Source organism: Phalangium opilio, unplaced genomic scaffold (genome assembly GCF_054372755.1).
Source record: "Phalangium opilio isolate 3A_F unplaced genomic scaffold, DU_Popi_V2 ptg000059l_1, whole genome shotgun sequence".
NCBI classification, from domain to species: Eukaryota; Metazoa; Arthropoda; class Arachnida; order Opiliones; family Phalangiidae; genus Phalangium; species Phalangium opilio.
In genome coordinates, this window is record NW_028324176.1 from 546,788 (window position 1) to 618,876 (window position 72,089).

Below are 72,089 nucleotides of genomic sequence, written 5' to 3' on the forward strand. Positions count from 1 at the left end.
TTAAAGATACCGCCCACACTGAAGCGACCTCCGGATTGGAAAACGTTCGCGTGTAAAGATGGCAGAGACGATCCTCTTTGGAAATACAGAGTATATCTATTAGGCACCATTGCTCCTGTTCTATTGACGTCGACGCCTAAAAAACAGTTTAATATATACTTTGCCTAAATTAAACGGGATATTTTCCCCGTAATCGGATTTCAATTCAATTTCAATTTCTTGTATATCGCTGGTTGAAATTGGATAAAAGTCGATATTATTAAATATTTCCTGGTTCTCCTCGTCTAGCAGCGAAAAAGCCGGCATTTTTATGAAACGTAGCAGAGGAGCTTGACCACCACCTACTACCTGTTGCCGAATAATATTGGTATAGACAAACATGGCATCGACGCCTCTCATGATATCCGCGGGATACTCCGAAGTCTCGTTATTAAGATACCGATCTAATTGATTGGCACTAAAGCCTAGCAATCGTCCCAGTCCCCTCCCGGGTGTTGTTTTGGGAAACAAAATGGAAACCGTATCGTTCAGTTTTGAAACCGTCACGGTTCCGTCTACATTCTGCGTAAATTTTAGACTTTTCCTATGCGCCGGGGACATGGCTTCGCCCATGGCACTTAAAACATCGCTAATATGATAATAAACCCCGGGAGGAATTTCACATGCAAAATTGTCAACTCGTTTGCCTTGAGGGTTATCCTGTTGATATCCGGGTAGGGACGGCTGGTCAGCCATATTTGGGTCTTCTGGAAATCTATCCACATCGTATTCGCTAGTCCAAAAATTATTATCCGCTGTCAGGGTCATTATTCTTAATCGAGGATTTACCAGAGCCACTCCCGAATGACTGTGTTGAAAAAATTCTCCCTCTTCGGGAATGTTAAATAACTTGGCCATTGGTCCAGCTACCGAGACGCGAACACCTGGCTCTATTTCGATACGAACATAAAATCTATCTTCCAGAGCATTTTTGAGAATGTACATTTTAAAATACTGGCGAGGCATATATTCTTGAACCCCCAATAACTGGTTTATGATTTTTAAATGTAAAGAGAAGGGAATTACGGCCCCGCTTGCCGTAAAATCGCAAATATAATCGCCCGCGGGTATTTTGATTTTTGCGACACTAGTCTTAGTAAATAGATGCATTAGTGAGTCATGAACGCGATAATTTACAAATGTGTCATTAGTTGTTTTGAAATGCGTAAAATTACGCTCTAAAGGTTTAGTGGATAGAAACGTCCCACCAACGTATTCAGCTTCTAAATTTAATATATCACGCAATTCCTTTGGGAAGAGCATTTCAATTTTTGCCGGACAATGGATTCTAAAATAATGCTCCGCTCCTTGCTTAATAACGCTAAATTCGGCCTGATGTAATCTTAAAGGGTCAAAATTGCGCGCAGTTATTTGGAGGTTTTCGGCAATTTCTTCATAAATCTTATAATCATCTGTCGATCTAAACTCGCCTGACACTTTAAAAAAGAAATAAAGCCAGGGTTCTTCCCAGGGGGTATAGCGCTTTATGGTTCTATTGACTCGATATTCTATGTATGCATTGTCTTTGTCTATAGTATATTCTTCTAACGTCATGCTCAAGGGTCCTAGTTGGTGTTTTCCGGAGTAATATCTATCGGGGTCAGCGCCAAGCAATTTAGCTACTTGGGGAGAAAATTTAATTTCCACCCATTCTGGTGTTTTGAAATTATACACGATAGCATACCCCCAATTATCTACTGTGTGGTATGTTACTTGAATTTTTTTAAATACTAATTTTTCTAAAGTGTTGGCTACGGCTCGATAAAGCCCTTCGGCGTTTTTCTCGGGCGTTTTACTGGCTTTAAAAGTTTGAGGTAAGAACAATACTGTGTAATTGTCATAATCTTCAGGGTTAATAGGCTTAGGCTCTTCGGGAATAATTGGTTCAGGCTTTTTTTTCGGCGGATCAACCGGCTGCGGAAACAAGGGTTTTTCATCAACCGGTGGTGGGGAGGGAGTCGGTAATACGGGTAGCTCTGGAGATGAGGGGGGTGTGGGCGAAGGTGTGGGTGTTAATGGTTCAAAGGGGGCGAGGGGTCTTGAGCGTGGGGGCGGTGGTGGAGTGGAGGGTTTTGGGGGTGGTGGCGGAGAAGAGGTTTTCGGGGGCGGTGGTAGGGTTTGTTTCGGGGCTGGTGGTGCTGGTGCCGGTGGAGGAGAGGGAGGTTTTGGGGGTGGTGGCGGAGAAGAGGTTTTCGGGGGCGGTGGTAGGGTTTGTTTCGGGGCTGGTGGTGCTGGTGCCGGTGGAGGAGAGGGAGGTTTTGGGGGTGGTGGCGGCGAAGAGGTTTTCGGGGGCGGTGGTAGGGTTTGTTTCGGGGCTGGTGGTGCTGGTGCCGGTGGAGGAGAGGGAGGTTTTGGGGGTGGTGGCGGAGAAGAGGTTTTCGGGGGCGGTGGTAGGGTTTGTTTCGGGGCTGGTGGTGCTGGTGCCGGTGGAGGAGAGGGAGGTTTTGGGGGTGGTGGCGGAGAAGAGGTTTTCGGGGGCGGTGGTAGGGTTTGTTTCGGGGCTGGTGGTGCTGGTGCCGGTGGAGGAGAGGGAGGTTTTGGGGGTGGTGGAGGAGAGGAGCGTCTCGGGGGTGGTGGAGGAGGGGTTATTTTGGGTGGTGGTGAAGGTTTTCGTTTTGGAAGAGGGGTTATTTTGGGTGGCTGTGGTTGTACAAGTACTACGGGCTTAGCTGCAGTAATAGGAATTGGAAGAAAGGGAGTAGTTCGCGGTAAAATAGGTATAGATGGGGCTACAGGCTTATATTCCGGTTGAGGTTTTTTTCTTATCGACGGAACTTCGTGGCTTGTTTTACGTTTAATGCCTGCCTTAGGAATGTACTTGTAATCAAATTTTTTTTTAAAACTATCTCCAACATTATCAATTTCGATTTCCACGTAATTATTAGTGTAATTTAAACTTATATTTTTAGCATGCTTTGATACAGGATATTTGGATATATAAGGAACATCTTCGTAATTATTCTCTTTAAATTCAAATAGCGTGGTCAAGGGGGAATCAGCTGGTATTTTGAACCGTATGTTTTCCTCTCCTAAAACTTGCAGGTAAACGGGAAAGTTTGTATCTAACTGTTTTCCCAGGGCCCCGTCTTTATATTTATTCACTAATTTAAAAGATAATTTGCCTTTTAAATACGGATGACTGTTTACATCATCATTTAACAGCTCGACAAAATTTTGGGGCAGTTCGTACTCTTTGGTCTTGGTATAACGATTGACAGGTATCTCTATTTTTTGATATTCAACAGGCTCTCGAACAGCTGCATAGTTGCCATGGTTTGGGTCACTTACAACCTGAATTTCAAACTTGTTAAACTCTTCGCTTATATTCACCCAATGATTTGGAAATATGATTTCTGCCAGCCCAACTTCATAATCGCTAGTCAAGTTAAGAGGTTGATGCAAATAATTTTTAAAACTTGATTGGGTATTGTTTGGGTATATATCTAGACACGTATTAGACGCTAAAGTTAAAAAAAAGTCGTCATTCATGACTAACGCCTGTTTATCAACTAACCCCAACTTCTTAAACAAACCTTATTTTATACATAAAAAAGATCGTCCATAGCTCGGTAGACTGGCCGGGATTTGAACTCGCCACCTTTTTGGGTATTACATTAGTAGACCCTGCCTTTAACCACTGAGCTATGGACGATCTTAAAATACACGCCGTTTATCTTCATCAAAAAACACTTTAAAAATTCTTAAACTTTTAAAGTCGTTACCCTTGAAATATCTACGTAGTTAGGTAATTGACCTTACCCGATTCCAATAAAAAAGACAACGCCCTGACTAGTTCGAGCCGGTTTCAACCTGTTTTTAAGCGGTTATTATATAAGACACGCGGCTTTAATAGTACGTTTCAGGGTGTGGCCAATAAAAAAATAAATTTCTTGAAAGCATTGCCTCTAAACCTCTTTTAATATTAAATTTGCCCTTCGTATTTTCGGATATAAGCTCCGTGTTTCGTAAAGAAAGTTATCAGTTGCTCAGCTATGCTCTTAAAAGTCCAGCTAACGATGTCTTGCTTTAACTCGTGCCGGTTTTGCTGGGTGAGTAAAGACCAAACTCAATTTTCCAACGGAAAAGGGACCAATTTCGATTTCTCTAGCTGTCTCTTCTCGGGCATCGCCTGAAAAGGGACCAATTTCGATTCATGGGCTAGATTTACGTAGCTTTTCAGTACAATCATTTGGTCGCACCGAAAAGCTGCGTAAATTTGTGTAAAGTCGCATTTTTTTGGCCCACCACTCAACATCGACCATAGTTCGTGACCAAATGCAGGAGATTAATGTCAAAAATCCAGAGAATTTGGTCACGGACTAAGAAACCAGGTGGAATAATGTTGAGGAAGTTCATGAATCGACCTTCATTGCAGCGTCATTTGCGTCCATACAACGGACTATTGCAATGAAGGAAAATCTAATTTAAGTTAAGTCCTGCTACTTCTTCCGCGGCAAGACTTAATTTGACGTGTTTTCCATTGGTCTCTTGAAAGTTGCGTAAAATTTGTGTAAAGTCGCCTCAGCCATCAGGATGCACGAGCAAAGCCTTTTGGTTGTGGTTCGATTTCATTCGCAATGTCGGGCTGACGCTGCAATGAAGGAGAAGTTCTGGCCCAAACAACCAGACCAGAACAAGAAGACCAGGCCTCGCAGTGGCTCGGATGTAACTTCCTTCGGGAGGTAAAGGGTCAACGAAGAATTTTATCGGCCCGTACAACCCGACAAGCCCTGCCAGCGCATAAGGTTCTGCGTACCCTGCACCAAATGGAGCACGTTCTTTTCAGTGAGGCCTTGACTTCGATGTCCTTCTCAAACTTAACAGCTGTTCGCTCGATCAACGTGGATACGATTCGGAGCCGAAATGCCCAAGATCTTCCTAAATCAAGCTGATAGCCGACGCCCCGCTGGAGTGAAGGCCGCGTTGATGTCGCGAAATTGTTAATAAAACGCGGCGCTAATTAAGATTTCAACTAAAATATCAAGTTTTGAAAATCAACATTACGCTAGAGACAAGAACAATTACCTTCAAAATTACGATTTAAAGAGTGGCTTTCATTAGCGGTAAAAGTGGCGGTAAATATTTTTGTTTTTTAATTTAGAATTCAGTATGTAACACATCCAGCAAGAAGTTCGTGTTTTTTTTGTGTCTTCTCCGTGGCGATTACAAAGATGGTCGACCCGTTAAGATTTCGACCAAAATATTAAGTTTTGAAAATCAAAATGTCCCTTTGAACAAGATGCTTTTTACGTCAGAGATAAAAACAACTACCTTCAAAATTACGATTTAAAGAGTGGTTTTTATTAGCGGTAAAAGTGGCGGTAAATATTTCTGGTTTTAATTTAATCTTTGTTTATATTAATATTCTTGTTATTCTCTATTTATATTCTTGTTATTCTCTATTTATATTCTTGTTATTCTCTATTTATATTCTTGTTATTCTCTATTTTATTGTATATATTATTTGGTATTTGTTATTAAAAAATCTTTATTTATATATTTGTCTTTGTTTCTCAGACATACTTTAAAGGTTTATGGCGCGAAATTCAAACGAGAATCTTACAAAATAACTAGACCGGTTTATTTAAAGAACTACAGCCTCCGAGGGTTAAGCCGAGCTTGTTTTGGGGGAAAAATGGGTAAAACCCATCTAAAGAGTCATAGCATGGTGGAAGGTAGGGCTGGTCAGGTAGGAGTTTAGCTTAATCTTTGGGTGGAAGTTTGGTGGATGGGGAGAGGGCAGCCATCTTGGGGTGGCGGCCATCTTGGATCTCTGCGAATCTAGGTAGTCCCTACTACTCAAATGACCGTAGTCTTGACACTTGAAACAACGAGAGATATAAAACCGTTCGTCACTCGATGCCGCGTAAAATTCAAGTAAACGTAACCGGATTCGTAAAGCGCGTTATAGGCTGCAGGTTTTAATTCTAGGATACAATTAACGCCGCGAGTAGTCTTGAATTTTTAATTACTTGAATGTCCTCTGGATCAAAGTCAATTGAAGTTTGGGAGAGCAAGGCTGAGTGGATGTCGTCGAGCGAGAGCGTATCGTCAATGTCGAAGATGGTCCTCATAGGTAAGCGTTGAGTGGGAACCTGCCATTTGAATATCGGAGATACTGCTGCGTCAGTCTGGAGGAAATTATTAAGGATATCCCTGTCCTGTTCATTGCGTAAGGCTATGAAGATCCCTTTCTCCCGACAGGGGCGAATCGCGCTGATGCCAATTTTTAAATGTCGTGGTTTGACTAGCTTGACGAACTCGGATTCAACGTCTTTAGAGGAAACACCAGTCTTAGATAAGTAAACCAGGAGTATATTACCCTTGGCAGGAGTGGTTAGCGGTCGAGATGGCTCTTGGATAACTGGGTTGGGTTGTGAAGACTCTTGGTGATGGTGAGCGGCAGACGTACGAACAACTGAGGCAAAGGGAGGAAATAAAACTGGACGTGGCTGATTGACTGTAGGGACACCTGAGTGGAAGGCATTTGTATTGGTACTGGTCGGGCAAGAAATTTATCCATAATCCTTATATTCTCAGCCAAGGCTCCCTCCGTGCGCACTACTGAATAATTGAGTTCGAGGACTAAAGATGTTATACTTGCCAAGATTTGTTTCGCCATGGCATGACGGGCTTGAGAAACGTAGTAAGCGCCGCTTGTTGTACGTGCAGTCAGAAATTGATCAAACTCACTAGATAGCGCCACCAAGCGGTCAACTGTTGCTTGAGAATTGGCGTTCCCCGGTACTGGTAGTCCTGGTTGTTGATTGTTCTGCTCCAACTCCGAGTTCTGGCATGTGGTTATTGAAGTGCTAGTTTTTATACTTGGTGTCATAATAGATTCGGTATTTGACGAAGCAGTAGTGGTTGTAGATGCTAAAGTTGTCACAACCGCGAGAGTGTTACTAGAGGATTCAGTCCCTGATTGTTGATTTGACGCGGTACTTGAATCGGTGGTTGATTGGCTAGGCTTGTACTCGGATTGAAAACCGAATTGAATGATTGATTGGAAGGAACGAAGGAAGGAAGCAATCAAGCAGGCAAACAAGCAAACAGGCAAGGTAACGGGATTCCTGCTAAAAGGAAGGAAATAAATAAATGAATGAATGAGTCAATCAATAAATGCATGCATACATACGTACGTACATCACTATATATTATAGAACTATTGAATATATGAATGCTCTCAGGCTTCCGAACTTCCCCTCCGACTTCATATCATACCTAGTATTGAGCGACGATAAGTCAAGGTCAGGATTTAGGAGTAGCAAGCAGGGTGTCATTTTCAAGGAATGGTTTGGGCAGATAGTAAATATGATAGCCTAGACTAAACGCGGACCTTTGAGGGGAGGTATTTTGTGGTTGAAGGTAGAGAAGTGTCACTTTAATGAAAAAAAAGTGACGCCAGCGAACCTATTAACGAAACTCCACCACTCATAATTAATATTATGATCATTTTCATTACAAAAAAATGAAAACCTCCCGTAGTTTGTGGACATACTGAAAAAAAGATTTAAAAACATTATAATCTATAAATAAGGATACCGTAGTTAAGGAACTTGTGTATAAAAAAAAATAAGAAAACGGTTGTTTGGAAACCCCCACACGAGGTTAAAAACCCTCCAGTCAAGGGATGAGTCTCAATAAATCGAAGTATGGTGGCTGCTCTATTAAGTACAACACCCCGACCGGTGCCTAGGTCGTCTACGGACGATTTGGTGCCACTACGTTTCTCCGAAGGTGAGAATCTAAAAGCCAAAGCTGCGAACTCTGCAAGCTTTGTAGCGCTTTCGTTAAGGAGGCTTTTTCTCCGAGACGAACGCGTAAAGCGCGTCTCGACTAGCGTAGTCAACAAACGCAAAAGGTACGAACGATATCGTTACAGCGACTAGACGGTATTCTGACTTAGAGGCGTTCAGTCATAATCCCACGGATGGTAGCTTCGCACCAATCGCCGCTCGACCAAGCACATGTAATGGCCCGGACCATAGCGAGACGAACTCGCCGAGAAAATGTTTTTACGAATTACTCGGAATCCGCTCTGGTTTTATAGTTTTAAAGGCATAGCACGAACCGAACGTGCGACAACGCCACGGCGAGTCGACGAACGAGACTAAACACGAGATTTAAACCGATCTCGATTCCCGAAAGGTAAACTTTCGCGAACCAAGAAACACGGTCACCTTAGAACCGACTAATCGTCTTCGAATGATCGAGCACGAAAAGCGGTCGCAGTGGTCCATAATTCGACCCTCAGACAGGCGAAACCTTGGGAAAGAACCGAGGTCGCAATGTGCGTTCGAAAGATAAGTGCTCAATGTGTCCTACAACTCACACCAAGTCTCGCAGCTGGCTGCGTTCTTCATCGACCCACGAAGCGAGTGATCCACCGCTCAGAGTCGTATATTTTTTTATTTTTCAAAAATACAAACCCTTGATATAAAGCGCTTTCTGTTAAGAAAGTCGGACACTTGGTAACGCCCTATGATAGAGGTTATACGGTTAGGGAAGCGGTTTCCGCAGGCCCTATTTCTAATGAAAAGCGTCTTCAATTAGAATCCCTATTACTAAAATTCCCTGAATTGTTTTCGGATAAATAGGAAGAACAGAACGAGACTCATATGGGTTCTAGCCCATAAAATCTCAACCTTATCGGGTTAACGATAAGAAGAAAAAAAAATAACTGAACAACATGTTAGGGAAATGCTAAATGACGGGATCATTAGACCTTCCTTAGATCCTTGGGCCTCGCCCGTAGTTTTAGTTGATCAAACAAAACGGGGAAAACCCTGTAGGTTTTGTATTGATTACAGAAAACTAAATAGTTTTACCATTAAGAACCCTTATCCCTTGACCAACATAGAGGATATGCAAGCTAGAGTGGAAAGACCTAAATATTTCACTACTCTTCGCCTGATATCAGGGTATTGGCAGGTCGAAAAGCACCCAAAACGTAGACCTAAAACTGCTTTTGTGACTCAAGTGGGAAAGTACGAGTTTAACCTACTCCCCTAGCTCTTTCCAGGGGTTAATAGGCGAGATCTTTAGAGACACAGACTATTCCTACTTAATTGACTATTTAGACGATTTAATCTCCCTTGGTGAAGATTGGGATCAACACTTACCGTGTTTGGAATATGTCCTAAATAGATTTTTAAAAACTGTCTTTGTAGGCAAAGACGGGAAAGTGTAAAAGATTAGTGTAGAAAATTAACTGACTGAAGTAGGAGATTTTCAAATTTTCACTTTTGAAGAAATGATTAAAAAAACATCAATTATTTTTGATGATTACTTATGTTTTTTTAGGGAGGATTATCCCCCACGAGTAAAAATACCGACTTCGGTAGATTAAAAAACTATTTCTTCGGGTTTATAACTAAGCTGCAATACCTAGTTTATTCAGTTCTCTCGTTTCCTACCTTCGAAATGAATTTTTCAAGTAGTACCGATGGCGGCGAACTCCATCTGCACCTTAGTACTTCCGAAGAAGACGATGAGCCAACAAACGCGGTAAGTTAAAAGGAGGTTTAATGACATATTGCAATTTTGGACATTTAGCATGACACAGAAAGGGTAGTCAAGGTATACAATTAATGCAACGCATTCTTGTTATATCTTTGAAACTATGTTCCATTTTACTACTACCCACTGCATAAAAACTAATCATTCTAATATTTTCGAAGATGCAAAAGTATAATCTGAGATGCCGGGAAAATTTGAAAAACACTGTGTGATATGAAAAACTCTTGAGGGCGGTGAGCGGCGGCGGAACCGAGAACGGCACCGAGTAGTAGACGGCAGAACCAAAAAGGGCGGTGGCTCGCCTAGGAAGGACAGGTTCACCGCTGAAAAAATATGCCGCGTCTGTTGTAATTAAAGAATTCAAATACACAATCTTGAACCCGGAGATAAAAGAATGGTTCAAGCCCTTCGTGCCGGTAAGTGAATACTTAGTTAATAAAACTCTCCAGAATCTCTCTGGGCGTGGTTGCCGTAGATATAATTTCAATTCTCCAATTCTTATTTATATTTTTTCGTTCTTTAAACAGGTACTTAAAATTTAGAGAAGAAGGGACGTACCCTTATGCTGGGTGTTTTTGCGTCGAGAGAAAAATCGATGGCTGTCGTTGATGACTTAAACAAATGAAGGAATTGTAGGCCACAGGGGAAGACGACCTTGTTTTCCCTTCTGTGAAACTTTTATTGAATTTTACCGTTTTTTCTGTTTATTTTAGTTAGTTTTGGAGTTTTTTTTGTATTCCGGTTTTAATTTTCAATAAGATCTGTGCGATTAACTGTTTTTATTAATTTTACCGTTTTAATTTCGATAAAATCTGTGAGAATAAAAGGTTTAAATAAATTGAGATTTTTGTATAACTTATCAAAGATTCTAATTTATTTTTTAAAACACACAAGTATTAAAAACAATTTCGACCAATTAAATGTGTTGTGTGATTACCAAATCTTAACGCTTATTGGACTTTTGACCTCAATAGGAACATTGGCCAAGAACAGAACATCCACGAAACCCGTAATTTAATAATTATTTTTACGATAATGTTATTTAATTTGCTTTTGAAAAAGTCTTATTTATGAATTTCGATAGGTTGCAATGGAATGTCCATTCTTTGTTACTTCAAATGATGTTTAAGAACTTAAAATAACAGTTCAAATAAAGCGATTGCTCAAAACAGAAAACACCTATTCCTATTTCAGAAAGGATTTCGAATTGATAAATCTACTTGTATCAAAGTTAACCCTTTACCATATTACATACATATTAGCTCCTAACTTTAAACCCTGGTTAAAACTGCGCATAAAAATTTAACTAATCTCGAATAGAGTTTAGTCACGCGAAATACAAATATCGATCGCTTTATTAAATCCATTGTCACGTGCCATTCAGTGTAAGATTTCGCGTATAAGGCTGGGCTTTGGCTCTCTCCCTCGCATTTTGTACGTCTTTTTCCAATGAACCTAATCCCTTATACATTTCTAAAAAAATATCGAATTTAAGGTTGAAACTGAACATATTTTTTAAAGAAAACAAAAAGGCTTAGAGTTACACATCTACAATATTACTGTAGTAAAAGGTATGTAAAGTTTTTGGTCTGGGGGCCCACAGCATAGATTATACCCTCAAACTACTTATTAGTTTATTTTACATAAATTCCAATTGAGCGCAGCTCCCTTAAATAAGGCCTGATGACGGCTCTAACGTATAAGGAAGGTTTTTGGATTGGTTGTAACTTTTTTCGTATTAAGTCTATTGTTTTGAAATTTTTCAACTGAATTACAATCCTGGCCCTTAATATGTGGTAAAAATTTCAAGATGATCCATCCAATACTTTATTTTATAAAGCATAAAGTTGCTAAGGGTGGTTTTCATTTCCATAAAATTAATCACAGATTTTGGCCAAAACTAGAGAATCTCCTTAGAAATAACATGGGTAATTTTCCAAACTTACCCATTTTGTAACTACCCTTACAAAAATAACTATACGTTTGATTGATTTGAAAATGGTCTTAAATGAAAGCCCCATTTTTAAAGTGGGCGCCAATTTTTGTTTCATTAAGAAAAACAAAGTTTAAGTATTGTTTTTAATAGTTTTAATTACCTGCTCCGAATTACGTAGTTTACCTTTAAACTGTGGAACTTAAGACTTTTTTGTTTGGGTTAAGTAATAAAGAAAGTCATTCTAGGACTTACGTCGTTTTACTGCAGATATAGTGACTTAAGATAATCAAATTGGTAGGGCAATTAGGTAGCTTAATTGTCATTATAACTTTTGCGCGTCCAACTAATTTAGTTGCGAAGTACAGATTAAACCTTATTAAACAAATTAATCAATTAAAGATAATTAAACAAAATAAGCCATTAAAGATAATTAAACAAAATAAGCCATTAAAGATAATTACCAAATATAGGTAATTAAACTGGATTATTAATTATAGGTAATTAAACTGGATTATTAATTATAGGTAATTAATTTAGACTACCAATTAAAGGTAATTAAATTAGATTACCAATTAAAGATAATTATAATTGAATTGAGTTGAATTTTATTTCGTGCATGATAACATACATCAGTACTTTTCAGAATCATACACGAGTTTAATTAGGTCTTTAAACCTTAAATAAATAACAATTAATAATTTATTTCAAATATAACGGTTCTATAAAAGTTTCAATATAATAAAGAAAAGAAAAAATAAATTAATAAATAAAACATGTTACTATTTTTACTTTCCCATTAGGAAAATCTTCAAATTTGAGTAAAATCGACCTTTTCTGTCTTCGAATAGGTCAAGACTGTTTTCTAATTCATCATATGTTTTTGTATTCTTAGTATTGGGTTCGTTTGATAATGTTTTAATATGTAAAAAGTTCTTTGCCCTTGTCACACCGTTTTGTAATTTGAAGTTTAATATACTTAAGAGACAAGGACAGTCTATATGTTTGTTTATAAGATTGTATAGATAACTAATTTCAGAAATTTTAGACGATTTCTAATTGTTAACAATTTTAGACATTTTAAGGTGTTGTAATAATGATATTCAGTTTTAAAAGGGTTTCGGAAATTCTTATAAAGTAGTTCCACAAAGTATCTCTGAATTATTTCAAATTTAGTTATGATATGTGCACTACAGCCCCCGAAAACTAGTGACCCATATTCCAGTCGGACGCGAACCAGTTCAAATTATTCTAGAGGGCCGGTAGGCCCTTCTAGATAAGATCCCACACCCTCCCGTAATGTTAAATGAAAATTCACAGATTTTCGCCGATTTTCCCATAGGAATAACATGGGGTTTTTGGTGCTCCTGTACATCGAATCATTTAAAAACTAAAGCGAAGTTACGTTTCGGAATACTTTCAAATTAACAAGTAACTATTCAAGGTGTGCCTTTTTCAAGTTTCATCAAAATTAATTAAGTCTAAGTATGTTAATTTAATTAAAAATGTAAGTACCTCAAAAGATTATTCTACAGCAGACGACGCTAATTGTTCATTACTCTACAGTAGACGACGCTAATTTGCCCTTTCACCGCCTTGAAACTTTAACTTGATATTTTTCAATAAATATAACACTATATTTATTAAAAATTTCTTTGGCGGGTCTATTTTTCGTTTAATTATGTGTCTCGGTTGAAATTCTATACTTAAGATACCTTTTTAATTTATATTTTAGATGTTAGTTTCGACCAAGGCTTAAGTTGCCTTACTTAGGCCATGGATTTATAATAGAAGCTTACGCTTCATGGATATTTCACTGTAGTCTTCAGTAAGGCATAAGGATAGATGGATCAGTGTTGGAAATAAGGATTTTGTTTTTAAACTGGACCTGTGGCCTAGGTATTTTTATTAAAACAACTGGCCACGGTGCCACTCACTGTAAACGTACAAGGGCAGTGAACGCAATGTCATGGATAATTGCAATCGTAGAGTGGACTGTAAAAGATACGGATTTGATAGTTTAAAAATCGTGGCAGGAGGTTGGTTTTGAAGTTGACTATTAAGCTCGGGTTCTAAAACGAATTGTGAGCCGTATCTTATAAGAATTAGTAGAAGTGTAGAACCATTTTTAACCTCGTCCTAGAAGTGAAAAATTTCGCATTTCAGGCAAGAAATTGTTATATAATAGATTAATACAATGCAGACTGAAGGAACAGATATTATATAAAAAAGGACTTGGTTTGCCCAAGCCTGAAAAACAAAACGATAAGAGTTTTTTCCAGTTGACTGAAGCGCGGATATTTTATTTTTCTATATAATTTTAAAGACAATCCGTATTTTACTACTCTTTAGAATTTTATTCAATCTCCTGATTTTACTGCTAATGGATTTATTTCCTATAAATTAATTGAAATAAAAAATTACTTATCTCAGATTTTTCAACAACAATTCCATTTTCGTAAAATTTTATCCTGAAAAATCTGAGATAAGTAATTTTTTATTTCAATTAATTTATAGGAAATAAATCCATTAGCAGTAAAATCAGGAGATTGAATTAAATTCTAAAGAGTAGTAAAATACGGATTGTCTTTAAAATTATATAAAAAAATAAAATATCCGCGCTTCAGTCAACTGGAAAAAACTCTTATCGTTTTGTTTTTCAGGCTTGGGCAAACCAAGTCCTTTTTTATATAATTAGTTAAGTTACCAATAATGCATACACGAACGACAAACTGCTACTTTGTTAATTTATTAGAATAGAGTAAAATATATTTAGGTTCATAATACAAGGCTGAAAGAACTGGTTAAATATATTAGTCAATTAAATAATTAAGGGTTAGACTTATTCCTTGAAGCATCTTTACACCACGAGATCAAAATTAAGACTAATCAATTATATCAAAACTATTAGCAGACAACAACGGGGCTTTCATTGTCACATGATACATATTAAAGGAAAAATAGATCCCCTAATGTTTGGCCTATTTCCTTATCTTATCTTATATCCAACATGCTCCCCAATTTTTGTTTTGATATTTATCCAATGTTTTCTTTCCTTAGTGACTTAAATAACAATACTAATGGTTATTACAATTCGTTAACTTTCAGTAACTTATATATCAATATTAATGGTTATTACAATTCGTTAACTTTTAGTAACTTATATAACGAAATTAATGTTTATTAATAAAACAGTTTCATCATTTTATCAAAAACTCATTAAATTTTCTTGAGGCTATCGCCTTTGTAAACAAATCAGCAATATTGTTTTTAGTACTTACAAATGCTACACTAATGAGTCCCTTTTCCTCACATTCTCTCACATAATGGTATCTAATATCGATATGTTTTGTGCGTCTATTTTCTATGTTGTTTCGTGAAAACGATGTTGACGCTTGATTTTCACAAAATATATCAGGTGTGTTAACATTGCTTTCAAACTGAAGAGTTATTATCATTTCATTAGTAATCCTTTGGAGCCAGACTACTTTTTTCGCGGTTTCTGCTATGGCTATATATTCCGCTTCTGTGCTAGACTGAGCTACGCAGTCTTGTTTTGCTGATCTCCGCATAACCGGATTTTCACCTATCTTAATTACCGTCGTAGATTTTCCATCGTCGAGGTCCATGCCGTAAGAAGCGTCGGTATAGGCTTCTATGGTAATGTAACTTAAGACATGATAGTTCAGTCCATAATCACTAGTATCAAACACGTATTTTAGAATTCGCATTAAATTATCACAGTGTATTTTAGCAGGGTTTAATGAATTTCTGTCCGACTTGGTAACCACGTACATAATATCAGGTCCAGTGCGTTGTGCTAAGTACATTAGTATACCGATTAGGTTCCGATAATAAAAATCTACCGGGTAATCATCTGGTGGGCATTGGTTTTTGCTGAATGTGATTCCCACTGGAATTGGTATTTTATTTACACTCTGCGTGTCGATTGTCCATTCTCGTTTCAACTTATCTATATAACCACATTGACGGATATATGCACTCCCTTTTTTCGATAGATCAAATTCGATCCCCAAGAAATATTTTAAACGTCCCATATCGTTTATGTCAAATTTGGATCTTATTCGGGTCATTACGGTATCCATTATCCCATTATTTCTAGCTATATCTATGATGTCATCGACATAAACTAATATCAAAGCATTCGTCTCATAAAGATATACGCAATTACATCCTTTTAGTTTTGTACGCAATTACATCCTTTTAGTTTTGTACGCAATTACATCCTTTTAGTTTTGTACGCAATTACATCCTTTTAGTTTTGTACGCAATTACATCCTTTTAGTTTTGTACGCAATTACATCCTTTTAGTTTTGTACGCAATTACATCCTTTTAGTTTTGTAAAGTTAAGTTCCTGGAGGACTTTGCCCAATTCTCGGTACCACTGCCTGCCACTCTGTTTCAATCCATATAGAGCCTTCTGTAATTGCCAGACATGATCTTCCTTGCCTAACTCGACAAACCCTTTTGGTTGCTTGAAATAGATGGTTTCATCCAAATTACCGTATAGGTAAGCGGTCTTTACGTCCAATTGTTTATGCGCCCATCCAAGACATACGATGAACAGTAAAACGCAAACTCTGACTAACGAGAAATTTATCACGGGTGAATATGTCTCCGTGTAATCGAGATCTTATTTTTGAGTGAAACCTTGAGCGACCAATCTGGCTTTGTGTCGTATTATTTCGCCTTTCGCGTTACTCTTGATGGCGTTTACCCATCTTGTTCCGATTACTTTCTGATTAGGCTGTTTCTTGACTAAATCGTATACGTGTCGCTCTTGTATGGTCTTTAACTCAGTATTCATGGCTTTGTCCCATTTCTCGGCATCCTGACTTTGCATCGCTTCTTCATATGACTTGGGTACCGTAAGGCAATGGTAAGCTATGTTGCCTAGGTGTGACTTACAATCCTTTTGTTCGTCCAATGGTTTGAAGTTGAATTTGGTAATGTCAAGTTTTATTCGTCTTTGCTTTAAGCATGCGCCTACTTCGCTATTTGAACGAAGTCTTTTGGAATCATCAGTCGTGTAATAGACGTCGACTTTCCCTTTTGTTCTTCCTGACTTTTGAATGACTTCTTCTCGATACCATCCCTTTGGTAAATCTGGATCTTGTTCTTCGTGTCCTCCGCTCTGATTTGGCTGTACAACTTTAAATGCTGGTCTTTTAATCGTGACGTATTCTTCATTTTCCTGCCAGTCATCATCGTCTCCATCTTCATTCTTATATTGTTGTTCTGGTCCTTGTTGCTCCGTCATTATATTTAGTTCGGCGTCTTCAAAAGGATCTTCTTCGTCTTCTTGGTTACTTTGTCCTTCTATCTTGTCCTTTGTTTCTTCAGCAAACGTTACATTCTTCTTGACTGGGTCTGGGTCTTTTCTGGTTATGACGTCGGGTTCCTCTGCTACATACGTATGGTCGCCAAGTTCACGATACATGTCCATACCTAATCTATCTTCATTGAAGGTGACATGCTTGCTTTCAATAATAGTATCTTGTTGGGGAAACGAAATCCTATATCCCTTAGTCTTGACAGCGTAGCCGACCATTATACCTTGCTTCGCTCTGTTTTGTAGCTTATTCCTCTTTGGTTTCGGTACATGGGCATAAGCAATACATCCATATTGTCTCAAGTGACGTACGCTGGGTGTTTTCCCTGACCAACGTGCCAAAGGTACTATTTTGGGTAATTTCGCATGTGGTAATCTATTTGATAGATAGGTGAAGGCTAATGCCGCTTCCCCCCATAATTTCTGTGGTAGCCTCTAATAGTGTTCTGGTACCATCCAATAATGTGCGATTGTATCATTGGCATACACCATTCATTTCCGGTGTGTATGGGTTCGTTCTCTGTACCTTTATGCCAAGATGAGTACAATTCGTTTCAAACAGTCGGGAGCAGTATTCCATTCCATTATCAGTTCTTAACGTCTTTATCTGATTTCCTGTCTGCCTCTCCACGAATGCCTTATCCTCCTGAAATCTCTTATACGCCTCATCTTTGGTTTGCATCATATACACCGTAGCTCTCCTTGTATTATCATCTATAAAGATAATAATGTACCTTGCGCCGCCTCTTGAAATAGTGGGTGCGGGTCCCCAAACGTCGCTATGTAAAATTTCCAGTACTTGTTTTGTTGCTATCGCAGTAATTGGTCTGGACGGGGCGTTTGTAGACTTGGATAATATACACGGTTGGCAAATGCCTGCTCCCCCATTGAGCTTAGGCAGGCTATCGACCATCTCATGGTCCATCAGTGCTTTCATTCTGTTCTCGCTTGGGTGTCCTAATCGTTGATGCCACCTCATAACGTCGACCATGTTGCTAACATGCGATCTCCTCGTGAATTCCTGACTTCTTATGTCCCGTTCTTCTCTGTGTATTTTGGCGTCGGTTATATATAGATTTTCATCCGTCAAACGAGCACTCAGAAAGAACTTATCATGGTTATCGTACATCTTCACTATCCCATTGTGAACAACAGTCTTATGGCCCTGATTATCGAATTTCCTTACTGTAATGAGGTTTCTGTTATAGCCAGGTACATAAATGACATCTTTTAGTGTTATTATTTCTTCTCCGTCCCTTATCGACAAGTCTACCGTTCCTATCCCCATTGCTTTCGTGCCTCCCTCTGCGATTTCTACTACCGATTTCATTTCTTTATACTCTTGAAACCAATCCCTGTTGTTGCAGAAGTGATGTGATGCTCCAGTATCTAATACCCAATCTTCGTTATTCTTTACAGCAACTAAAGCAGATGCGAAAAACGCTCTTCGACTATCCCTTGAATTGTCCGATTTCTTATTTCCCTTTGACCTCCAACAATCTCTAGCGTAGTGTCCCTCTTTATCGCAATTATAACATCTCTTGTTTTGTCTTCTCTGTCGCGAAGGGCTCCTGGTACGGCTCTTACTTCTAGGTCTTTGTTGTCCTCTATGTCTCATGGTTGAAGAATAACCGGAGTGTGCTGTTCCTACTATATCCTCACTATCTTCCCGCTTCTGTCTGTCATACTCGGCTATCAATAACTCCTTTACCTTATCTGGGGTGAATTCTGAGTCTTTCCCATGGTATGCCAAAGATGAAACTTGTCTATACGTCGGTGGTAATTTATGTAGCATCTTGAATGCTATTTCTTTATCCGACACCGCGAATACCATATCTTTAAGGTGTCCTGCTATGCTTATAACATTGCCTACATAGGTCGCCATAGATTCAGTAGGTTTATTTCGACAGCTAATGAATTCTTCCCGCAAGTCTGCCATTCTTGCCTTTGATTTTGGTTCGTAAATCTTAGCTAATACATCCCAGGCTTCCTTGGCACTCTTCGATCGAGCTCTTATCCTTTTATGAGTCTCATCTACCGCTAGTGCTAACTTCGACATTGCTTTTTCTTCCCTTCTCTTTTATGCCTTCCTTACAGCGTCTGTGGCGGTTGTTCCCGGGTCTTCATCAGTCCCATCAATAATTCCTCACAAACCATAGTCTACTAAGGCCATTTTTATGTTGAACTTCCACAGTTCATAATTGCCATCTTGTAATTTGCGAAAAGAAAACGAGCTACCCGAGGCATCAAAATCATCATCTGACATAGTGAACTGCTATATATTACTACCGTTATATCACACTTTCTGGTATAACCTTACTGCAGCTAATGTTTATGCACTATTATCTTAAATTGAATACCACTAGTCTAAATGTAACACAATAATAATGTCATAAGACAGTCCTTTGAATATAGTCTCTTCTTATTTCTAGTTGCACTATTGTTATTTGGACTCACCACTCGTCTCAAGGTGCTTTCTTCCTGTCATTACTGTGCTGTCTCGTATTCACGAATGTTCTTTTCACTTGTTTGATCACGTAAATGTTCCTATTCTATTGCATGTAGTTCGTTCTTGTTAAGCCTAACCATGTTGCTCATCCTGTATGTCGTTATACCGTCTACCGCGCATGTCCGGAAATGTCGTTATGTCCATGGCCCGTATAGTTCCGTAACCGTTGTGTAATTCGTACTTAGTATTTACCGCATTTATCAGGTACAGTTCACGGCGTCACGAAGTTATTAGCATTATTGACAACCACGCTCTGCTACCATGTTCAAATTATTAGATAAGTTAACTATAGAGAGTAAGGATGTCCCTATAACCCAGGTTTTACCCCCTTCTTCCCCCCCTTGGGGGGGGGTAAAACCTGGGTTATAGGGACATCCCGGGGGTTGGGGGGAGGATTGAGGGGGGATTGATGACGTCACGTGATGGTGTTGGGGGGGAGGAGATGGGGGGATTGATGACGTCACGTGATGGTGTTGGGGGGGGGGAGATGGTTGTATGGTAGATCTTCCTTGTTGGTGGATGTTTTGGGGGTATATTTTAGCGTCTTTGGTGATGCTTGTTGTCGTTTGTTTCGCCACCTGGGGGTGGGGTTTTTTATTTTATTTTATGATGTGGCTAATTTTAGGCTTTTTCTATGGTAGATCTTGAAAAAAATAGGCTTATGCTATGGTAGATCCTGAAAAGATAGGCTTATGCTATGGCAGATCCTGAAAAGATAGGCTTATGCTATTGTAGGCTTAATTTATGGTAGATCCTCTTAGGCTTATGCTATTGTGTATGCTCAAAAAGGTAGGTTTTTTCTATGGTAGATCCTGGTTGGTTTATGCTATATTAGATCCTGAAAAGATAGGTTTATGCTATTGTAGGCTTATTTTATGGTAGATCCTGGTAGGTTTATGCTATATTAGATAGGTTTATGCTATATTAGATAGGTTTATGCTATATTAGATAGGTTTATGCTATATTAGATAGGTTTATGCTATTGCAGGCTTATTCTATGGCAGATCCTGGTAGGTTTATGCTATATTAGATCATGAAAGATAGGTTTATGATAGGCTTAGTCTATGGTAAATGCCGAAAAAGATAGGTTTATGCTATTGTAGGCTTATTTTATGGTAAATGCCGAAAAAGATAGGTTTATGCTATTGTAGGCTTATTTTATGGCAGATCCTGGTAGGTTTATGCTATATTGGATCGTGAAAGATAGGCTTATGCAAGGTTTATTCTTTTGTAAATGCTGAAAAAGATAGGCTTCTGGTATTTTAGATTTATTCTATGGTAGATCCTGGCAGGCTTATGCTGTATTAGATTCTTTGGTAAATGCTGCAAAAATATACTCTAATGCTAGGTTATTCTATGGTAGATCCTAGGCGTTTTAAAATAGCTTCGTACATGCATTTTATAACTTGATCATTCAAAAGGTTGTAGTGAAATTTCATAAAACTAAATTTATCGTTCAGTTTTCATGCCTCGGTCTTTGTTAGAGTGAAGACGCTACCCGCGTTGAATACTATCTCCCCTCCATAACGGTTACTTTTATTTTCAAGTTTAAGTAACGATATAAACCCCAGTCGCTGAATAGATCTCTGTCCACTCCTCCATAAATTCCTTCAAAACGTCTTCTGACATGGTAACAATGAATCTATCGTTTTCTGTCAAAAGTAGACTTGGCTCGTATTCACCCCGAAAACGGCATAACATTCATCCCCATAGTCTAACGAGTGCATTTGCGCGGTTTTCTTGAGAGTTCGGGTTGATAATTAGCCTGAGGGTATATTGACTGATGCTTTTTTATTGTCCTTTCTTGGCTACATACCAGGTGATTTAGGACCTTAAAAGGGGGCGTGGCTAAAGCGTAACGAATGGAATTTATCCCCGTCGGCTTTTTATTTATAGGTAGAATAACCTGGTGGTGGTTTTCTTGATGGCGTCAGCACTAATTTTTGATGACGTCACGTGGCTGATACCTGTAGGGGTAGGCTTATGCTAGGCTTATGTTATGGTAGATCCTGAAAAGATAGGCTTTTGCTAGGTTTATTCTTTGGTAAATGCTGAAAGATATGCTTATGCTTGGTTTATTCTATGGTAGATCATTAAAGATATGCTTATGCTAGGTTATTCTATGGTAGATCCTAGTAGGTTTATACTATATTAGAGCTTGAAACATGGACTTTTGCTAGGTTTATTCTTGGTAAATGCTGAAAAATATAGTCTTATGCTAGGTTATTCTATTGTAGATCCTGGTAGGTGTATACTATACTAGTTCTTGAACCATAGGCTTATGCTAAGTTATTCTATGATAGATCCTGAAACAATGGCTTATGTTAGGTTATTCTAGTTGTATAGGCGGAAGAATCAGAGTTTGTATTAGGTTTAGAACATTTAATGAGCACGAAAATCTGATTTTTCATAGAAAAATTACTACCGTTTTTTCATACGAATACTACTAAAATACACATGAATATTGATTAAAATACTGGCATTTATATAATACTACCTTAAAAATCACCAATTTTACCCTGCACGAGTGGCTTATTAGAGACTAATCCCGATTTTCTATACGAATAATAATACTAAACTACATGGGATTTATATAAAATACATGCAAAGGTTATAGCTGACTACTACTAAAATACCCATTAATATTGAATAAAATACTGGCATTTATATAATACTACCTTAAAAAACACCAATTTTACCCTGCACAAGTGCCTTATTATATACTAATGCTGAACTTAATACAAACAATACTAAATTACACGTGATTTATATAAAATACATGCAAAGGTTATAGCTGACTACTACTACTAAAATACCCATGAATATTGATTAAAATACTGGCATTTATATAATACTACCTAAAAAATCACCAATTTTATCCTGCACGAGTGGCTTATTAGAAACTAATACTGAATTTCATACGAATAATACTAAATTACACGTGATATATATAAAATACATGCAAACGTTATGGCTGACTACTACTAAAATACACATGAATATTGAATAAAATACTGGCATTTATATAATACTACCTTAAAAAACACCAATTTTATCATGCACAAGTGGCTTATTATAAACTAATACTGAATTTCATACGAATAATACTAGATTACACGTGATTTATATAAAATACATGCAAAGGTTATAGCTGACTATTACTAAAGTACACATGAATATAGACTAAAATACAAACATTGTTATGATGCAAAGTGAAACATACCCTTTTTTTATGAAGCAAAAGTTGATTTGAATTAACTATGATGCTTCCAAAATTCTATTTCATCTCAAAAGTCACTGCCGTACCTGATTTAAATCTCTGGTGAATCATCTGTCCATTTGTAACACTGGCACAAGTCCTTAATCCGGTATTTAAACTCACCGCACAGAGTACAAAAGTTTCGCTCGTCAAGAAGATGTCTTCGCTCTTTATGGGTCGACATACGGATAAGGTTTCTGTTTTGAACTAAAACGCAACGTCTGAAGTGCGCACAGTCACGTGATGTGCAGAAATAATTTAATTGGCCGCAGTCAGGCTCGTCTTTTAAAGTCCCATCACAATGAGGGCAGTGTAGATGACCCGTACGTGGCATGGGGGCATACCCTAGTTTTTTGAGGTTTTCATGAACATTTTCGGCCATACCGAAAGAGATGTGGTCAGATGAATGAAATATACCGGAATATAACTTATTATACTAAAAAACTTACCGATCTTAACATTTCCGAGTAAAGTATACACGAATATGGCTAGACTGTCTCATATGTTTTCTATTTAGCACACATTTTAAGGGACATTTTTACGAAAACAAGAATTACATATTACGTAAGTTGCATCGGAGGAAACACGTGATTTCTTACTAGCCTTGTCACCAACCTTTCTCTCCAGAGTTCGGAAGTGAAATGACTCTCTATTGTTTACAAAATCGCCTTTTGGCCACCCAGGTGTGTGTTATATGACATTAAGGGGGGGAGGAGAGGGGTCGAACATGGTTCATAACAAAAGAATTTATCCCAATCTGTTTTTACTTATACGTAAACACGTTCAGACGTGTCGTAATGGCTTTTGGGGGCGTGGTCGAACCAGTTGTATTGTTATCAATGGAATTTATTTTGTCCTTTCTTTAATTGGACCACCCACCAGGTTTTATGACATTGAAAAGGGGGGGGGGGTGGTAAACCTTTATCCCCATCTGTGTTTTAGGTATACGTGAACATGTCCAGGCGTGTCTTAATGGCTTTCTGTAGAACCATTTGTAGTGCAAGGTTATCAATGGAATTTATTTTTAGAGTGATTTATTGCTTTATTAATAGGGGCTGGTGATTCATCCTACAAGGGGGTTCAAGCATTTAATTGATTACAAGTGGTTGCCCCGAGGGCATTATTAGGACAAGTCTCAACAAGTTTAAGATGTTTCCGTTGCGTCAACAAAAAAGGCAATATATCATTAGACCGAAGCATTGACCTAAACGTACTATATTTATCAAAATTATCGGCAGCGTAATCAAAAATTTGTGGAAAACGTAAAACGGTATTGGAAGAAGAATCATTCACAACGCATTTCGTGTTAGAAGTAAAAAACAATCGAAACGTTTTTGATCAACTACGATACATTTCTTCGAAACGAAAACGCTAATTTACAATTCCTAAAAACCCATAGGAATACATGGGAAAATGAATAAACCACCGAAACGAAATCAGTCGTTTAGGATACATTTTACAGAAAACGAAAAGCGTCATTTGAAAAACATTTCAAACTGTTAAAAACGTTGAGTTAAATTTTAGCGAAATTTATCAAAATTACTCTATGTTTCACCAAAAAAAACTTTTAATTTAGCACCGATTAAGAATTTAGGATACATTTCTTAACGGTATATACTCCACCCAAGGGGGGGGGGGTGGGAGGGGGAAGGAGATCAACAAAGATGTTAAGGGCATGATTGTAAAAATAACTCACTATGACACGCTGAGGGTCCGTTACCATTAGGTGCGGGAGGTTGCTACGTTCTCCCCATCCCCATTGTATGTTTAGAGTTGTTATGGAGGCAAGTACACAAAGGTTGACAAGAATACGCCAGATCTTGGAGATCAACCCCCTAAAAACTACTTATTGTACTATTTATTTTATTGATCTTGGGAATGCTGGAATTCCTTAATCTCTGGTTTCAGAGTTTGGACGAGATTGTTTGAAGAATGACGTCATCTTACAAACATGTTGAAACGCGCCTGTAAAGAATAACTTAATCCTTTTGTTAAGAAATACTCTTTGTAATCTCTTTTGCATTTTTAAAAAATAAATGTGTCACCTTTTTAATACTGTTTTCTTTTATTTCATATATTAAGTAATGGAGGGGGGGTAAAAGAGAGGGGTAGGAACTATTGGTGATAAATAAATCGAATATTTCTATCATCATATTCATTCATCATCATGAACTCGGAGCTGCAGAGATATCATACTTTTTACTCCTGGCCACAAGATGAAAACTATAAAAAAGCTTTAAGTAGAGCGGGGTTTTATTCGTTACATACCGATGATCTAGTACAGTGCTTCGAATGCAACGGCATTTTATTAGCCTGGAAACCCACCGATAATCCTTACGAAGAACATTTGAAACATTTCCCTAAGTGCAACTTTATCAGAGGTAGGCACACAAAAAACATACCCTTTAGCATAGATGAAACAGAGACGTACACCAAGTCAATAAATAACAAAATCAGGACCGAGGAAAAAACACCTGAAAAACCCCAAGAAAACAAGGAATAAATTTATCATACCTTTAAAGTTAAAACTACTCATTAAGTTTTTCTTTGATATACAAAGCGTTTAGTTGTTTTCTAACGTAAAGTTCCAAGACTAATCTTTCGAGATCTGTAGTTTTATCTGTAGTAAGTTATTCTTTACGGGCGCGTTTCAACATGTTTGTAAGATGACGTCATTCTTCAAACAATCTCGTCCAAACTCTGAAACCAGAGGTTAAGGAATTCCAGCATTCCCGAGATCAATAAAATAAAAAGTGCAATAATCAGTTTTTAGGGGGTTGATCTCCAAGATCTGGCGTATTCTTGTCAACCTTTGTGTACTTGCCTCCATAACCAATACGAACGTACACGGTTCTTATGTCAGTTTTTACACTTCTGATAGTGATTTTAGCTTCAATGTTGTTATCCTTGCAAAGTTTGAATTGTTTAATTCGAGATCACTTTGCAGCAGGGAGTAGTGGCGTGCTCCTGTAATCCAACCCTTTGAAAGCTAGAATCAATGGATGGTACGTGGTTGGGATTCCTGTGACTCAAGGACTCGTGTAGATCGGACGTCTGCGTTATGCTGGGTGTCAATATGGTCGTCTTGAGGTAGCTCATGGACCACCAGGTTTTTCTTAGGAGGAGCAAAACGGCTCAGGGCGGTAACGCAGCAGGCAAAAGTTCCCGCATTCGGCAGTGACGGGATAACGTCTGAGAGCGAGCTTCGAGTCACAACGCAACCAATACGTCCGTACACGATTCTTATGTCAGTTTTTACACTTCTGATAGTGATTTTAGCTTCAATGTTGTTATCCTTGCAAAGTTTGAATTGTTTAATTCGAGATGCCTTTGCAGCAGGGAGTAGTGGCGTGCTCCTGTAATCCAACCCTTTGGAAGCTAGAATCGATGGATGGTATGTGGTTGGGATTCCTGTGACTCAAGGACTCGTGTAGATCGGACGTCTGCGTTAAGCTGGGTGTCAATATGGTCGTCTTGAGGTAGCTCATGGACCACCAGGTTGTTCTAAGGAGGGGAAAAACGGCTAAGGGCGGTAACGCAGCAGGCAAAAGTTCCCGCATTCGGCAGTGACGGGATAACGTCTGAGAGGGAGCTTCGAGTCACAACGCAACCAATACGAACGTACACGATTCTTATGTCAGTTTTTACACTTCAGATAGTGATTTTAACTTGAATGTTGTTATTCTTGCAAAGTTTGAATTGTTTTATTCGAGATGACTTTGCAGGTGGAATTTGTGGCGTTCTCCTGTAATCCAGCTCTTTGGAAGCTAGAATCGATGGATGGTATGAGGTTGGGATTCCTGTGACTCAAGGACTCGTGTAGATCGGACGTCCACGTTAAGCTGGGTGTCAATATGGTCGTCTTTCGGTAGCTTATGCACTACCAGTTTGTTCTAAGGAGGGGCAAACGGCTCAGGGTGGTAACGCAGCAGGCAAAAGTTCCCGCATTCGGCAGTGACGGGATAACGTCTGAGAGCGAGCTTCGAGTCACAACGCAACCAATACGACCGTACACGGTTCTTATGTCAGTTTTTACACTTCAGATAGTGATTTTAACTTCAATGTTGTTATCCTTGCAATGTTTTAATTGTTTTATTCGAGACGACTTTGCAGCTGGAATTTGTGGCGTTCTCCTGTAATCCAGCTCTTTGGAAGCTAAAATCGATGGATGGTATGAGGTTGAAATTCCTGTGACTCAAGGACTCGTGTAGATCGGACGTCCGCGTTAAGCTGGGTGTCAATATGGTCGTCTTGAGGTAGCTTATGGACTACCAGTTTGTTCTAAGGAGGGGCAAAACGGCTCGGGGCGGTAACGCAGCAGGCAAAAGTTCCCGCTTCGGCAGTGACGGGATAACATCTGAGAGCGAGCTTCGAGTCACAACGCAACCAATACGACCGTACACGGTTCTAATGTCAGTTTTTACACTTCAGATAGTGATTTTAACTTCAATATTGTTATCCTTGCAAAGTTTGAATTGTTTTATTCGAGATTACTTTTCAGCTGGGAGTTGTGGCGTTCTCCTGTAATCCTGCTCTTTGGAAGCTCGAATCGATGGATGGTATGAAGTTGGGATTCCTGTGACTCAAGGACTCGTGTAGATCGGACGTCCGCGTTAAGCTGGGTGTCAATATGGTCGTCTTGAGGTAGCTTATGGACTACCAGTTTGTTCTAAGGAGGGGCAAAACGGCTCGGGGCGGTAACGCAGCAGGCAAAAGTTCCCGCTTCGGCAGTGACGGGATAACGTCTGAAAGCGAGCTTCGAGTCACAACGCAACCAATACGACCGTACACGGTTCTAATGTCAGTTTTTACACTTCAGATAGTGATTTTAACTTCAATATTGTTATCCTTGCAAAGTTTGAATTGTTTTATTCGAGATTACTTTGCAGCTGGGAGTTGTGGCGTTCTCCTGTAACCCAGCTCTTTGGAAGCTAGAATCGATGGCTGGTATGAGGTTGGGATTCCTGTGACTCAAGGACTCGTGTAGATCGGACGTCCGCGTTAAGCTTTGTGTCAATATGGTCGTCTTGAGGTAGCTTATGGACCGCCAGGTTCTTCTAAGGAGGGGCAAAACGGCTCAGGGTGGTAACGCAGCAGACAAAAGTTCCCGCATTCGGCAGTGACGGGATAACGTCTGAGAGCGAGCTTCGAGTCACAACGCAACCAATACGAAAGTACACGATTCTTATGTCAGTTTTTACACTTCAGATAGTGATTTTACCTTCAATATTGTTATCCTTGCAAAGTTTGAATTGTTTTATTCGAGATTACTTTGCAGCTGGGAGTTGTGGCGTTCTCCTGTAATCCAGCTCTTTGGAAGCTAGAATCGATGGCTGGTATGAGGTTGGGATTCCTGTGACTAAAGGACTCGTGTAGATCGGACGTCCGCGTTAAGCTTTGTGTCAATATGGTCGTCTTGAGGTAGCTTAAGGACCGCCAGGTTCTTCTAAGGAGGGGCAAAACGGCTCAGGGTGGTAACGCAGCAGGCAAAAGTTCCCGCATTCGGCAGTGACGGGATAACGTCTGAGAGCGAGCTTCGAGTCACAACGCAACCAATACGACCGTACACGGTTCTTATGTCAGTTTTTACACATCAGATAGAGATTTTAACTTCAATGTTGTTATCCTTGCAATGTTTTAATTGTTTTATTCGAGATGACTTTGCAGCTGGAATTTGTGGCGTTCTCCTGTAATCCAGCTCTTAGGAAGATAGAATCGATGGATGGTTTGAGGTTGGGATTCCTGTGACTCAAGGACTCGTGTAGATCGGACGTCCGCGTTAAGCTGGGTGTCAATATGGTCATCTTGAGGTAGCTCATGGACTACCAGTTTGTTCTAAGGAGGGGCAAAACGGCTCGGGGCGGTAACGCAGCAGACAAAAGTTCCCGCATTCGGCAGTGACGGGATAACGTCTGAGAGCGAGCTTCGAGTCACAACGCAACCAATACGACCGTACACGGTTCTTATGTCAGTTTTTACACTTCAGATAGTGATTTTAACTTCAATGTTGTTATCCTTGCAATGTTTTAATTGTTTTATTCGAGACGATTTTGCAGCTGGAATTTGTGGCGTTCTCCTGTAATCCAGCTCTTTGGAAGCTAGAATCGATGGATGGTATGAGGTTGAAATTCCTGTGACTCAAGGACTCGTGTAGATCGGACGTCCGCGTTAAGCTGGGTGTCAATATGGTCGTCTTGAGGTAGCTTATGGACTACCAGTTTGTTCTAAGGAGGGGCAAAACGGCTCGGGGCGGTAACGCAGCAGGCAAAAGTTCCCGCTTCGGCAGTGACGGGATAACGTCTGAGAGCGAGCTTCGAGTCACAACGCAACCAATACGACCGTACACGGTTCTAATGTCAGTTTTTACACTTCAGATAGTGATTTTAACTTCAATATTGTTATCCTTGCAAAGTTTGAATTGTTTTATTCGAGATTACTTTGCAGCTGGGAGTTGTGGCGTTCTCCTGTAATCCAGCTCTTTGGAAGCTAGAATCGATGGCTGGTATGAGGTTGGGATTCCTGTGACTCAAGGACTCGTGTAGATCGGACGTCCGCGTTAAGCTTTGTGTCAATATGGTCGTCTTGAGGTAGCTTATGGACCGCCAGGTTCTTCTAAGGAGGGGCAAAACGGCTCAGGGTGGTAACGCAGCAGACAAACGTTCCCGCATTCGGCAGTGACGGGATAACGTCTGAGAGCGAGCTTCGAGTCACAACGCAACCAATACGAAAGTACACGATTCTTATGTCAGTTTTTACACTTCAGATAGTGATTTTACCTTCAATATTGTTATCCTTGCAAAGTTTGAATTGTTTTATTCGAGATTACTTTGCAGCTGGGAGTTGTGGCGTTCTCCTGTAATCCAGCTCTTTGGAAGCTAGAATCGATGGCTGGTATGAGGTTGGGATTCCTGTGACTAAAGGACTCGTGTAGATCGGACGTCCGCGTTAAGCTTTGTGTCAATATGGTCGTCTTGAGGTAGCTTAAGGACCGCCAGGTTCTTCTAAGGAGGGGCAAAACGGCTCAGGGTGGTAACGCAGCAGGCAAAAGTTCCCGCATTCGGCAGTGACGGGATAAGTCTGAGAGCGAGCTGCGAGTCACAACGCAACCAATACGACCGTACACGGTTCTTATGTCAGTTTTTACACATCAGATAGTGATTTTAACTTCAATGTTGTTATCCTTGCAATGTTTTAATTGTTTTATTCGAGATGACTTTGCAGCTGGAATTTGTGGCGTTCTCCTATAATCCAGCTCTTTGGAAGCTAGAATCGATGGATGGTTTGAGGTTGGGATTCCTGTGACTCAAGGACTCGTGTAGATCGGACGTCCGCGTTAAGCTGGGTGTCAATATGGTCATCTTGAGGTAGCTTATGGACTACCAGTTTGTTCTAAGGAGGGGCAAAACGGCTCGGGGCGGTAACGCAGCAGACTAAAGTTCCCGCATTCGGCAGTGACGGGATAACGTCTGAGAGCGAGCTTCGAGTCACAACGCAACCAATACGAAAGTACACGATTCTTATGTCAGTTTTTACACTTCAGATAGTGATTTTAACTTGAATGTTGTTATCCTTGCAAAGTTTGAATTGTTTTATTCGAGATTAGTTTGCAGCTGGGAGTTGTGGTGTTCTCCAGTAATCCAGCCCTTTCGATGGATGGTATGAGGTTGAAATTCCTGTGACTCAAGGACTCGTGTAGATCGGACGTCCGCGTTAAGCTGGGTGTCAATATGGTCGTCTTGAGGTAGCTTATGGACCACCAGGTTGTTCTTAGTAGGAGCAAAACGGCTCAGGGCGGTAACGCAACAGGCAAAAGTTCCCGCATTCGGCAGTGACGGGATAACGTCTGAGAGCGAGCTTCGAGTCACAACGCAACCAATACGAACGTACACGATTCTTATGTCAGTTTTTACACTTCAGATAGTGATTTTAACTTCAATGTTGTTATCCTTGCAAAGTTTGAATTGTTTTATTCGAGATTACTTTTCAGCTGGGAGTTGTGGCGTTCTCCTGTAATCCTGCTCTTTGGAAGCTAGAATCGATGGATGGTATGCAGTTGGGATTCCTGTGACTCAAGGACTCGTGTAGATCGGACGTCCGCGTTAAGCTGGGTGTCAATATGGTCGTCTTTCGGTAGCTTATGGACTACCAGTTTGTTCTAAGGAGGGGCAAAACGGCTCGGGGCGGTAACGCAGCAGGCAAAAGTTCCCGCTTCGGCAGTGACGGGATAACGTCTGAGAGCGAGCTTCGAGTCACAACGCAACCAATACGACCGTACACGGTTCTAATGTCAGTTTTTACACTTCAGATAGTGATTTTAACTTCAATATTGTTATCCTTGCAAAGTTTGAATTGTTTTATTCGAGATTACTTTGCAGCTGGGAGTTGTGGCGTTCTCCTGTAATCCAGCTCTTTGGAAGCTAGAGTCGATGGCTGGTATGAGGTTGGGATTCCTGTGACTCAAGGACTCGTGTAGATCGGACGTCCGCGTTAAGCTTTGTGTCAATATGGTCGTCTTGAGGTAGCTTATGGACCACCAGGTTGTTCTAAGGAGGGGCAAAACGGCTCACGGCGGTAACGTAGCAGGCAAAAGTTCCCGCATTCGGCAGTGACGGGATAACGTCTGAGAGCGAGCTTCGAGTCACAACGCAACCAATACGAACGTACACGATTCTTATGTCAGTTTTTACCTCTCTGTGTGACGTAGTCCAGGAGAGGTTCTGTAACGGCCGTGTCTGTGTGTTTGTGTGTGTGTGTCTGTTGTTACACCCACGTGACCGCGTTCGCAGTTTCCAAATCGGAGCAAACGTGTTCGCCATTTCCGAACTGCTTTCACAGTCACGGAAATGGCTCCTCTACTTGAATTCTCAGACCACCAACTTCTGGTCTTTGTACATCCCACACGGACACCAGTCTGTACTTACTGGCTTCTAATCACCACCATCTTTTGGTCTTTGTCCATCCCACTTGGACACCAGTCTGTACATACTGGCTTCTAGACACCACCATCTACTGGTCTTCCGTCTATTCCACATAGACACCAATCTGTCTCATTGGCTTCTAACTCCATCGTCATCGTTTTGTTTAAGACATTCGCGGCGATCAGTTAGGGTTACGAGAAACGTCTAGCCTCCCTTAGGTGGGTTGTCCACCAAAGGTTTTCGCAATTGCGGTTGTTCTTGCTTTTAACTGTAGTTCCACACGATTATATACTACCTATTTGAGTAAGGGGAAGCAAACGGCGTATGTTTCATTTCAAACGCCAATATTAGTCAAGCCTCTCTAGAATGTTTAATTGTTCATTATAAAAACGATGTAACGCTCAATAAGGCGAACAACTAACGAAGAAAATATTTATTATTAATTATATTTATTTTAATATTTAAGATAATCTTGTTTCTCAACTCAAAATTAATACGGAAAGAGTTAAAAAGCAGTCGATGTTTTTGTCTGTGTGTGTCCGTCCATTGTTACACTAGTGCGTCGCGTAAGTAGTTAGCCTTGTGTTGATGTGTTAAGAAATCATACAGAACCTTAATATTCCCTTTTTCCATAATATAAAGTGAATATGTGGAAGTATTTTTCGTAATTACGATGCATTTAGTAGTTTTGTAACTTGAAAGCACTGTTTCATTTTGATATTCCAAGGACATTTTTTAATATTATTATTTGAAATGGCTGTTTATATATTACTTAAGCTATACTACATCTGTATATAGAATAATCCTTGCTTTAGTTATATCAAGAAGAACGCTAAGGCTTACACCCTGGCGGTTAAATCAAGTTTTTGTCCGTAACAGGCCTAGTGAACTAAAGAGTAAATAATTGAGGCCCAAGGTGTAGTAAACTATGGGTGTTGATTTTCGTGTCTGTATTGAAGAGACATTAACGGTTCAGAGTGAGCCGAAAGTTAAATACACGTTTAAATAATCAGATTTAGATTTTATAATAGAAGAAAGCATCATGGTAGCAATTAGATCAGTGAAAGGGCTGATGGTAAACGAGTATTAGCTACGGAGTTTTCATTCTTTATATGGTGTGCAAGACTTTCAGTGCGTTTAGCCACAAATCAGCTTTGGTGTTATTTAACCTTAACACGCATAACACGGGTAAACAGCGGAAGCGTAGACAATTGGGCCTTTGCAAACACATATAGGTTATATTTCTCCAAAATTTATACACTTCATTTCCTGTTCTTTTCCCCATTGACTGATTTCCATGTGTCCAAGATTTATCCTTATTTGATGTAAAATGTCGTCTGCTTTACTATATATATTCGCTATGCTTGGAATACTGCTTCAATAATTTGTAAATTTTTACTTCAAAAAAAGAGAAATAATTCCATATCTAGGTAAATAAGTTTGCAGTAGTAGACCTCTTGACTCGGAGAGGTAATATTTTGGTTTTCCCAACTTGTTTGAAAAGTGTACAGTACAAGGGTTTTTATGACCTGTTAGAGAAATTCGGAACGTTATTATTTAACAGACTTGAAGATAACAAAGGATATTTTCACAATTAAGAATCACTAGAAACTTTTTACACACCATGTTTTTTATTTATTACCCTAATAAAGTATTGTCCCTTATTTTCTGTGTTTGTAACAAAAATCGATTTATAGGGCACTCTTTTCTTGACAATTTATTTGACATAAAGCAAATCCAACGTTCTTTTATTATAAAATCGGTAAACTATTAACAGGCGTGTGTCCGAAAATGCATAGTGAGAAAAATATCTGTTGACTGATAAGATCAAGCAATAAATCAGGCTATTGTTAAACGATTGAATAATGTGGACGTGTCTATTAAGAAATTTAGTTAGCTTAAGGTGGCATTTTTTTGAAAAGTGTACAAGGGTTTTTATGACCTGTTAGAGAAATTCGGAACGTTATTATTTAACAGACTTGAAGATAACAAAGGATATTTTCTCATTTGAGAATCTCCAGAAATGCTTTACACACCATGTTTTTTATTTATTACCCCAAAAAAATTGTCCATTATTTGCAGTGTTTGTACCAAAATTCTATTTATAGGCCGCTCTTTTGTTGACAATTTATTTGACATAAAGCAAATCCAACGTTCTTTAGTTATAAAATCGGTAAACTATTAACAAGCGTGTGTCAGAAATGCATTGTAAGAAAGCATCTGGTGACTGATAAGCAATAAATCAAGATATTGTTAAACGATTAAGAAATTTAGTATAAAAGGGGCTAAGGAAATGATCAAAATACACAGTCGATCTTCAAACACCGAGAGACAAACATGGATCCTGAAACTCTTAGTACAACTTTGAACGAACTGACTATGAATAGACCTTGGCCGTTACGTTTAATATACGAGTTTTATTTCTTCCTATGCGACTATCTGCGAATAGATCCGGTGCACGGACGTCAGACTCTGCCACAACTTGTAGTACATGATGACTTAAATGCTATTTGAGCTTGCCTCGACTTACTCGATTATATGAAAACAGTTGCACGAGTACCAGAGGACTGTAATAACCTAGAAGAATTGGAAAACTTAAGGAATCTAATTCCTAGTCCCTTAAGAGCTGAATACGTAGATCGCCTGGCAATACGACAAGAAGAAATTGAGCTGGGTATACAAGAAGCACTAATCGCCGACTTCAACAACTCGCAACATGATAGAGATATAGCCACATTTTTAGACGGAACGGATCAAGGACCACCCGCAAAGGAGATACTATTGAACGATACCCTACCGAGGGAGCACGGATCTGAAGAGGCGCTTTCTGACGATGATATCGACGTACAATGGGCAGGAGGAGAAACGGACCAGCCCATACCTATTGAAAACGTACCTTCTTGCGAGATAATAGGACAAAGTGAGAGATTTTGCAAACATTTTAACATGTATGGTAGGGAGGTAGTTCTTAGAGTTACTGAAGATCCCGTCGCTAGTGTATGTACCGTAACCAAATGCGTCCTTAGTAAGAACAGGCCTACAGATTACGTCCAAATTACTTTAAAGGGTGCGGCAAATATTTGTAGGTCCGAACTAGAATTATCTTTTAGAAGAGCAGATCAAGTCGACCCCAGTATTTTTTTTGACCAGCTTAGTGTTATGCTCTATAATGACGAAATGGAAGCATTTTTCCTTGGCCCTGTTAAAATGATTTTTAGCATTGTTCGATTGCCTGAGGGCAAGGCCCTATCTGCGCCCCGAGGCATTAAACCTTTTAATCTATTCTGTAAAGATAGACGAGGTATTGTACGTATAGTCAATTCAGATTATCTCTGTCAAGCTAGAGCCCTTTGTGTAGCTGTTTCTCATCGTGACTACATGAACAACAAAAAAAACAAAGCGTTGAAAACCCATTACGTATCAATATCTAAAGCTATAGATGAGAACAAAATGCAGAAAGAAGCTGCTTTAGAACTATGTCTTAAGGCAGGAGTAAGGGCTAGTGAGTGTGGGACTGCCAAATCGTTTCAAAAGTTCAAAATTTATTTAAATCAATATTCGATTTTCGTCTACAAATTCGAAAATAGTGTTTCTATCTTGATTTTAGGTGAAAACGATCCCGATGATACTAGGCCCCGCCTCTTTTTATTGAATGAAAATAACCATTATAATGTTATTACGAAATTAAGACCACTTTTCAATCACGACCGATTCTGTGAAACATGTCTCGTACCTTATTGGCGAATACAATCGCATAAATGTAATGACTTTTGCTTTAGTTGTATGAGACCCACTATATGTCAAGGCCCCAAGATAGCTTGTGGGTCTTGTTTACGAAAGTTCCTAGGCGATGATTGCTATCAAAGCCACTTAGCATCTTCCAGCAATAAAAAGTCCCTATGCGAACGTCTTTTTCACTGTAAAGACTGTTTAAATATTATTGATTTTTCCCGTAGAACTGAGATGCATACGTGTGGGGAGATATTTTGTCAGGTCTGTAAGAAATATCAGCCCAGCAATCACTTATGTTATATCCAGGTTATCACAGACAAACCTCTGAAAGTGCCATCCATTAAGAAGCCTAAACATAATCAGCCAAATCTTATGTACATTTTCTTTGATATAGAATGTGTGCAAACGAAGGTATGTCAGGAAAGGTAGTCAGTATAACCGTGTGTGAGTTTTGTATAGATGAAACATCGCTAAATTTTAACTGTATTATGTGTAGTCAGTTTGGTAAGCGTAAACAACAATTTTCAGGCGGTAATCCTATATCTTTATTTTTAGATTATTTAATGCAATTGCATGCCGTTAAGAACGTCATCATACTCTCTCACTATGTCAGTAATTATGATAATCAATTACTAATTCGAGAAATCATTAATAGGTATGAAAAATTCGTTCCGTCTTTGAAAATTAACGGTACTCGAATTTTAGAAATGAAATTGTTTAACTTGCTATTTCTGGATTCTTATAATTTCATCCCTGTAGCTTTAGCAAAGTTTCCCGCTACTTTTGGTATATCAGACACAGTCAAAGGGTATTTTCCACATTTTTTATTCAATGTAATAGAGCATAATTTTGATGTAAATAGACAGATTGAAACCAACTATGTTATAGAAACTAATCTGCCCCCTATCGAAGCTTATGGTTGTCAATATTTAACAAGGAAAAATTTAGATGCCTTCTTAAAATGGCATAGCTCCGAAGATAGTAAAGGTAAAGGTTTCGACTTCTTGAAGGAACTCAATTATTATTGTGAGAACGACACAATTTTACTATTCCTAGGATGTGTAACGTTTCGTACACTACTGCTTAAAGCAACAGGCGTTGATCCATTTAATTGCGGCGCTATTACTCTTCCCGGCGTGTGCTCTCACGTGTTTCGCCGAAATTATCTTAATCCCAATACTATAGGCATCATACCGGCAAATTATTATAGACTTAGCGAAAATCAGTCAATAGGGGCTATAGAGTGGCTTGAGTGGACCGCGCACAAACGAAATATATCTATCGAATCCTCCTTTAGAGGGAGTACACGGATTTTGTGAAATCAACCAAGAAATATTTGAGTATTGGGGGTGTTTCTACCATGGGTGTAAAATACACTTTCCTTTAAACAGAAACAAGCCTTTGCACGGAGACCCTGCGCAAACTTTGAATTCTAGATATATTAAAAACATGAACGTGTTGACAAAGCTAGAATCACTCAACTATAAAGTAAATGTCAAATGGGAGTGTGAATGGCAGGAAGAAAAAGTAAATAAACCAGAAATAATAGAGTTTTTAAAATGTAATGACATTAAGCCTAAAATAGTAAAAAGATTAGACCCCCGTTATGCATTCTTCGGAGGAAGATGTTGCGCAACAAAACTATATCATAAAACAACAGGATCGGAGCGAATTCATTACGTGGATTTCACAAGTCTATACTCATTCATTAACAAAACCACCAAGATACCTATAGGCCATCCTGAAATCATATTAGACAACTTTCCCGACATATTTTCGTTTGATGGTCTTCTTAAATGCGACGTATTACTGGCCCAAAACCTAATTCACCCCGTTCTGCCCGCTCGTATTAACGGAAAATTAACATTTCCGTTATGCTACACATGTTGTAAAACCCAGTTTCAAGGTGATTGCGAACATACTCCTGAAAAAAGAGAATTGAGAGGTACATGGATAGTCGACGAGTAACGTCATGCAATAGAGAATGGTTTCACAATCGCGCGAATGTACGAGGCTTGGTCATACAAAGTGACACAGTACGACCCCAAAACAAAACAGGGAGGACTGTTTAAAGGAATGGTTCACCCATAAACCTTTTTTGCTGTAATCCCTTTAATTACACCCAAAACCAAGATTTCGAGAGTTGAAAAATTTTTACATTAAGTATATTTTAAATTAAATCAGAAAAACTAATTGCATTGATGACCCTATAACGCCTGTATGGTGCTTTTCCGCAAAGCCAGAGAGAGTACGATACGTCACTCTCATTTATTAATTCAGTCCTCCATCTTATTGGCCGAGGTATCTATAGGACAAGCTTCTACTAAAAAGTAAACTCGACTATTACGCGGTTGAGCGCTAGACCGGCGACAAGGTACGTTGGCAGCGCCCGTAGAGAGAGCCGTAGTCAAGCCCGTAGCAAAGGCCTAGCTAGTACACTAGGGAATCTGGCATATCGTAACCATTTTAATGCACTATAAGGGTACTTACAGTGATCGGGAACAGTATAAAAACTAACCGCACACCTAGAGTTAACACTGACAGTCTTTTATAATACAACTTGGCATTTTGGCAATTAATTTTGATTCAAATTGATCAACGAAACGACTAACGACGAGAGCTAAACATACTTGAAGACGAAATTGTCAGAGTCAGACTCAAAAAAAAACCCGACCTAAATTCTTCTGCTTAGAGTGCTAAAATCTTATTGGCTAAACGCTATTTAAACCAGCCAGTCATCTGGCAGGTCTGGAAAAGCACGACAGTGGAGTTTAGAGATAGAGGTTAAGGGTTTTGTCCATATAAAATTTTATTTTAATTATAAAATGAAAACTATCGCTAATAATTTAATTTCAGTAGTACCACTATCTTTATAAAAGTACTATTGACGCTAAGAGACAAAAAAGTTTATGGGTGAACCATTCCTTTAAAGATTATGTTAATACCTTTTTAGAGTATAAAACCCTAGCTAGCGGCTTCCCGGCAGATTGTCAGACTCAAGAAGATAAAGAGAACTATATCAAAAGTTTCAAAGACGAAGAGGGTGTAGAACTGGATATCACCAAAGTAGAGAAAAATGAAGGTCTCAGATGTCTTAGCAAACTTATGCTTAATTCTTTTTGGGGTAAATTTGGCCAAAAAACAAGACACACCTCTACCGAAATAATCAAAGATGCTTGCCAATTATATGCATTAATACTAAATCCTGACTTGGAGGTTAAAAGTTTACTAACAATCAACGAAAACACCGTACTAGTAAAATACGAACACATTCTAGAAAACGAGATTGTGCACAAACACACAAACGTAGTTATCGCTTGTTACACAACAGCTATGGCCCGTCTGCATTTACTAAAACATCTTGAAAAGGTCGGTGACCTTTGCTTTTATGATGACACGGATAGTTTAGTATACCTCTCGCCAGACGGCGCTCATTTGCTACCCACTGGCGATTATTTAGGGCAACTAAAAAATGAATTAGAACCTTATGGGCAAGACGCTTATATTTGTGAATGGGGGAGTGCTGGACCCAAGAACTATTCTATGGATATTCTCGACCCTAAAACGGGCCAAAAAACTAACATTATCAAAGTTAAAGGATTTTATTTAAACGCCTATACAGAAAATTATATAAATTTTGAAACAATGAAGAAACTACTGGGGGTAAACAATGAAGGTGAACCTCTAATGAACTCGATTCAAGTCCCTATTGGCCCTCAAATCAGACGTCTGCAAGATCACACACTGATCACGATCAACCAGACCAAAACATATCAGGTCGTAGTGGATAAAGTTAGAGTTCTACCTGATTATAAAACTACCCCATACGGTTATATTAAATAGAATCTTTGACATTTTCCACATAAGTTACTTGTATATATTTTAGATACCCAGTATCAGTATTTTAATAGGTATCTCAAGTATTATTTATAGTAATATTAACGTATTTTAACTATTAACATGTAACAATATTTTAACGAATATACAGTGTTTTTTGGTACTGTTTTTGCATCTAGTAAGCTTTTTTTAATTAGTATATATTAGCACTATAGTTTAAAAATTAGTATACTGTTTTGTATAAGTGTAATTTTTATTTTTTTGATGATAATTATAGTAACGTTTTTTTAGTAATATTTCGATATTTTCATCCGTAATCGTATATCAGTATTTTAACGTGTATAGCGCGTCAGGAAAAATATATTTTTTCGTCAATCCTGTGAACATTTTAGTTTAATAACTAGCCTCATATTTGTACTAAAATCGTATAATAACCATTGTAGCTTTTAAACCATATTAAAAGTAGTATTGCTATATTTTTTATGAGGGTATATGGGTATATATGTACTTAATAATCTCGCATGCCGTAATATTGTTCTATTTTTATATGATGTATGCTATGTAACCCGTATTTTCTGATGTTTTTTTAGGAATATTTCGCGTTTTTAGTCGAGTAATTGTACTTATTCTCCAAATTCGTATTAAAACTAATGTGAATCAAATTTTATTTATGTTTTAGTAGTACTGCTTCATTTTAGCTTCTAATCAACTACCAAACTGTGCAAAAAACTGTTGTAATACCTCGTTTATGGTATTAAAATGTACTATTGTTTTAACTCAGTACCTTAATAACCAATGCAAAACACTCTTGCTGTAGAACCGCGTCGTAGCTAAATCTGTAAATGTATTTTGCAATGTAAACCATATCCCAATTAAAACTAGTTCTTTAGTATGACATAAGCAGACATGGAGATACCTTAAAATCATACAGAGAATAGCATTACAGGATGGTGTAGAAAGGGTCTACTGAACCTATATAAATCATCCACTAAATGTATACAATATCCTACAATACCACTATGGGCACTACATACCTTTACCATCGCCAAGTCACGTCAGATCAATACACTAAAATATAAATTCAAATTTCGCGCCATCACCTTAATAATCAACTAAATCTCCCGCCACAACTAGGGGGGGGGGCGTTACAAATCAAATTTACCGCCAACAATATCACGTGACGTCATCAATTTCACCCCCCCCCCCTAGCAAACCCCCCCTACCCTCCGGCGCACCACCGCCTACAGAGAAGAACGAAGAGTGGGAGGTAATAAACCCCCTCCTCCTCACAGGACCACCGTATACCGAGAATCTCATCGGTATACGGTGGTCTATACTCTCTAACTCCGTTTTTTGAACTTGTTGAGAAAATGGAGTTCCTTTTCAACGAGACATTTAAAACTTTGCTTTTAAGCATGGGAATTGCGGCAAAACTGGCTCAAGGGCTACGTAATTTAAAATCATATCCTGAAATGTGTCCAACAACAATAGAAAAAATTATAAAAATTTATATTCGACTCAGAATCCACCACAATATTCGTCTGAAGTACAGAGAAGTTTTTGAGGAGAAAGAACGAAAACGGAAGGAAAATGCAAAGAAAAAAAATTAGGGAGAGGGAAAAATTATTTGCAAGTAGGCATACATCACCAAAAACTAAAAAAGATTCAGGGGCAAAAAAAGCTACAAAAACTAAGAAACGAATGATTTAAAAAGTTGTATTACGCGTTTACTATAATAATTAATAAATGTCATTAAATAGATAACTCCCGACAGTCAGTCGGGGATACGTTAATCCTAGTGCTAGCGTTTGTTCAAACGTAGAACTTTCACCCGAAACTGTTGTTCTCGTTTCCTCCGAACCAATTTGCAAAAACATTGAAGAGGAAATCATTGAACAAGATGATGAAAATATCTTGGTTTATAAACAACTTTGGATATCCAATACCGAAGTTGTTGACTCGTTGGAAAATGCCAGTGATAAAATCGAAAATTGTTTGCCATCTCTTTACAATGCCGCTGTGACCCAAGCATTTCCCCGCGTATTTTAACACGAACCACGACGTTCATTTCATACAGTTTTAGCCTTAGTCGAAACCACCGAAGTCACCACCACCACTGGTTCTCGAGTCAACCGCTTTGAAATTCTGAAACAATCCATCTCCATTATTTCAAAAATTGCTAGTTTCTAATACTTCGCCCGTTGAAGAAATCGCAACAACTCATGAGAAAAATGTACGGGCGATATTCCATATTCCCAAGAAACGAGTGTTTGATCTTGCCAATGCCAAAACCTGGACCAACGCAGGTTCTCGTAAGAGACGATTTGCGCGTAAATACCCTTACCGCGGTTATCGCTAACTCCGCTCTTTCGCCAATGGACACTAGCCAAGCCCCTAAAACTGAAAATGCAGTAAGCATTCAGTTAAATAGGCTTCGTTCGCCTCAACCTACTACGACTCCTAAGAGTTCCGTTAGTAGGACGACCGTGCCTAGTGTCTCAACAGCGCCTAAAAGGAAAGTTGCCTTGTCGGAGTATCGTTTGAGAATGTAAGAAAATGTTAGCAAGATTGGCGGTAGTGGTATAAATAAAAATAACTATGGTTCAACGGACGATGCTGATAGTTGCAAAATGTTTCCCAATTTACAATCGTCTTCGACATTTTCATTGGCACTTTTCTTCTTAGATAGTGCATCTCCAATTTTGAAGAGGGCAACTTCCTTCACTGTTAAAAACACGAGTCCAATCACTGTCCAAATTTGCCCAAAGTAATCCAAGTTTTCCTAAATCATATTTACAAAGGCCACGTGAAGTTGCCGAGACAAACGTTTATCTCCTGGTTTTTGAGGTTCATAAATTATAGCCCACCCGGTCACGCGCTGCTTAAATTTAAACCGAATTTTGGCCCCGGAGCTTTTATACGTATATAAAGGTCAAAAGTATAAATTTCTAGGTATCGCGTCAACCGTGAAAACCAAGTTCGAGGGTTCTCGGTTGGTATATCTATCGCTTCCTCTTGAATTTGCATGTGAAAACGCCAGGAAAGCAATTTCTGTGTTACTGGGTGTCTATTGTCAATATTGATCCTTACACAATAGATGTTAGTTCAAATTCATTAACCAGGCCCGTATTCACGGGGGGGGGGCACCAGGGGAAATTTTCCCTCTAAAAAATATCTTGCCCCCTCAAAATGTCCCCTTACAATTTTAAATGTCCCCTTATCAATTTCACTTTGCCCGAGTAAAAAATTAAAACTATTTGGTATTTATATGAAAATATTTTTTACTTTATGGTCTTTACCCTTAATGTATATCCCTGATACTCTGATTTTTTTACTAGAGGTCTATATTCCTGAGATATACCCTTGCTTCACTTAATGATTTTTCTTCACCCTTTATTTGTATCCCCAATACAGTAGAATTTTTAGCTTTAAGTCTTCATCGTGGAGATATATCCCTGGTTTTGTCTTCAAAAATATTTTATTGTCTGCTCTTTTTTTGTTGAAGCCTCAACAGCAACTTGCAAGGCTAGCTTTTCCCGCCTTACTAGCGTATTTCACTTCAACGACGAGCTATTTAACATCGTGTTCACATCAAAGAAAAAGCAAACTAACCTTGCTAGCCTACAAAAAAGATCTGACTAGAAACTTGATTTAAAAATGTTTATTATTAAATTTAAACAGTAGGCAGTCATTGTAATTTTTCTTTTCAATGTTAAAATATTGTTTCAATTTCAAACTTTAAATGAGTAACAATAATGAGATACCTGCTGTGAAATTATTAGACAACATTGAAATTTATGTTATTCTATTCAAAAAATGCCATTCGTCAAGCCCCCTTACTGAAAGCCACAGCCCCTTAGTGAAACTATTCTGGCTACGGGCCTGGCGTTAACTATGGACGTGCAATGTCAATGTTGTTTTTTCTATAATTTGTAGTCTCAAATGGGCAATTGCGGCCGCCGTATTCTGCAGGCTTAGCCTTCCCCGCCCCCTTGGATTCTCCTCGCTCATTGGTCCGGAGCAAAATTGGATTCTCTCTTCTGAGTGGCGGAAACGCTTTCGTCACTATTTTGGATTCTGTGACATGATAGACCGAAAAAACTGGCAGATGCTGGGTGGGAATTTTAAACAATTGTACATGGAAAGAGATGTCGTTCAACCTTAAAACCCGGTTAACCAGTTTGGGATTTCGATTACATTTCATTGCTGAACGCACCGAAAGCAGACGACAGCATTTATTCTCTTTCCTACAATGGCCGCGATCGGTGGTGTATTGATGGCTGATGCTGCTTTAGAAGAAGAGGAACGTGTAATTTATCGAAGGATTAGAGGAGATGGATTTGTTTTGCCGGATGCTGAATTTTTGCGCCAGTATCGAATGACAAAAGTTAAAGTAGAGGCACTTGTCAAAATTTTAACGCCGGAACTACTGAAAGAGCGCCCCCAAGGCTTATACATGCTTAATGTTCAAGACGAAGTCTTAGTTACCTTGCTTTTTTATGGCTCTGGCTCTTTCCAACACAGCCTTGCAAGCAATTACGAACATGGAATGAGCCAACCAACCATCAGTGAGTAGATCTATTGGTCGAGTGACTGATGCAATCAATGCCACGATGAGGCATTATATACGCTTTCCCACTGGAAATGCCGAAGTGGAAGCTATCAAGGTTGGTATTTATTTTGAGACGATAGATTGTGTAATAGAATTCTAAAATTTAATACGACTGTTGCAGGCGTCATTCAGAGCCAGGTGCGTTTTTCCTGATGTTCTTGGAGCTATTGACTGCACCCACATCCTAATTAAAAAACCAGCTGAGGAACCTAATGGCTATCTTGATAGGCATGGAAATTATTCCATTAATTTGCAATTGGTAAATGATATTATATCTAACAATAGACAAACTGACAACTAACAGTCCTTTATCATGCTATAGATATGTGACAACGAAACCCGTATCACGGATGTTGTGGCTCAATGGTGTGGTAGCACTCATGATGCTTTCATTTGGCGATTCTGTGGCGTGCTGGAGAGATTTAAGAATCATGAAATGCCTGAAGGATATCTTCTTGGAGACAGTGGCTATCCTCTTCAGCCATTTTTAATGACTCCCCTTCTTCAAGCTAGAACGCCGAATGAGCAACGGTACAACTAGGCCTGTGCGAGTACTCGAATGAAGGCGAGTACCCGATCGAGTCTCGAGTCGAGTACCTAATCCTATCCCAAAGCACGTTACATTTAACGAAACCCCTTTGACTCCCGTGGTGAATTTCCCTGCTCAGACGTGTCCCTAAAGGTGGATAAATAACTGCGTAGAACCTATAGCCTAGATTATAAAGATACTGATAAATGCGAAACATACAAAGTAATGATATATTGGGGTTCTCTTGATGATCATCGAAATAACGACATATTGTAACCGATTACCATGCACATGTGACACATGTACTTAATATTGGGATGTAAAAAAGTGTAACTTTCTGATTTTGTGTAGGATTGACAAACCAGACAAGTCTGTGCTGAAAAGAGGCTGAGCCATAGAAAAACAAGGTCATTAGACCTTAGTCTTCAACAATCAGCACGTATAACAGTCGTTCGAGCTAGGACCTTATCACAGCACACAACTAGCACTCTTTGTCTTGTATCATGGCATAACACCTCTGCTTATGACAAGACTGCTGAAAAGAGGCTGAGCCATAGAAAAACAAGGTCATTAGACTTTCGTGTTCAACAATCAGCACGTATAACAGTCGGTCGAGTTAGGACCTTAGCACAGCCCACAACTTGCGCTCATCTAGAATGCGTCTTATCTAATTCGACACTACATTTCACTCATGCCTATTGGGTACCGCGGCTGCAAGGTCAACCAGACACCACACCTATACAACTACGTCATTCGAAGACCACTGATGATGGGAACCAACTACTAGATTAACCATTGCATCCTTCAACCCATGACAAGATTTGAGTCGATCTCCATGAAAATAGAATCTGCCCAGGCACAGTTTCCATGGTTTACAGTCTTGTCTGTCTGGTCCTGTAACATGCACAAATCTGTTTTATTCTCAATTTTGACCTACATAAGAAGTAATATCGCACGTACGTGAAACTCCCCTTGCTGTCTTTAAGTGCCCGTTGCGTTGCAGTTCACCCGCAACGTGTTACAGCTTCATTCCACAATGGGTACATTTAACCGATGTAGTCTCACAGAACTATACGGGTCGACAAAGATACTTAGGAAAGGATTGACGAGTTTGTACTGATTAGACTGCAGTGGAGGCAGCTCATCTTTAAAGTAAACGCTTAGATAAGACATTATTAATTAATCAAAAATGTCTTGATTAGAATCAAGACCTAAAAAGTATCGATAAGACTGAGGTTATCACTTGACTGAAGGATCAGATATTAATTTTTCTTTTTTATTCAAACTTAAAGGCATGCTTAAGAAAATACAACGTTCCATTACCGTTTTCTGTAGAAATAACTTATTTTACTGGTAATCAATTTCAAAAATGTACTTATCTCGGGTTTTCGGGCACAATTCCATTCCCCCAAAACATTTTATCATTACATTAATTTCTTTTGAGATAGTACGTGTATGACATTGAGTTTTAAAAGGTTCCCCCCTTTTGTGCCCGGCATGCTTCGCAGTGGAACATTTTAAAACAATGGCGGAAAATTCAGTAGGTACAGTAAGATTTTTACTCGTGGTTATGCTACTCCCCTATTTCTCTCTCTAGTTTCTAACAATGGTTAGAGAATATTCAGTGCCGCAGGTCGCACATGATGATATTTCAACTACAGCTTACATCAATTCTTCCTGGTCGTACTATTAGCGGGTTAAGCACTATTTTGTTCAGGACATGTCTCGGAAGGGTGCCTGTTGTAACTTTTGAAACTTTCAAAGGTTTTGGTCATGGCTAAACAGACCGCTATTTTAGTTTTCTATTGTTTTAAAGCTTATTTTGACATGTTAACTCGCAAAAGTAATTAATGTAATGATAAAATGTTTTGGGGGAATGGAATTGTGCCCGAAAACCCGAGATAAGTACATTTTTGAAATTGATTACCAGTAAAATAAGTTATTTCTACAGAAAACGGTAATGGAACGTTGTATTTTCTTAAGCATGCCTTTAAGTTTGAATAAAAAAGAAAAATTAATATCTGATCCTTCAGTCAAGTGATAACCTCAGTCTTATCGATACTTTTTAGGTCTTGATTCTAATCAAGACATTTTTGATTAATATCTGCTCCTTCAGTCTTCATTTTAATTAAGATTGTTAAGAAACTGTTTTACATTTTCAAATTCTGCACATAAGCAGAAACATATATAAAGGGGATCATAACTTTAGCTCAATCAGACATTTATTTATAATGATACTTCCAAAAAAACCTAAATCATAAAAAGTTTGCATTGTTATTATAATTAACGTAATACAATTTTTTACCCCATTAAAAATTCCACAAATAGGACAAAATTGACAATTTTACACAATTTTTAAAAATTCTGCTTTATGTCCGTTTGATCTTTAGCTCAAAATTTTCATAAGCCCAATATGAAATTCAGATATCCTTAAAACTTTACAAAGGCGATCCGAGATTGTCAATTTCAAACTTTTTTGTAACATTAACTAACGTCTGTTTGATATTAAGCTTAAAACCTTCTTAAACACAATAATCAGGTCTACCCTAAACGTCCACAAAGATGATCCAAGATTGTTAATACGCCTAAAAAGTGCCCTCTTCAAAATATTTAGCAGGGGAAAAGAGATTTGGGGATTATTCAGCTATTTCATGTACATTGTTTTTCTTCTATGTAACTTGTAATCTTGTCCACTTGGAGCTGTATGGCTATTTATAGCCCTAGCTCGTCAATAATAAAACGGAGAAAAAAAAAAGAGAGCGTGATCGAGTGGGCTATGCTAGTGGGTATTTGAAATCTCGTGGATTGGGACTCCGGGCATAGCCCACCCCATCACGCACTCGACAACGCAAGGCAACTCGCGCTATAGCGGATGCAGCTTGCGTTCTTTAGCAGACGACATGCTCTAGTCAATGGTCACGGACCAGTTTATTTATTCCAAGTCAGGAGGGTCGCTGGCCTAATGTCCAGTTCAAAAAAAATCCTTTATTTCCCACCCTGACTCGCGCTATAGCGCAAGCAGCTTGCGACGTGTTGCGCGTGATCGAGTAGGCTATGCTCCGGGAAAAAGAAATCTTCACTTCAGTCGGGAGTCCTGGGACTCCTAACAGGCCAAACATAGATGCATATGACAAGGAAACATTTCTCATAAGCGAGAATGGCCAACTTTGTTTTGTAAGAGACAGCCTGGCAGCCCGGTATTTGTTTACCTCTGACTGGCCAAGTCAGCTGTCAAATGTTTATTACTTCTTCTATGCGACTTAAAGTGTGTTACATATTTAACATAAACCAAAATTAATACCATTTGATTAAACAAAATAGTATTATAAACGTCTTTAAAAAAATGCAACCTCAAACAAGCAGAGCTATGTTCGTATATCGGAACCGCAATTGTTTTCACCTTTAAAAGTTAATACAGCCCTTTGAATTTAAATAATTAGAAATGAGAAATGTAACCACTGAACAGTTGTTTACACATTTAACATAAACCAAAATTAATATCATTTAATTAAACATCGCGTTATAAACGACTTTAAAAAACTCAACCTCATATTGCCAGAGCTACGTTGGTATGTTGAAATTTAGAAAACATATGTTAGAGATTCAATTAACAGCAATGGTTTTTACCTTTAATGTAGAATTTGAATTTAAGTAATGCGAATGTAAAATCTTATTAAATGAAAGAATCTATGCAGTTCTGTTTGTCATTATTTCCTTTGAAAAAATATCGCCAACGTTTAGTTAGCGGAGCCACAGGTTTCATCATTAAGTTAAGGTGTAAAATTTACCTCTACAGTTTATTAATGTGTACCAGCTGTCAAATAAGGTGTGCAGTCATTAATTATTTCATTGGAAAATCACCGTTAACGGCAGTGCTATTTCTTGTGTTTAATAATTTACAATGTAAACAAAGATGTTACGTTGGTGGTTCTGTAGTAAGCGTGGTCTTCCATAAAGCATTACCTAATTAAATATTTCAATTATTTGGGTAGAAATGCCATTTTTTAATAATTCAATGGAGATATGGAAATAGCGGTAACGGCTAAAAGCACATGTGTACTAAAGAGCACATTGTTTTCTACCCTGATTTGAGCAAATTAGATAACGGTATCCTGAATTAACTAGCGCTACTCTTACCCATGTTGACAAGATAAACAAAGCATAAAATCATAGCATAATTGATTTAATTTAAACAAATTACCTAATTAGCGGCTATCGTTGGCCGATGGCACCAGGTGAAACATCTTAAAACGCACGTAACACGGCCAATTGGTCTCTAGTCTCTCTCTACATACAATCAGGCTAATCAGCTGTATTTAAATTTTGACCAAGGCTTAGTGAAATCAGTAAATTTAAAAATTATCGGCTAAATCCTAAATTTAAATTCTTTTGTATTAAATTATAATAAGGTTTAACTTACGAAATTAAAATAAAATGAGGACGAATTAACCCCTTCTTTTATGTGAAAAGTTAAAAAATTCGCCTTAAGCTCGACACAGCCACACGCGTTGTCTAAACAAAAATCTTCGCTCAGTCTTTCTATTAGAGGTAAAACAGCGTAAGTCCAACAGTACGTTTCTCTATGATTTTAGCCAGGACTAAAACACGTAAGTCCAACAGAATAAAAGGTCGTAAGTTTAAGCATGTGCTTAAAAGTACAAAAAGTAATACTTAATATTAATTGTTTTCAATAAAACTTCGAAAGGCACCAGTTTAATGTTCAACCTTTCATTTAAAACCATTTTCAGACCTATCGAATAAATAGTCTTCAAAAAATGCTCGAGTCAATTTGGCCATCACAGCAAACATTTCCCATGTTATTCCTATGGGAAAATTTCCCTTTTTTTGCCAAAATGTCTTAATTTTTTATGGAAATGAAAACCACCCTTAGCAACATTATTTTCTATAAAAAAAACTAATGCAGGGATCTCTTTGAAATTTTAACCACATATTAAGGGTCCGAATTTTAGTTCAGTGGATTTTTTTCAAAACAATTAATACAATACAAAAAAAACTACATCTAAACAAAAAACCCTCCTTATACATTAAGAGCAGTATGAAGTCTTATCTAAGAGAGCAATCGCTCTCTCAGAATAACTTGCTCCATGTATTGGAGAATAAGAGCCATCAATAAATTAACAGTTAGTGATGTGTAAACGGTGGTGAGCGTGTACAGAGTGCATGCAATATATTATCTGTCGCCGGGTTCTTACTGGTAAAGGTAATGCAGATAGTGTATGCGATAAAGTAAATAACAATCAGCATTAAATGCAATGACAATATAGGACGCACGCCAGCAAATATAAAGCAAGCTTTGCCAACAACCCAAAAATTTAAAGCAAATCAACAGTATATTACCGTGCACATTAAGTGTGAACAATGACCTTAAATAGCACAAAGGACCGAAGCTCAGTAAATAAATTAAATATTAATAAACGTTAAATGCCACGCATGTTATGCACGACTTAAAATAAAATAAGAATACTTAATAAATTCATACCAAATAGAGCAAGTAATAAATGACGGTTTAATTAAATAATGAATTAGTCGCAAAAAGGGCAAACGCTGTGAAAAGCCACGACAATAATTATGCAACCAATAATATTCAATAATGTATATTCTGAAGAAGCCAATCACTAGCATCTTAGCTGGATATATCGTACCAAGAAAACTGAAGCTATTTACAGTAAGGCAAGAAACTTAATTCACATGCCTAATTCAGCATGCAATAAATAAAGCAAATTAATTCAAAAAACACATTAAACAATTTAAAGGCCAAAGTGCACGGGGAATTTAGAATGCAATAAATAAAGCTAATAAACACATTAAACAATTTATAGGCCAAAGTGCACGGGGAATTTAGAATGCAAGAAATAAAGCAAATAAACACATTAATCAATTTAAAGGCCAAAGTGCACGGGAATTTACCATGCATTTAAAAAAGAAATTAAATAAAGGCAATAAATAATTTAAATGAAGCAAAGAAAGGCAGTGGGAAAACTATATACAGGAAAATAATAATAATAATAAGGTGTGTCATTAACATGCAAATTATTAAAAATTAAACTTGGGAAATAACTACGACTCGTTATTAGGGTTGGATGGATTTGGATGTCGGCTTCGCAATGTTCTTATATTTTCGGCTTCTATGAGCCTAGCCTCAGCATTCATCCTATCTGTTTCACGCCTAAAGGCTAAATTTTCATTTATACCTTCAAGTACATGAAGAATTTGGCGCTGGATCTCATTCGACGCTTCCATCGCAACCCTCTGACGTTTGGCCTCTTCGGTCAAATGTTCCGCTGCCAACCTCTGACCTTTGGCCGCCTCGGCGCACCCTTTGGCTGCAGCTGCCATCTCCTCCTTGTGCGTCAGAGGCCTTTTTCTGGCTCGCGATTGAGCTATAAGACACGTACAGTCAGTTTATAAACAAACCAATCATGAAGTCATAGGGTAATAGCGATCTGTCTTGTGACATGTAAGCAATACTAATTAACTGGGGTTTGTCTTTGTCGCGCCCATTTTATTAACAGGTCGTAGTGCACAATAACCATTACAACCAGTGTTTCAACAAAAGAAGCCATTGGTATTGGATATGTGTCACAAAAGAGAAGGAATATTTCCAATGTCTGTAACTGCTTTCACTGTGTTTGGGGATAATAACACCAATGAACAGAACAGGCTAAAATCAAACTTACAAGTTCCTGGTGCTTCACTGTTGGAGCAGCTTGCTTCTGCCTCTGGTGCAGGAACTACAGGAGCAGTAGAGGAATTTGGAGGGCCTCTACCGGAGCAGCTAGCCTCGGGATCACTAACGCTAGCATCTAGGAACATACATGCATACTATTAATAACCATTCATTAACGGAATAGAAAGATAATATTTCATCGTACCAAAGACGGACGAAAAGGATGATAAAGTTGTGGAGTCGTCTATAAATAAAATGGCTGCAAAATGGCATTTATCTCCACATCCAAATCCTCATTCCTAATTGAATAGGAATCCCGCCATTTTAATATGGTTAACAACAATACATGCAAAACGTAAGTTTAGTTCCACAAACCTTTCAGCCAATGGGTCCGGAGTTGATGGTGCAATGCAAGAAGACCTGTGAAAACAATGTTTTAACTGTTTCGCTCTAGATAATATAAACAATGTTCTGAGAAAAATCACGTACGGGTCATATTGAGGAGCGGACGATGGACCTGCATCAGACTGTGCAATCCAGTTACGACCAAAATCACAGGCTCGAGAGATCCCTTGCATTGAAACTTTAGGAATCAATGCGGCAATCCTCGCCTCAATTGGTGTAAGCGGTTCTGATGCATTGGTACCACCACCAGTTTTACGTCTCTCCTGAGCAATGGTTGCCGCCTTCTTATGTACAACTCCTTTCAGGTTGGCCCACTTCTTCTTGATCTCCGCGTCCGTGTGCTGCTGTTGTTTGACAGCATTGACGCGTTCAGCGATGCGACCCCACATCTATCTGCGTTGCTCAGGGGTACAGCCATACTCGTTCAAGACGAGTGAAGGAACGGCCTCGAGCTGGGTTACCAACGTTTCAATTTCGTCTTGCAAAAATGGTACCTTCTTCGAAGAACTTGACATTTCTTGAAATTTCAGTGTAAATCATGAATAAAGGGTTAGAATACAACATACTCAAGTATACATTTCTAGCAGAAAATCTCAGTGGAAATGTAGTAAAAGTATATATTACTACAGCTTTGTTTTAGAGGACTAACACATGTTCCTGCAAACAATAGTATAGTTAACAGATTACAGGAAGAGAAGCGACCTAAGGGGCGAAACATTGTTGCAAGATAACAATAAAACGTATTGCAAACATAGAGCAAATCAGCAAACCCAAACAATTCATTAGCGATTAAAAACACATATTGAAAGCAGATAGTCCACTATAATATATGGTTATATTTCAAATGAATTGTACTACTACTTTTACCTGTTAAGGTTAAGACTGCAATACGTTCACAGGCCTGCCACAAATAATTGCTGAAGATATTCGCATTATGGTAAACGAGTCTCTTACTTGTAGAGCTCAGTAAAATGGGTTAAGAACATACATGGGGTGAATAGAAAACTTTAAGATCATTAGAAGTGCGTATTTAATTAAACATCACCAAATCGCTGATATTTCTGTTTTAGGCTTAGTAGGTGTTCATTTCGTTACGAGCGGCTAAATTTGAGCCCGTTTTTGTTATTATGAAGGTTTATCAACTGAACAAATTCCCCCTCCCCTTTTCCAAAATAATACTAAATGTTGTGTGTTTTTACCTCAAAATGTTAGTGTTTGCCAATTAGCTTGTTTATTGTCACCTTTTTCCACAGTATTATTATTTTACGTCATATCTACCCTAAAAAGCGGCGCACGTTTAGCCACTGTATCTCTTTTCATATATCAAGCTCAATGATTTGAGACATCCTTGTCGCAATGAATTTAGTTTTCAATTTTTTTTTCATTATTTATTTTTATTCTATACATTATTGTCACTTAAATGTATTATCATTCATTAAATTCAGTTAAAGGTTCAGGAAATTAAACATATACATTGTTATTAATTGTTTCATAGAGTCTTACCCACCTTAAGGCAAACACATTTGACGAACACAAATAACCCTTTACTTACTTTCAAAAGACACGTGTACTAACTTCTTATTTCAAATAAATGTAGCAGACGAAATAAAACAGGCTTGTGCGGTTAGTAAGTTAGATGGCGCTATATACCTAAATTGCACCGAGCTTTAACGATAATTTACACTGTTCACACCCACGGTTCAGTGTCAACTAAAACAAAACTGAACTGAACCGCAATCTTTCCTAGATTGTAGGAACATCCAATCACGGCACAGAATCCAAAATAGTGAAGAAAGTGTTTCCGCCACTCAGAAGAGAGAATCCAATTTCGCTCCGGACCAATGAGCGAGGAGAATCCAAGTGGGCGCGGAAGGCTAAGCCTGCAGAATACGGCGGCAGATATTTTTCGCTTCTTCTACCGTCAATTTTAGGCACTTAATATGCGTTTTAAATTGACAAGTTTTGCACGGTATCGAGTTTTGTTTTGCTGCAATTATTTTATCACAAAGACGACACTTTTCGGGAATCTTCGCGATTTTTTCACCAATTTTAAGAGTGTAAAAAAATAATAATAATAAATAAAAATATCACTAACACGGTTCTCTTCCGCGGAGAGCTATAAACTTGCGACTACTCCGTTCAAAGGCTAGAACACAATTAACTCACCATTGGCAGGCGTCTGCTAAACTAAAGAAGTGGATAATTAAAATATTTGAATTAATGTCTGGACTCTGGTTACCCTTAAATCTGTCCTTAAAGCTTTTACAATCACCCATTGCATTGACTCACAATGGATTAACTAACGGATAGCGTTAGTTAATCCATGGACTCACTCATTAGTCTGCCTAAGTTAGGCAACTTTAGCCTTAGTCGAAACAAACATCTAAATTATAAATTAAAAAGGTATCTTAAGTAAAGAATTTCAACCGAGACACATAATAAAACGAAAATTAGACCCGCCAGAGAAATGTTTAATAAATATAGTGTTATAGTTATTGAAAAATATAGAGTTAAAGTTTCAAGGCGGTGAAATGGCAATTTAGCGTCGTCTACTGTAGAGCAATTAGCGTCGTCAGCTGTAGAGTAATATTTTGAGGTACTTGCATTTTTAATAAATTTTGATGAAACTTGAAAAAGGCACACCTTGAATAGTTACGTGTTAATTTAAAGGTATTCCGAAACGTAACTTCGCTTTAGGTTTTAAAAAATTCGATGTGCTGGAGCACCAAAAACCCCATGTTATTCCTATGGGAAAATAAGCTAAATTCTGTGAATTTTCATTTAACATTACGGGAGGGTGTGGGTTCTTATCTAGAAGGGCCTACCGGCCCTCTAGAATACAATTGCAGAGTAATAACAGTAAAACCTGTGGGGGATTTTGTGCATATTTTGCTTTAAATAGATTTAGAGGTATTAAACTATATGATATTATTTGTAAATTTTCTAAAGATAAGAATTTAAATGATTGTATGATTATTGAGTTTATGCGAATGAAATTTTTAATACAGTTTTCATAATAAGTTGTGTGTTTTTTATTTATATATAATATAATAGAAAATTACATTTAATGAATATACATAGATGCGGGGCTCAAGAGGCGCACTTCGCGGCTCGAGGAAATTAAAGTTAATGTATTCGCGAGCGGTTCGCGAGAATTAATCTTCCTTCTTGTTTAATATGCCAGCATGTCCATAAGCCAGAGTAGAAATTCCATCTCCCAAAATAAAACGCTTGTCGTCAAACGAATTTAGGAAAATCTTGTTTTGTTGAATAGTGGAAAGTGCACGACGTCTACTGACTATTCTTTTCATCGTTCCTGTGGTGATTCGCTTATTGAGGAGACAGTCCCGGTTTTTCTTGACCACACGTCGAGAAATACCCTTTGCAGTCTTTTTTTCACCATTCAACGACAGGATTGAATACGTTTTGGCTTGCAGTCCACAGAATTCTTTGACTGGCACTCCATCCAGTTCATCTTTGAACTTACCCAATACTTTCTTGTTGGTAACGCTGTACAGTGGATGATTGGACGGATATCCTGAGAAATCGTACTTGTCGCTTTGATGGGCGAAATCGGCGTAAAGGTCCTTGGTCTGGATCTAATATGTAAGGCTGTCTGTAATGAGAGAAAAACAATCTGATGAGAATACATTCCATTAGTAAGGTGAGGTTGGGTTTGGTTTTCTTACCGGTATCTGTGAACAAAAGACGAGCCTTGTCACCATACTGATGTCTTATAACCCCATACTGGAATTTATACATTAAAACCTTTGAAAGGTCTAATAATTAAATGGGGCGGTCCAACCAAATGATTCCAACCAATATGAATTCCAACCAAATCATTCTAGAATATCGTGCATTTCTCAAAAGCTGGTGAATTTGCTTTTTTCACCGCCTTCTCTGGAGTTTGTACGAGGTGAAATTCGATTCGTTTGCGGAGATTTTCCATGGTTTTACCTTAAGCGAGAGAGAGAGAAGCATTATTAATTAAATAAATAAATAAATAAATAATTAATAATAATAATAAATATATTTTCTTACCGTATACAGCGTTATTCATTAATTAAAAGAAGTCGCGTTCAAATTCATTCACATCTAGTTTCCGTTTTTCTGTGTTAAAGTTTATGTAATCCGAAAGCCACGTTACCTGTTGGAATAACGCGGTGCACTTTACTTGGAGTATTCCGACAACTCAGAATTTACAATTGATCGCTTAACGGGGGCTAATGGTAAGTCATTGTGACTGTGATGAAGTTCTGGTGGATAAACTAAGTCGACCTCGAGAATAATCCCCGTCCTATCGTTTTCGGGGTGTTGGAGGATTTCGTTAATAGTGACAGTGTTATTCCACAGAAACGTTTTCATCGGCATTTCGTCCTTTCATCACTCACTGTAACATATAAGTTGTTGCAATCTTAAAATAAATAAAAAACCAACCCATTTAAATAAAAGCACCAACCCATTTAAATTATGAAAATATTACCTAGATATGTGATGAATGAATCCGGTTTCTCCTTGTTATACGTTTCAGGAATGTAATTGTTATTAGCGGTGGCTAATAACCGAAACACCTCCACGAATTGCGCGTTCTATCGTGAGATGCATATCGGGGTCTAATAGTAAGTCTAACTCAACTTTCGTCATGTTCAGCGCGCTTTCCCACGCAAAACCTGGACCGGATTATGCGTATGCACTATCCAATTTATAATAACTCATACATATGTCTCGAAATGATTCTAATACATCTGCGAGTTGTAGTATGTCGGCTGTTACATATAGATCGTGGTATTCGCCTAATATAAAAGCTTTTAATACTGGGATGAAAAAAAAACAATAAGGATTTATAAACACTCACTCATATTTTTGATATTGAAAGTTTCCCAAACTTATCTAGCTTGTTCATAGTCCGACGCCCTAATATATATTGGTAAGAACATTGAAGAATGCGTTCTTTGGTGGTAGTTTGCGTTCTTGAAACTTTTCGTCATTATCCTTATCGAAAGGGTCAGCATTTTAGTGTACGGGATTACAAGATTTTGAGATTCTGACAATCTTGAAATTTAGTCCAAGATTTTAAGATTTCGGGATTTTCATGGAGATTTTGAAGGAAATTTATGGATTTGGAACAAGATTAACAGATTTTAAAGGAGATTTTCAAATTTTTAAGGGTGAGATTTCGGGATTTAACGTTAAGCTTTCGGGATTTCTAGATTTTAATGTGAGATTTCGGGATTTTAGGTGAAGATTTCGGGTGAAGGTTTTGGGATTTTCAGATTTTAAGGTTGGGATTTTTGGATTTTTAGATTTTGAGGTGAGATTCTGAGATTTTTTGATTTTGACGTGGGATTTTGGGATTTTTATATTTTGACGTGAGATTTTGGGATTTTTATATTTTGACGTGAGATTTTGGGATTTTTATATTTTGACGTGAAATTTTTGGATTTTGAGATTTTGAAGGAAATTTATGGATTTGGAACAAGATTTACAGATTTTAAAGGAGATTTTCAGATTTTTTAGGGTGAGATTTAGGGATTTTCATATTTTTTAGGGTGAGATTTCGGGATTTTACGTTAAGCTTTCGGGATTTTGGGTGAAGGTTTTAAGGTTGGGATTTTTTGATTTTTAGATTTTGACGTGGGATTGTGAGATTTTTGGATTTTGGGATTTTTATATTTTGACGTGAGATTTTGGGATTTTTAGATTTTGACGTAGGATTTTGGGATTTTTACGTGAGATTTTGGGATTTTTATATTTTTACGTGAGATTTTGGGATTTTTATATTTTTACGTGAGATTTTGGGATTTTTAGATTTTGACGTGGGATTTTGGGATTTTTATATTTTGACGTGAGATTTTGGGATTTTTAGATTTTGACGTGGGATTTTGGGATTTTTATATTTTGACGTGAGATTTTGGGATTTTGAGATTTTAAGGGTAAGATTTCGGGATTTCGAGATTTTCGAGAGAGATTTTAAATAGATTTCAAACGAACTGTACGCAATAGTAACGCGACTCAGGGGTATATATTGAGTTTAAAATACGAAATTTGTTTGGCCCTTAATTAGCTAAATTGCTAACTAAAGTCTCGAGTGCAATGCCAAAGTTGTTGACGATGACAGAGACGAATCCGGAATACATGTTGCAACCTTGGGCATGATAGACTCAATGTCTGCATATATCACGTATGGTAAACTCTGACACCACCCATACTTTTTAAATTTACAAATAGGATCTTTGACTGGCATTGAAATGAGTTGAGGCCAGTGTAAACTACAGTCAGACACGTGCTTTGCATGATTTTCTCTGGCATTCTTACAGGAAAATCGGTGCATACAGTAACGACAGTACCACATTACACGCTTATTTTTACAAAAGTCACTGAGACATCGACTAAGATTTTTGATCAGACAGTAGTGTTTCATCTCACCCTGAGTTAACAGCATAAGGTCTCTTTGATGCGCTTCCTCCACTTTTTTTCACTCGCGTACAAGGGGAAAATAACACTCTCGGATCCGTAAATATTCACCGAGATCGTATTAGCGATTTCAAATTTAGAAAGTTTGGCAGAGTTGTGCTCGTAAGGAAATGTTATCCCGCAAAGTAGGGCTGTTCGATACTACTCGATGCCAACTTGGTATCGAGTGCTTCAGTCTTTCGATACCGGTATCGAGTACCGTTTTTGGGATCCGATACTGGTATCGAGTACTTTCGAAAAATCCGAAGCATCGAGTACTTTATCCCCCTATCTTTTCCCCCTGGAATCGAAGGAACGTTTCTTTTTCAAACTTGCGGCCAATCATTTGCTTTATAATTTAACACGTGAATGTTTCCCTCGTCGACATAGTTTAGTCTCTATACTCCATCCCTAGAGTAGACTGACGTCAGACGTAGCTTCTTCAACCATAGCCCATTCGATCGCGCACAAAACGACGCAACCTGCTCGTGCTATAGAATCCCGATCAAAGAATTGGATTTACAATTTTACATAAATAAGCGCGACTTTTGAAGAAAATTCGGAGTAACCGAAAATTAATATTAAGTTCTATAGGAGGAGGTATGTTTTTTGGCCAGTTCCTTCGTCCTATTGATACAAATGACCTGAAATTTAACTTAGACGCGTTTCAACGTGTTTTATTATACTTAAAAGGATTCTAGCTTTCAGAAAATTTATGTGAATAGCGCTAACTAAACTTAAATCACATCTTAAAAATTAGATTAAATAAATTTAAATTAAATGTTAAAATATTGCAGCAATGCTTTTCCAAGAAATAAAAACTAATTACAAAGCTTATTATAATTAAACACGCAAAATCTATCATAGGTGGCGCTTTTAAAAAAAGTACTCGATACTTTGAGTATCGAGTATTTTTTTCTCCGATACCGATACCCGGTATCGAGTACAATATTCAGTACTCGATACCGGTATCGATACCAAAAATCTTCGATACTCCCAGCCCTACCGCAAAGGTTCAGTTCGTTTACATATGGTGTATAGTTACTAACACGTTGGGGGTTAAGTTCAACCGGATGTAACTTGGCTAATATAGAGTACAGAAAACATTTACTATCCATGTTTTTAGGTTGGGTTAGATATTCTTGGTGAAAATACTAATAAATAGTGAAAAACAAAACAAATTCTAAATTATTAGTATTAAATAGTTCAAAAAACTAACTGAAAATAAATAGTAACAAAAGAAAATGCAAATGTTAGAAAAAGGTTTACTTAAACCAAAGTTAAAGTTTTGGTGTTTACAGCACTTATGTTTTTAAAAGAAGCACATTAAAATTTAAAAAATAAAATCTTTGGCTAATTTTCTTTTCATGATCCTTCTTTTACGTGTTGATCTGATGGGGGAGACGCAAGGTTTTGGTTTAAAAGCTGAAAGAGTTTCATCTGTAAGTTTGGAAATCGTAGAGGTGGCAGTGTGGTTTTGAACAGATTCATCTATTACTTTGTTATCACAGATTTTTTGTTTTTTAGGATTGTTATTGCTTGCCACTATTACTTTCTCACCACAGTCTAGTTTTTATGATTATTACTGCTTGCTACTATCACTTTTTATCACAGTTTTGTTTTTTAGGATTCTTCCTTGCTACTATCACTTTTTCATCACAGTTTTGTTTTGTAGGATAACTCTTGCTTGCTATATTCACTTTTTTATCACATTTTTTTTCGGCAAGATTTTGGAAGAGTTTTCTTCGCTGTTATTCTGGATAACTATTTTCCGTCTATTTTTAAACTCTTATATTGAATTGTTTTTTTTAGCTACTGTGGTTTTATTTTTCGTGATGTTATAGAGATTGCAACGTAACGCGTGGCCACCTTTACTTCTCATGCCTCTAATTTCATTTCGTCTACTGATTTGTCCCCTCATCATATCTGCAATTTTAGCATGGCCAATTTTTCGTGGCCAAATGACTCTCAACTTTTCTAAGTCTTCGCATTTAAAACCTTGTTGTTTAACAGCCGGGATAGTTATTACCACTTCAAAGATTATTTGTTTTAATCTATCGTCACTAGTGACACGGGCCATTGTTTTCACTTCAATTAATTTGGGCTGATATTTATATAATAGATCAATATTCTAGCATTAATTCTCAATAAATTACTTACAAATGCTTTTTGAGGGACTATTGCTGAGCATCCACTTTTTGTATTCTGCGACGACAATTCTGCTAATTTCAGTTACATATGGAATTAAAACTGTGGCTGGTAAAAACATGTTCCCACTGTTCAGCATAACTAACGCAGGTGTCATCTGTTTGGTAGGCTCGGTGTTTCTGACACTCAAACTCATTTTGAATAAAAAATGAGCTTTGTCTCTTTGTTTTTGCTTTTGCATATTGTTTTAGTTTAGTTTCCAAATTTCTCCTAAAGTACCACCTCCAAGTCTATTTATATTGTAAAGGCGATCAGTCTTAATATGTCTCAAAGAAGACTTTTTAACTTCAATCTCGTTAGGATCCATTTTTCCATCGTCCACCCAAGCTTGGGAAATATGAGGATTAAATCCGGGTCCTTCATTTTGCCTTCTAAAAAATAGTTCAATAAGACCCATGTACAGTTCCGGCACTGCTTTTAGTTGTATTGTACGTAGTCTGCTAGACTCACTAATGCAAAGGCTTATAGATAAGTGGAATTGTGGCGTTAACTGTGATATTTTTCTGATTACGGGCTAGATGGAACAATTTGAGCTAGTCGAGGTTGTTCATAAAATTGTATTAGAACTAAGCGACCACAATTTTGATAAAAACTTTGAAAATGAATTTCAAAGAGAGTTCCACTTATGATTTACAAATAATTATCCTTCAGCAGCGAGAGAACGACCAAACTTTGGAGTAACGGGACTCGTGAAAAGATTGTGCAATAACATTTTAAATATTTATCAAAATATTAGTCGAGTAAACTTAAAAAGAATGTTGAGAAGAACACGAAAACCGTAATTGATTGGCATAATTCAATAGCAAATGATTTTAATTGCCTATCATCTTATTTCGACTTTAATGATTGTGTCGAAGCTGATGTTGATAACAACACGAAACTACAGATATTACACGCATACGGTAGAGCTGTCTATAGTACCATTAAAGATCATCTACCGAATGGGACGCAAAGCTTTCAGAAAAAGGCAACAAGGCGCAGAAAGGATGCGCGTCTCTTAGAGACACATTATTTGTTGAGTCAACCAAATGCAATGGAGAAATGAAAACTGTGCCAAAAACCCGATGTGGAAAATTTCAAAAACAAAACTCAAAAGAAACTACGGAAAGACTAAAACGAAATGATAACGCTAAAAACAAAAACAAGAAAAGAGAAAGCCCAGGAATCGATAAAAACAAAGAAAAATCCAAAAAATTAAAACATCTCAATAAGGATGAGAAAGCAAACAATTTCAAGATTTTGAAAAAACAAAATAATAAACATCATCGTTTTGATCACAAAAGAATGTGCTGTGATAAAAAGAACTGTGATGAAATGGACAACAAGACAGTTTCACCCAAACAGGAAACTACAGCTGCAACCGTAGATAAGGAAGTGAAAACAGTGGTTGACAGTATCTCAACTTATAACCCAGAAACTGAAATTATGTCCAACAAAAGAAGGCGAGTCATGCCAAGGCACTTACGCGATTATGAAATATAGTTGTTAAAGTTTAAATTCGCACATTGTACGCCTAAACCAAATACCTCAACCCAAATATTAGTCAATCAGTAACAATATAATTGAAAATGTAAATGTCACTCATGGCAAAGGAAGTACAAATTAAAAATAACCTAGTTTCAGCATTAATATTCCTTAAAGTGAAAGGGAAACCATTCAAATATTTTTGTCAAATTTATTATTTTACTCCCAACGTAAATGTTCCTTAAAGCACAATGGCCAAATACCAAATATGTTTGTGATATTCGCGATACCAAATTTAGTTATTGTACCTGATCTGTCAATAAATTGTTATGTTTTAAAAATTAAAATTTAAGACCACATGGTAGGTTTAATTTTTAAATAGTGAACATTTTGTCCATATAGAGTAATAATCTCTTTTTCAGCAAAATTATCAGGAGTATGAATCATTAAGTGAAATTTACAAGTCTTTAGCAAAGTTTTGCTTCACATACAGCGCCGCATCTCTAATACTCTTTTCCCGAATGATGATGCCCATGTACGTCTTCCTAAGGAATAAGGCTTTTCTTGCATAAGCGAAACTGATACATATAATTTTTCCATTAGCGTTGAATTTATACTGTGAAAAAAGGCTTTCTACAGCGCTGGCATTCAGCCTAATTGGCATGAGATAATATCCTGGATATTCCTTTGTGTAGTAGTTTACAAGACCTTTGAATCCAAACACTATCACTCTCAAAAGACACCATGTCTTAAATTAATTAACGGCAACAAATTTAGTTATTGAAACAATCAGATTCAGATATTTCAAGTTTTTCAACATACTTGCCACGACAGAAATTCCTTACCAGGGTACATGCAATTGAACTTTGCATCTCTGCCTAGAAATAAGTGACATTTTACTTTAATTGAAGCGTAAAAACCATTAGATGTTTACTCACTCTGAGATCTACTAGCCACATCTTGAAATAGTCCAAGCCATCATCAATGTTTTTCATGATAGGGTCACTTGAGGAATATACTTTTGATTTCGAAAACATGCCTTTTTCGAACAACAAGTTGCAAGCCTTTAAGTAATTGTGCGTTTCCATAGTTTCTAATAGAGATGGGCCGATACCGATACCATATCGGTATCGGTACCGATATTTGGCTATAACCGATATATCGGTATCGGTTAAAAATGAACCGATATTTCTACCCGATATTTTTTGAAGAAAATAAATACTTAAGACCTAAACTCTGAGACAGCACAGTTTTTCATCTATTTTTGGATAACGTAACTAGTGTCTAAAATGGGTTTTTCGTATGATAAGCCAGTTTTATAGTCTCAAGTACCGAAATTGGATCGAGAATCATCTATAGAGATGGGCCGATACCGATACCATATCGGTATCGGTTTGATATCGGTTTAATCGAAGGATCGGGTAAAATATCGGTATCGGTACGTATCGGTTTCCCAAGTGTCGGATCATATCGGTATCGGTTTAAACTGGTATCGGCCCATCTCTAGTTTCTAAGGCATTGCCTGGTAGTTCCTCATGGTCAGGATTTGCATGTTCATATAATTCAGCTAACACATCATCTTGCGGTTTTAAAGGAAAGGATCACCCTAGTTACAAATTAATTTAAAATAAGAGATCCTGTTACGAGGGCTTGTAAAAAAATGTAATTTCATATTTCTCAATTAATTTTAATTAATGAGAAATAAATTGACAAATTTAAAATTAGAAGTAGCGCGGCTCCATTTTTATTTCAAAATATATGACGTCACTCTTTTTTCGATATTTGATTGGTACTGGTTTTCAGTGGTCACGTGCCAGGCTTCTTCTTGTCTATTGGGCATTATGATCCCAGCCTCCCAAGCGAAAGAAATGGCCGCAAACGATTTATTATTTATATATCAATAGAAGCTCAGACGGTGACGGGTGACCGTGATTTTCTTTTATAAAACCAAATAAATTTTCAGCTCAGATTAGAGAAAATGAACAGAAATAGAGGTATGAGAATGCAAGGCTACGAATTCGAACCTGAATATACGCAAGAAGAGCTAGAAGAAAGGAGAAATCGTGAAGAAAATGCTAGGCCTTTGCCTATAATTGATGTTGACATTAATAGAATAAGAGAAACCTGTGTTTGTGACGGCCGGTGCTTTAAAATACCAAACGAATTTGATGATAATATAGAAAATGGATTGAAAAGGGTACTAAATGGAAATGATCTTAAAATGGGTGTTCTGTGTTGCCATCAAGCACCCGATGTAGTAAAATTTTTAACTAAACATCCTAATCAGACAGGAGATCCAAAATGTATCACCGATAATGCTAATTTTAAAACTATGTGCTTAAACCACGTAGTTTTAGAAACCTTCTACAAATCCTACCTTCACTATCGAAAACTTGAGAATAGAAATAAACCTGTAGGAAATCAACTCTCAAATAGGTGATACAATTAAAAAGTATTGATAAATAATTTAGTAATTCTAGTCTAATTAGTTTCTGCTGTAGAACTTTCAGATACACTGGTTATCGTGATTTTGTACATATGGTGTACGAAAAGCTTGGAAAGAATAACAGAAGAATGCTACCTCTCTGTGCGCTATTTAGAATAAGACTAGAGTTTCCGGAAGCTAATGTAGAAGATTACATTGGTTATAAACGATTTGGAATACCTGAAGATCAGCAAGCTTTAGGTTAACGTGCCGGGATTTAAAAAATAGTGAAAAAACAAAGGATAATATCAAAATAATTATTTAATGTTTTAAAAATATTGACAAGTGATCCCAATTTTTATTCTAATGTAACACTTATTAAAGAGAAATGGAAATTGAGGTTCGTTAAAGAATATTCCTTAATGTGATAATATTAAAGCAAAGTTCCTAAAATTAACATTTCTGATAACTATTTTATTTACACAAAAGAAATATTAGGACTTCACAAATTGTTTAAATATAAAGATTTACACGTCAAAATTTAATCTTCTCCTCTTTGCGGCAGCTATTAATTCGGTTTTGCTAGGTCTATATACCCTGGGCAAGTATCTGCAAGCACCCGGGGCAAGCACCCAGAGGCATCCGTGGAAAGTACCCACAAGTACCCACAAGTACCCGGGGCAAGTACCCACAAGTACCTTCAAGCACCCACAAGTATCCACAAGCACCCACAAGTATCCACAAGCACCCACAAGTACATACAAACTCATACAAGTACCTACAAGCACCTACAAGCACCCACAAGTACCCACAAGTACCTACAAGTACCCACAAGTACCTAAAAGTACGCACAAGTACCCACAAGCACCCACAAGTACCCACAAGTACCTACAAGTACCCACAAGTACCCAAAAGTACCTACAAGTACCCACAAGTACCTACAAGCACCCAAGAGCACCTACAAGTATCCACAAGCACCTACAAGCACCCACAAGTACCCAAAAGAACCCACAAGTACCTACAAGAACCCACAAGTACCTACAAGCACCCAGAAGTACCTAAAAGCACCGACAAGTACCCACTAGTACCTACAAGCACCCACAAGTACATACAAACTCATACAAGTACCTACAAGCACCTAAAGCACCCACAAGTACCCACAAGTACCTACAAGTACCTAAAAGTACCCACAAGTACCTACAAGCACCCAAAAGAACCCACAAGTACCTACAAGAACCCACAAGTACCTACAAGCACCGACAAGTACTCACAAGTACCCACAAGCACCCACAAATACCTTCAAATACCTTCAAGTACCTACAATCACCCACAAGCACCCACAACCACCTAAAAGTATCCACAAGCAACTAAAAGCACCCAAAAGTACCTACAAGCACCCACAAGCAACTAAAAGCACCCACAAGTACCCACAAGAACCCAAAAGTACCTTCAAGCACCCACAAGTACCTACAAGCACCCGGTCTAAGCACCCAGGAGCACCCTGGGCAAGTATCTGCAAGCACCCGGGGCAAGCACCCAGAGGCATCCGTGGAAAGTACCCACAAGTACCCACAAGTACCCACAAGCACCCACAAGTACCCGGGGCAAGTACCCACAAGTACCCACAAGTACCTTCAAGCCCCCCCAAGTATCCACAAGCACCCACAAGTACATACAAACTCATACAAGTACCTACAAGCACCTACAAGCACCCACAAGTACCCACAAGTACCTACAAGTACCCACAAGTACCTAAAAGTACGCAAAAGTACCCACAAGCACCCACAAGTACCCACAAGTACCTACAAGTACCCACAAGTACCTACAAGTACCCACAAGTACCTACAAGTACCCACAAGTACCTACAAGCACCCAAGAGCACCTACAAGCATCCACAAGCACCTACAAGTATCAACGAGCACCTACAAGCACCCACAAGTACCCAAAAGAACCCACAAGTACCTACAAGAACCCACAAGCAAATAAAACCACCCACAAGTACCCACAAGAACCCACATGTACCTACAAGCACCCACAAGTACCTACAACACCCACAAGTACCTACAAGCACTCACAAGAGCCCACAAGTACCTACAAGTACCTACAAGAACCCACAAGTACCTACAAGCACCGACAAGTACCCACAAGAACCCACAAGCACCCACAAGTACCCACAAATACCTTCAAATACCTTCAAGTACCAACAAGCACCCACAACCACCTAAAAGTTTCCACAAGCAACTAAAAGCACCCAAAAGTACCTACAAGCACCCGGTCTAAGCACCCAGGAGCACCCGGGGCAAGTACCTGCAAGCACCTGGGGCAAGCACCCAGAGGCATCCGTGGCAAGTACCCACAAGTACCCACAAGCACCCACAAGTACCCGGGGCAAGTACCCACAAGTACCTTCAAGCACCCACAAGTACCCACAAGCACCCACAAGTACATACAAACTCATACAAGTACCTACAAGCGCCTACAAGCACCCACAAGTACATACAAACTCATACAAGTACCTACAAGCGCCTACAAGCACCCACAAGTACCCACATGTACCTACAAGTACCTAAAAGTACCCACAAGTACCTACAAGCACCCACAAGTACCTACAAGCACCCACAAGAACCCACAAGTACCTACAAGAACCCAAAAGTACCTACAAGCACCGACAAGTACCCACAAGAACCCACAAGCACCCACAAATACCTTCAAATAACTTCAAGTACCTACAAGCACCCACAAGCATCCACAACCACCTAAAAGTATCCACAAGCAACTAAAAGCACCCAAAAGTACCTACAAGCACCCACAAGCAACTAAAAGCACCCACAAGCAACTAAAAGCACCCACAAGCACCCACAAGTACCCGGGGCAAGTACCCACAAGTACCTTCAAGCACCCACAAGTACCCACAAGCACCCACAAGTACATACAAACTCATACAAGTACCTACAAGCGCCTACAAGCACCCACAAGTACACCCAAACTCATACAAGTACCTACAAGCGCCTACAAGCACCCACAAGTACCCACAAGTACCTACAAGTACCTAAAAGTACCCACAAGTACCTACAAGCACCCACAAGTACCTACAAGCACCCACAAGAACCCACAAGTACCTACAAGAACCCACAAGTACCTACAAGCACCGACAAGTACCCACAAGAACCCACAAGCACCCACAAATACCTTCAAATAACTTCAAGTACCTACAAGCACCCACAAGCACCCACAACCACCTAAAAGTATCCACAAGCAACTAAAAGCACCCAAAAGTACCTACAAGCACCCACAAGCAACTAAAAGCACCCACAAGCAACTAAAAGCACCCACAAGTACCCACAAGAACCCAAAAGTACCTACAAGCACCCACAAGTACCTACAAGCACCCGGTCTAAGCACCCAGGAGCACCCTGGGCAAGTATCTGCAAGCACCCGGGGCAAGCACCCAGATGCATCCGTGGAAAGTACCCACAAGTACCCACAAGCACCCACAAGTACCCGGGTCAAGTACCCACAAGTACCTTCAAGCACCCACAAGTATCCACAAGCACCCACAAGTATCCACAAGCACCCACAAGTACATACAAACTCATACAAGTACCTACAAGCACCTACAAGCACCCACAAGTACCCACAAGTACCTACAAGTACCTACAAGTACCCACAAGTACCTAAAAGTACGCACAAGTACCCACAAGCACCCACAAGTACTCACAAGTACCTACAAGTACCCACAAGTACCCACAAGTACCTACAAGTATCCACAAGTACCTACAAGCACCCAAGAGCACCTACAAGTATCCACAAGCACCTACAAGTATCCACAAGCACCTACAAGCACCCACAAGTACCCAAAAGAACCCACAAGTACCTACAAGAACCCACAAGTACATACAAGCACCCAGAAGTACCTACAAGCACCGACAAGTACCCACTAGTACCTACAAGCACCCACAAGTACCTACAATCACCCACAATAACCCACAAGTACCCACAAGTACCTACAAGCACCCACAACCACCTAAAAGTATCCACAAGCAACTAAAAGCACCCAAAAGTACCTAAAAGCACCCACAAGTACCCGGGGCAAGTACCCACAAGTACCTTCAAGCACCCACAAGTACCTTCAAGCACCCACAAGTACCCACAAGCACCCACAAGTACATACAAACTCATACAAGTACCTAAAAGCACCCACAAGTACCCGGGGCAAGTACCCACAAGTACCTTCAAGCACCCACAAGTACCTTCAAGCACCCACAAGTACCCACAAGCACCCACAAGTACATACAAACTCATACAAGTACCTAAAAGCACCTACAAGCACCCACAAGTACCCACAAGTACCTACAAGTACCCACAAGTACCTAAAAGTACCCACAAGTACCCACAAGCACCCACAAGTACCCACAAGTACCTACAAGTACCTACAAGTACCCACAAGTACCCACAAGTACCTACAAGTACCCACAAGTACCTACAAGCGCCCAAGAGCACCTACAAGTATCCACAAGCACCTACAAGCACCCACAAGTACCCAAAAGAACCCACAAGTACCTCCAAGAACCCACAAGTACCTACAAGCACCCAGAAGTACCTACAAGCACCGACAAGTACCCACTAGTACCTACAAGCACCCACAAGTACCTACAATCACCCAGAATAACCCACAAGTACCCACAAGTACCTACAAGCACCGAAGAGTACCCACAAGAACCCACAAGCACCCACAAGTACCCACAAGCACCCACAAGTACCCACAAATACCTTTAAGTACCTACAAGCACCCACAACCACCTAAAAGTATCCACAAGCAACTAAAAGCACCCAAAAGTACCTAAAAGCACCCACAAGTACCCGGGCAAGTACCCACAAGTACCTTCAAGCACCCACAAGTACCTTCAAGCACACACAAGTACCTTCAAGCACCCACAAGTACCCACAAGCACCCACAAGTACATACAAACTCATACAAGTACCTACAAGCACCTACAAGCACCTACAAGTACCTTAAAGTACCCACAAGTACCCACAAGCACCCACAAGTACCTACAAGTACCCACAAGTACCTAAAAGTACCCACAAGTACCCACAAGCACCCACAAGTACCCAGAAGTACCTACAAGTACCTACAAGTACCCACAAGTACCCACAAGTACCTACAAGTACCCACAAGTACCTACAAGCGCCCAAGAGCACCTACAAGTATCCACAAGCACCTACAAGCACCCACAAGTACCCAAAAGAACCCACAAGTACCTACAAGAACCCACAAGTACCTACAAGCACCCAGAAGTACCGACAAGTACCCACTAGTACCTGCAAGCACCCACAAGTACCTACAATCACCCACAATAACCCACAAGTACCCACAAGTACCTACAAGCACCGACAAGTACCCACAAGAACCCACAAGCACCCACAAGCACCCACAAGTACCCACAAATACCTTTAAGTACCTACAAGCACCCACAACCACCTAAAAGTATCCACAAGCAACTAAAAGCACCCAAAAGTACCTAAAAGCACCCACAAGTACCCGGGGCAAGTACCCACAAGTACCTTCAAGCACCCACAAGTACCTTCAAGCACACACAAGTACCTTCAAGCACCCACAAGTACCCACAAGTACCCACAAGCACCCACAAGTACCCGGGGCAAGTACCCACAAGTACCTTCAAGCACCCACAAGTACCCACAAGCACCCACAAGTACATACAAACTCAAACAAGTACCTACAAGCGCCTACAAGCACCCACAAGTACCCACAAGTACCTAAAAGTACCCACAAGTACCTACAAGCACCCACAAGAACCCACAAGTACCTACAAGAACCCACAAGTACCTACAAGCACCGACAAGTACCCACAAGAACCCACAAGCACCCACAAATACCTTCAAATACCTTCAAGTACCTACAAGCACCCACAACCACCTAAAAGTATCCACAAGCAACTAAAAGCACCCAAAAGTACCTACAAGAACCCACAAGCAACTAAAAGCACCCACAAGCAACTAAAAGCACCTACAAGTACCCACAAGAACCCAAAAGTACCTACAAGCACCCACAAGTACCTACAAGCACCCGGTCTAAGCACCCAGGAGCACCCTGGGCAAGTATCTGCAAGCACCCGGGGCAAGCACCCAGAGGCATCCGTGGAAAGTACCCACAAGTACCCACAAGCACCCACAAGTACCCGGGGCAAGTACCCACAAGTACCTTCAAGCACCCACAAGTACCCACAAGCACCCACAAGTACATACAAACTCATACAAGTACCTAAAAGCACCTACAAGCACCCACAAGTACCCACAAGTACCCATAAGTACCTAAAAGTACCCACAAGTACCCACAAGCACCCACAAGTACCCACAAGTACCTACAAGTACCTACAAGTACCCACAAGTACCCACAAGTACCTACAAGTACCCACAAGTACCTACAAGCGCCCAAGAGCACCTACAAGTATCCACAAGCACCTACAAGCACCCACAAGTACCCAAAAGAACCCACAAGTACCTCCAAGAACCCACAAGTACCTACAAGCACCCAGAAGTACCTACAAGCACCGACAAGTACCCACTAGTACCTACAAGCACCCACAAGTACCTACAATCACCCACAATAACCCACAAGTACCCACAAGTACCTACAAGCACCGAAGAGTACCCACAAGAACCCACAAGCACCCACAAGTACCCACAAGCACCCACAAGTACCCACAAGTACCCACAAATACCTTTAAGTACCTACAAGCACCCACAACCACCTAAAAGTATCCACAAGCAACTAAAAGCACCCAAAAGTACCTTCAAGCACCCACAAGTACCTTCAAGCACACACAAGTACCTTCAAGCACCCACAAGTACATACAAACTCATACAAGTACCTACAAGCACCTACAAGTACCTACAAGTACCTAAAAGTACCCACAAGTACCCACAAGCACCCACAAGTACCTACAAGTACCCACAAGTACCTAAAAGTACCCACAAGTACCCACAAGCATCCACAAGTACCCACAAGTACCCACAAGCACCCACAAGTACCCGGGGCAAGTACCCACAAGTACCTTCAAGCACCCACAAGTACCCACAAGCACCCACAAGTACATACAAACTCATACAAGTACCTAAAAGCACCTACAAGCACCCACAAGTACCCACAAGTACCCATAAGTACCTAAAAGTACCCACAAGTACCCACAAGCACCCACAAGTACCCACAAGTACCTACAAGTACCTACAAGTACCCACAAGTACCCACAAGTACCTACAAGTACCCACAAGTACCTACAAGCGCCCAAGAGCACCTACAAGTATCCACAAGCACCTACAAGCACCCACAAGTACCCAAAAGAACCCACAAGTACCTCCAAGAACCCACAAGTACCTACAAGCACCCAGAAGTACCTACAAGCACCGACAAGTACCCACTAGTACCTACAAGCACCCACAAGTACCTACAATCACCCACAATAACCCACAAGTACCCACAAGTACCTACAAGCACCGAAGAGTACCCACAAGAACCCACAAGCACCCACAAGTACCCACAAGCACCCACAAGTACCCACAAGTACCCACAAATACCTTTAAGTACCTACAAGCACCCACAACCACCTAAAAGTATCCACAAGCAACTAAAAGCACCCAAAAGTACCTAAAAGCACCCACAAGTACCCGGGCAAGTACCCACAAGTACCTTCAAGCACCCACAAGTACCTTCAAGCACACACAAGTACCTTCAAGCACCCACAAGTACATACAAACTCATACAAGTACCTACAAGCACCTACAAGTACCTACAAGTACCTAAAAGTACCCACAAGTACCCACAAGCACCCACAAGTACCTACAAGTACCCACAAGTACCTAAAAGTACCCACAAGTACCCACAAGCATCCACAAGTACCCACAAGTACCTACAAGTACCTACAAGTACCCACAAGTACCCACAAGTACCTACAAGTACCCACAAGTACCTACAAGCGCCCAAGAGCACCTACAAGTATCCACAAGCACCTACAAGCACCCACAAGTACCCAAAAGAACCCACAAGTACCTACAAGAACCCACAAGTACCTACAAGCACCCAGAAGTACCTACAAGCACCGACAAGTACCCACTAGTACCTACAAGCACCCACAAGTACCTACAATCACCCACAATAACCCACAAGTACCCACAAGTACCTAC

General features: G+C 38.9%; 2 long non-coding RNA genes, 15 other non-coding genes and 1 pseudogene across 19 annotated transcripts; 16 read left to right on the forward strand and 2 right to left on the reverse strand.

Annotated features, from left to right (window-relative positions):
• Positions 1-2,808: 2,808 nt before the first annotated feature.
• Positions 2,809-5,536, forward strand: LOC149667233 (uncharacterized). Of its 2 annotated transcripts, XR_016368160.1 has the most exons (3): positions 2,809-2,925; positions 3,019-3,081; positions 3,285-5,536. It is a non-coding gene; the product is annotated as an uncharacterized LOC149667233 (long non-coding RNA). The 2 variants fall into 2 exon arrangements; XR_016368159.1 differs by having other exon boundaries at positions 3,019-5,536.
• A 2,750-nt stretch (positions 5,537-8,286) lies between these two features.
• On the reverse strand, positions 8,287-8,440 carry LOC149667234 (5.8S ribosomal RNA). The gene has a single exon (XR_016368200.1). It is a non-coding gene; the product is annotated as a 5.8S ribosomal RNA (ribosomal RNA).
• Positions 8,441-25,562: 17,122 nt separating this feature from the next.
• LOC149667235 (signal recognition particle RNA) lies at positions 25,563-25,862 on the forward strand. Its single transcript, XR_016368201.1, has one exon.
• An 89-nt stretch (positions 25,863-25,951) lies between these two features.
• LOC149667236 (signal recognition particle RNA) lies at positions 25,952-26,251 on the forward strand. The gene has a single exon (XR_016368212.1).
• An 89-nt stretch (positions 26,252-26,340) lies between these two features.
• Positions 26,341-26,639, forward strand: LOC149667237 (signal recognition particle RNA). Its single transcript, XR_016368210.1, has one exon.
• Positions 26,640-26,728: 89 nt separating this feature from the next.
• On the forward strand, positions 26,729-27,027 carry LOC149667238 (signal recognition particle RNA). The gene has a single exon (XR_016368211.1).
• Positions 27,028-27,116: 89 nt separating this feature from the next.
• Positions 27,117-27,415, forward strand: LOC149667239 (signal recognition particle RNA). Its single transcript, XR_016368203.1, has one exon.
• An 89-nt stretch (positions 27,416-27,504) lies between these two features.
• On the forward strand, positions 27,505-27,804 carry LOC149667240 (signal recognition particle RNA). Its single transcript, XR_016368208.1, has one exon.
• Positions 27,805-27,893: 89 nt separating this feature from the next.
• LOC149667241 (signal recognition particle RNA) lies at positions 27,894-28,193 on the forward strand. The gene has a single exon (XR_016368214.1).
• An 89-nt stretch (positions 28,194-28,282) lies between these two features.
• Positions 28,283-28,582, forward strand: LOC149667242 (signal recognition particle RNA). Its single transcript, XR_016368202.1, has one exon.
• Positions 28,583-28,671: 89 nt separating this feature from the next.
• On the forward strand, positions 28,672-28,970 carry LOC149667243 (signal recognition particle RNA). The gene has a single exon (XR_016368206.1).
• An 89-nt stretch (positions 28,971-29,059) lies between these two features.
• Positions 29,060-29,359, forward strand: LOC149667244 (signal recognition particle RNA). The gene has a single exon (XR_016368204.1).
• An 89-nt stretch (positions 29,360-29,448) lies between these two features.
• LOC149667245 (signal recognition particle RNA) lies at positions 29,449-29,747 on the forward strand. Its single transcript, XR_016368209.1, has one exon.
• An 89-nt stretch (positions 29,748-29,836) lies between these two features.
• On the forward strand, positions 29,837-30,136 carry LOC149667246 (signal recognition particle RNA). Its single transcript, XR_016368207.1, has one exon.
• An 89-nt stretch (positions 30,137-30,225) lies between these two features.
• On the forward strand, positions 30,226-30,509 carry LOC149667247 (signal recognition particle RNA; annotated as a pseudogene).
• Positions 30,510-30,602: 93 nt separating this feature from the next.
• Positions 30,603-30,901, forward strand: LOC149667248 (signal recognition particle RNA). The gene has a single exon (XR_016368205.1).
• An 89-nt stretch (positions 30,902-30,990) lies between these two features.
• LOC149667249 (signal recognition particle RNA) lies at positions 30,991-31,290 on the forward strand. The gene has a single exon (XR_016368213.1).
• Positions 31,291-46,448: 15,158 nt separating this feature from the next.
• LOC149667250 (uncharacterized) lies at positions 46,449-49,106 on the reverse strand. Of its 2 annotated transcripts, XR_016368162.1 has the most exons (4): positions 48,665-49,106; positions 48,446-48,554; positions 48,033-48,207; positions 47,934-47,958 (listed from the first exon to the last, which is right to left on the reverse strand). It is a non-coding gene; the product is annotated as an uncharacterized LOC149667250 (long non-coding RNA). The 2 variants fall into 2 exon arrangements; XR_016368161.1 differs by having other exon boundaries at positions 46,449-48,207; positions 48,665-49,089.
• Positions 49,107-72,089: the final 22,983 nt, after the last annotated feature.